Source organism: Oryx dammah, unplaced genomic scaffold (assembly GCF_014754425.2).
Source record: "Oryx dammah isolate SB20612 unplaced genomic scaffold, SCBI_Odam_1.1 HiC_scaffold_21, whole genome shotgun sequence".
In the NCBI taxonomy this organism is placed as follows: domain Eukaryota; kingdom Metazoa; phylum Chordata; class Mammalia; order Artiodactyla; family Bovidae; genus Oryx; species Oryx dammah.
The window spans coordinates 75,866,651-75,937,217 of NW_024070205.1; the positions used below are offsets into that span (position 1 = coordinate 75,866,651).

At 49.9% G+C, this 70,567-nt stretch overlaps 2 protein-coding genes across 5 annotated transcripts in view; both read left to right on the forward strand.

Moving 5' to 3' along the window:
• The first annotated feature begins 35,590 nt into the window (after positions 1-35,590).
• On the forward strand, positions 35,591-41,926 carry KLHDC8A (kelch domain containing 8A). 3 transcript variants are annotated; one of them, XR_005724915.1, is made up of 6 exons: positions 35,604-35,979; positions 38,622-38,786; positions 39,034-39,249; positions 39,825-39,926; positions 40,871-41,138; positions 41,514-41,904. XR_005724915.1 is itself a non-coding variant. In XM_040262976.1 (5 exons), the coding sequence occupies exons 1-5, from the start codon at positions 35,604-35,606 to the stop codon at positions 41,062-41,064; spliced, it is 1,053 nt and encodes a 350-aa protein (XP_040118910.1). In that variant the 3' UTR covers positions 41,065-41,926. The 3 variants fall into 3 exon arrangements, 2 of the variants coding, with proteins under 2 accessions (XP_040118909.1, XP_040118910.1); XM_040262976.1 differs by having other exon boundaries at positions 40,871-41,926; XM_040262975.1 differs by lacking the exons at positions 40,871-41,138; positions 41,514-41,904 and having other exon boundaries at positions 35,591-35,979; positions 39,825-40,863.
• Positions 41,927-61,063: 19,137 nt separating this feature from the next.
• Positions 61,064-70,567, forward strand: part of NUAK2 (NUAK family kinase 2) — an 18,847-nt gene continuing 9,343 nt past the window's right edge. Inside the window, exons 1-2 of one of the 2 annotated variants that reach the window (XM_040262977.1) lie at positions 61,064-61,418; positions 70,381-70,501. In XM_040262977.1, the coding sequence (XP_040118911.1) occupies positions 61,173-61,418; positions 70,381-70,501 (367 nt within the window). In that variant the 5' untranslated portion in view covers positions 61,064-61,172. Of the gene's footprint in view, positions 61,419-61,457; positions 66,913-70,380; positions 70,502-70,567 lie in introns of those variants that run through there. The other variant, XM_040262978.1, reaches the window with a different exon arrangement.

Consider the following 70,567-nt stretch of genomic DNA (forward strand, 5'->3'; position numbering starts at 1 on the left):
TATGGTGATAAGCTGTGGATCACATTTTATTCATTCTTCAAATTGGGTAGTCAACTATGGGAAAGGCCACAACAGGTGATAAACAAAAAAGGGAACGTATCTGCTTTGGCAAACCCAAAAAACTAGCCAACATCACCAGTAATGAAAAGAAAATCACTCAGAACAAGATTACATTTTCAGCATTGAGCTTAGAAAGGTTTGAAAAGATCAGGACCTGGTGAGGCGTGTAGTGATCACGGGCCTGGGAGTGGGCAGGGCTGGGCAAGCGCCTGAGCGCCTCTATTCACTGGCTTTGTGAGCTTGGGGGAGGTAGTTGTCTTCTCTGAGCGTCAGTTCAACTTCTGAAAACAGGGATAAAACAGATGCTTAGGGTGAGAGAGGATGAGATGGTTGGATGGCATCACCGATTCAGTGGACACGAGTTTGAGCAAGTTCCAGGGGTTGGTGATGGACAGGGAAGCCTGGACTGCTGCAGTCCATGGGGTCACAAACAGTCGGACACAACTGAGCAACTGAATTGAACTGAACTGAAACTCTTAGGTGATGAAGAATTTGAAGAAATTGCACATATAAAGTATTGATATAATACTTATTGTTGTCCACAGCTAACTGGTAGAAGCCCTCAGTAAATGTTCAATAAATGCTTAAGGACTGTTACACTTTGGCATAATAGTTCAGCTTCTGGGAAGTGCTACTTCTAGACAGAGAGAAGCCTTAAGTATGAAGGAGTTAGCTGCAGCAGTTTTCATGGCAGTCAAAAGGTAGAGCCAACTCAAATATCCAACAATAGGGGAAAGGCTTAATAAGTTGAGGTTTATTTAGCCTCTCAATAGATGACTGCATAAGAATTAAAAATATTAAAAAGTTTATGATAACAGAAAATGCTTATTTAAAAAATTTTACGCAGCTTTATTGAGATATAATTTGCATGTCATACAGTTCACCTAATGTGTACAATTTAATGATTTTTAGAGTATGCATAGTTGAACAACCATCACCTATTCATATTTTAGAATATGCATAGGTATACAACCATTACCACAATCAATTTTAGAATATTTTCATCACCCCTAAAATGCTTTTTTTAATGGTAAGCAAAAATGATGCAGGTTCATTACTATTGTATTATCACAACTAAACAAACAACACTGGAATAAATATATCAAAATGTTAATAGTACTTCAACAATGGGACTCTGATTTTCTTTATTTCTACTATTCCGTGTTTTTAAAGATTTCTATAAGCAGAGTGTGTTGATTTGTGTTAATTCAGGAAAGTTTTAATTTTAAAAAATGTATACTATATTACAGTTTGGCTGTAAGGAACATAAAACTCAGTAAAGCTGGCTTAAACAAACAGGGATTTATTTTTATCTCTTAAAAAGAAATTTGGAGCTTAAAGCATATAATACTATTAAAAATAACCAAATGTAATATGATCCTGACTCTAAGCCAACTGTAGAAAAAATTATGATCATGAAAATTTGAAACTGACTAGATATTTGGTGATATTTAGAGATGCTTGATCTTATTAAGCATCAGCAGCTATTTTGTGACTACAAGTTAAAAAGCATAAGAGGAAGGCTAAGAGAATTGCAAAGATATTGGCCTGCTGTCTTTAAGCTCCTGAAATTAGTTCTGAAACTCAGCCCATTGCATTAATATTTTAAGGCAGAACTTAGGAACTCACAACCTCCTATCCCCAGTTTGTGTTAACAGTAAGGCTTCCCAGGTAGCTCAGTGATAAAGAATCCGCCTGCCATTAAAGGAGACCCAGAAGACACAGGTTCGATCCCTGGGTCAGGAAGATCCCCTGGAGGAGGGCAATACACTCCAGTATTCCTGCCTGGAGAATCCAATAGACAGAGGCGGGCTATGGTCCATAGGGTCTCAAAGAGTTAGACATGACTGAAGCGACTTAGCATGCAGAACAGTAAGGGAGGCTAGGAGAGTGGGCATTTGAAATTTAGCAGCCTCTGTTAGACAAGGGAGTAGAGGATTGAGCATAAGAACAGGAGAAAGCAACCTATAGTGACGGCCACTTGTTTAGTTGTCAATAAGATAAAGCATAATAAATAAATCTCTCCTAGAAAGCCTTCTTCAGTGTTTTGAATCTTTGCCATTTATTTCCTGTAAATTAGAATCCTGGAATCAGTCTCTGGAGACTGAACAAGACCTCTAATTAGTGCCTCACCACTCAAGGTACGGTCTCCAAACGGCAGCATTGGCAGCTCAGGCCCTACCCCAAAGTACCAAGCTGGAATTTGCATTTTAACAGGATCCCAAGATTTCTACACATAGTAAAGTTTGAGAAGCACTGCTGTGGTTCATGAGCATCAGGTGCATATGTAGGAGGAAACCTAGCTCAAGCCTCAGCCAGGCTGACCCTAAGAGTCAGGCCAGAAGACCAGCAGGGTGGGTCCATCAGGGGCCTGTGCATGCTGGTGACTGGCTCAGTTCAGTTCAGTCGTTCAGTCGTGTCTGACTCTGCGACTCCATGAATCGCAGCATGCCAGGCCTCCCTGTCCATCACCAACTCCCAGAGTTCACCCAGACTCACGTCCATCGAGTCAATGATGCCATCCAGCCATCTCATCCTCTGTCGTCCCCTTCTCCTCCTGCCCCCAATCCCTCCTCCTTGGAAAAACACGTCTTAAAGGAAGAGACTCGGGGGGGGGGCAAGTTTGATCTCAGGAAATGTGTCACTATTCATCCATCTGATAATTTATCATCTCCTGCACCCTCTCAATAGAAAGGCAAATAAAATCAATGGAAGATACAGCCCTACTCTTAAGGGACTGGTAGGGGAGAAGGAGATGCCAACAGACACTGCAATGTTAACTGACCTGCTTTTGATGGGCGGACAGGGAGTACAGAAGAGGGCGACCTGCTCCAGTGTTAGGGGTAGACACGGGTAGCTTCCCGGAGCAAGTGGTATCATAGTTGAACCCAGCAAGAGTAGGATTCGATCAACAGAAGTGGGAGGAACGTGGGTGAGGCTAAAGGTGAAAGGACCGTGTCCAGGCGGAGGACACAGTGTTTCTAGAGACTGGTGGGTGAGGCAGGGCAGGCGAGAAGCACCATGAGACTGAAGGGGGTGGTGAGGAATGGGCTGGAAAGGAAGGCAGAGTTCGGATCATAGCGAGTCTCAGGGACCATATTAAGGTCTTTAATCCCGGGGCTAACACAGAAGAGGACCTAAGAACGAAACATCCCTGCCTCCCTGTCTTCCTCGGCAGTTTCCATCGCTTCCATGGCTTCCCCTGAGAACTGGGTAGAGAAAGGCTTCTAAAGAGGCATCAGAATGAAGGAGCCACTTGCCCAGGCCCCTGAGAGACTTCGGGCACACAGGGCAGTTACCAGGGTGCTGGGCCCCGGCAGGGGCAGGAGCAGGAAGCCCTGCATCGGTGGGAGGTGGGGCGCACGCTGACATGCGCTTCCTGTGTCGCCCTTGGCGATGGCACCGCGCCCCGCAAGGCTGCAGGATGGGGGCAGGAGCGGGGAGGCCAGGAGGCGCTCCCTGCTGTTGGCACGCAGACACGAGGCACCTTCATGGAACTCCCTGGAGGCGCGGAAGGAGCTGCTGCAACTGACCAGGCAAGTAGCGTAGGGGTGACGGGGGCCGCTGAAACCCCTCTGCGGAGAGAACGCACACCACTGCCTGTGAATCTTCATGATGAGACCCAAGTGCTTCACGATCGTCTCTGTAAGGCTCCCATTTCCCTGGCGATCCGGGGAGAGTGTGTATATGGAGGGGAGCTGTGTCCTCCCAGAACCGCTGTCCTCTGTCTCCAGGAAACTGTTGCCCCCAAACTGACCTCACGGAGCTGGTGCAGGGAAGGCTGTGTGCGTAGCGGGCTTTTCTGAAAGTGTAGAAGTGATGAGGAATCTGAAATGTGGAGAGGAAAGAATTGGGCCTTACTTTGGTGCCCTTCCCAACTCCGAGTCATTTACCTGCCGCACCCCACTCTCAGCTACGCACCACCGCGGCAGAAGCCGTGACACTGAGATTGTCTTGACTTTAGGCCAAATTGAATTCCCAGGCAGAGCTCCCCATCCCCCAACCACTAGTCTCACTGATAGGAAAGGAATTGGTGTAGAGATTTATTCTCTCATCAAGGGCAAACTCCAAGACATCAGGGTGTTTTATTTTCCCAGTTCCAACTACCTGTCTGCCTCTCCTACAAATCTTGGAGCTCTTTGCGTTGGGGACTGTATCTTAATCGTCCCTGGATCTCTTCTTAAAAGTCCTGACTCATCCAGAACAAGCCCACTTCCTTTTCAAGCCATTTCCAACCCAAACAGACATTTGAAACGACAAAACCAGTACCCTAGATTTCACCTCCTACTTATCCCTGTGAGAAGTTCCTAAAATGAGCAAACTGCTGCTGAAAGGCTTCATTATGCGTGTTTATTCCTGAGCAGTCTGTCCTTCCTGGGCATGGGTAGTGCTCATGCGTAGTGACATGGGTTAAATGTCACTTACTTCCGGGTGAGACTTGGATGCCACCCAGAGTGACTGTTCTCCCTCTGATCACCAAGCAGTTAAGGGGAGTACTGGCTCGCGACACAAGATTCAGCTAATTTCATGTCCCAAGGGGCGTTGGATTTTGTGGGCATGTATTCTGCATATGGGGCAACAAGTCCTATTCTATGACGTGTGCTGTTGAAATCGCTATGCAGCCAACGTTCAGGCTGGCAGATGGAAGAAATTCTTAAAGGTTCTATTTCTGGCTTTCAACAGTCAAAGAAATACTGTGCTCCCACCTCTTAAAAATAATTGGTTAAGCACCAAGTTATATTCATTGCCACAGTCATAATAAAGAAGTGCTAGACCACATTATTCACATCTAAGGTATTGATAATAATTTTAACATGCAAGAAAAAAGATTATTGATGTTTGGGAGGTCTTTCTTTTTGCTTCCCCGCCACACTTTCCTTCTGTCCTCAAACCCCACCACTACCCCCCAGCCAAGAAAAGCCTTGCTGATTAGAGTGACATGAAGAGGCTCATCTCTGAAGTAAAATTAAACATTACTCTTTTCCAAATCAAGAAATAATCTCAAGACTAAAATAAGAAAGTGCCAAACCAATTTAGCATTTGATTCTGAGGAAGATTTCCCCTAGAATCTTGGATGGCAGAACATGAAAGGGAAGGCAATTAGCCTGTGTGAAGCCATGCTAACTTTGAGCAAGCTTGCTCCAGAAGAAATGCACCCAGTAAGAAGGTACGTGGAAGCCAAAGCAAGTGCCATCAGGGCATCTTCCCGTTGGTGCACACAGACAGCTTCCTGCCCCTTTCCTGCTGGCAAAGTAGGTGCGTGCAGAGCAGGAAGAAATACACAGGGGTGTTGCAGATACAGAGCACCCAGCTCTGGTTCACGTTCACTGGAAAATGATGGCTCCCGCACAAGTTCTCCTGTGTGGGCATAAGCTAAACACAACCCTGCCTAATGAATCAGTCTCTGGAGAGCCAGAAGGGGCTATTCCAGGTACGCCGCAGGCGTGGACAAGGGTGCCTCGCTGTCTCCTGACCACGGGAGAACGCTGTGACAAGTCCAGTTCCTAGAGAGCCATCGTTAAATTCTCTCCGGAGCTGAGGGATTAGCTAAAAATACGCTGAGGGGACAGGATGGATTTGCTTTGCTGTGGTTGCCACTAGGGTTTGTTGGCCTCTCGGGGAATATGGGTCACTGACGTCTACTACTGTTCCGATCAGAGTGCAGCTCTTCTGCTTTCCCCAAGACTGGTGTGGGGCAAGCAAGAAGGGCACGTTCACAGCCTGCCTGAGTCAGGGGGGCTCTGCTGCCAGGAGGAGCACATCTCTCTTCCTGATGCTGCTGGAACGTTGAAACTGGCCCAAAGGGGATGACACGCGGGATGGTGCTGAGATGGAACTCAGGGGATCCAGGTTCCAATCTCACCGTGCCCCCGTGGGCATGGAATGCTTGCCTGGAGCCTCAGTTGCCTCTGTAAAATGAGCAATATATTTCTGAATTGGAAACTACATTGATGAACCTTAAAGACAGTGTGCTAAGTAAAATAGTCCAACCACAAAAGGGCGAGGGCTGTATGATTCCGCTTTTATGATTACCTAGAATAGTCAGACTCATAGAGACCAAACGCAGAATGGTGGTTGCCAGTTTCTGAGGGGTGGGGGAGTGGAGAGCTGTTGGTTAACGGGTTCCGAGTTTTAGTTTGGGAAGATAAGAGAAGTTTCAGAAATGGATGGGAGTGATGGTCGCACAGCAGTATTTAGGATCACTGAACTGCATAGCTAAAAATGGTTAAAGTGGTACATTTTGTGTTATGTATGAAAGTGTTAATCGCTCAGTCGTATCTGACTCTTTGCAATCCCATGGACTGTAGCCCACCAGGCTCCTCTGTCCATGGGATTCTCCAGGCAAGAATACTGGAGTGGGTTGCCATTTTCTTCTCCAGGGGATCTTCCTGACCCAGGGATTGAACCTGGGTCTCCTCCATGGCAGGCAGATGCTTTACCATCTGAGCCCCAAGGGAAGCCCAAACATCATGGGCCCAGGCAAATTGTGTAAGTGAATGAGTGAGTCCTGTGACTTGCTCAGTGAACATCGCCCTGGAGGGGGCAACAGCTCCCCAGCCCAGCCAGGACACACCATGCAGGAAGGTGAGTCGGTATTTCAAGAAGAGTGAAAATTCTGGATATTTAGGTGAAATCTCTGAATTCTTCAAATTGGCAACTAATTTAAGAAAGATTTTAAACCCTCAAAACTGTGAGCCAAACAAAATACTTCTACAGTTTCAATCCTGCCTGCAGACTCTTTCTCGCCCTGTGTAGGTGACCCCTATGTATCATCTGGCTTCCTTTCTTCTGTGCGTCCCAGCCCCACTGCCCCCTCAATAACACACTGTGGCCACGACAAGCTGTATCGGGGTAAGTCTCCTGACTTTCCACACCGTGAGCCCGTGGAAACCCAACCAGAATGTGCCAGAACAGGCAGGATATATGTCACCGATAACAAGCAGGTAAGCTGGAGTCAACACTGACGGCTCTAACAGAGTCCATCAGAGATGTGGGGGTACTTATATGCATAGTCTAGCCCCAAACTCCACTAACTCTTATGATTATTTTTAACTTTCCTCAATGGAAGCCTAGTGAAATAGACCCTGACTCTCCCATTGCACTTGATGCCTTGCATCTCTTGATTTCTGCTTTGAAACTAATCAACTCCCTTGCTACATCTGATGTCCATTCTCATTACCATATTCAAAAGTCAGATGATATCATGTATCTTTCTTAATTTTTGATGAGTGTGGAAAATACATCCCAGTATATGAGACCCCAGGGTAAAGGGATTTTATGTTATCAGAGTAGTAACAGCTATATAGATGCTGGAGGCTGCCTTACTATATTTCACTTATAAGCCCAATACTGCAACTTGGCAAAAGAACGTAGGCAGTTTTCTGCATTTGCTAGCAGCTTTATTTAAAGGTGGGATATTGCTTGCAAAAGTAGGCCATTTGGAGACGTGCAAGGAATACACCACTAATCACCTGCCAGTATCTTTCTTGCTTATACCAATTCTGGTAGCAAAAAGGAAAAATTGGGGCATTTCCTTAGGCAAGGCTTTCTACAATTAATTCTCAGTGACAGCACATACTTCCACTTGTGAGAAACCATCAAAAGGTTCTTTTTGAGGTGATATGTTCTCCCAAAGTGGGAGGCAGAAATATTGCTTAGATGAACAGATCTGCATTCTCGGCAAATCCTGCTGGTGATGGGAAGGTCATGGTTCTGTACTCAGTGAGCCTTTCTGCCTGCCTGCTCCTGTGGGCCAGTGTGGCCTTATGCTCAGTGGTTCTTCATTCAGCTGGAAACTTTTTTCCAGATAACTTCAGTTTACCTCTTTGAGAGGAAGCAACTTCCTTCCTAACAGGGTGTCATTTTGTTGGCATTTATGAAGGGCTTACTGTGTTCCAGACCCTGTACTAGGAGCTCAGTTGTAATGAGGCTCTAGCCGGGGAAGCAGAGGACTTGTCCAGAGTCTGTGTGAGTGACCACTCTGCCCTGAGCCCCTTCCCTGCTGTGTGGGTTCCTGTCAGACTCACGGGTACCACTCTTTCCTGAGAGTTGCCTTCCGTTGATGGGGTCTGCTTCTCCTGATCAGTGAGACCCACCTGGGGAGTTCAGAGCCAAAGACTAATCTGGAAAATCAAGAGGCCAGCCCCTTGGCATCGGGGAGGGGAAGGGATGCCTCTGTGGTACTGATTGTGCTCCAGAGGTCTCCATGTCCCACCCATCCACCCTGAATCAGGCCAAGGCTTAGCTGTACCTGGGACCGCAGTCTCGCGTGGCCGTTTCCCCTTTACCCTGCTTCAGACCCATACAGGTTTTCTGAACAGCACTTCTGCAATAAGCCACAGGGCTCAGACTCTGATTCTAGGGAACCCAACATGTGACAGGGTTATGAAGATATTTAATAGGAATCTTCATGAAATGTTATACTTTTCCTTTGCCTTTTTAAGCAAAGAATCCGAGTATATAAGTTTTCAGGGGAAAATATTTGCAAATCACATATCTGATAAGGGCTTAATATCTAAAATATATAAAGAACTCATAGAAGTCGGTAGCAAAAAAACAAAACCAGCATGCCTAAAAAATGGGCAGAGGGTCTGAATAGACATTTTTCTAAAGAAGACATACAGATGGCCGACAAAGACATAAAAAGATCTCAGCATGACTAATCGTCACGGAAATACAAACCGAAACCACAGTGAAATATCACATCACACCTGTTAAAATGGTTATTATCAAAAAGACAAGCAATAACAAGTGTTGGTGAGGAGGTGGAGGAAAGGGAATCCGTGTGCACTATTGGTGGGAATGTAAATAAGTGCAGCCACTATGGAAAATGATGTGGAGGTTCTTAAAAAAATAACTGATAAAACAGAACTACCATATGATACCTCTAGGTATTTATCTGAAGGAAACAAAAACATTAATTTGGAATTATACATGAAACCACGGTGTTCACTGAAGCGTATTTTTACAATAGCCAAGATATGGAAACAACTTATGTGTCCCCTGGTGGATGACTGGATAAAGAGAAAAAAACGTGTACCCACAACACAGTGAGTACTATTTGAGCACAAGAAAGAATGGATCTTAGCATTTGCAGCAACGTGGATGGTGCTAGAAGGCTTATGTTAACTGAAATGTCAGGGAAAGACAGATACTTATGTCACTTATATGTAGAATTTTAAAAACAAAAATCCTGCCCAAGTTCATAGATACAGAGAATAGATTGGTCATTACTAGAGGTAGAGGTGCATAGTGGGCAAAATGGGTGAAGAAGGTCAAAACATAGAAATTTCAGAAATAAATGTCATGGGGATATAGTGTATGGCATGGTGACAATAGTTAATAATACAGTATTGCATTTTTAAACGTTGCGTGAAGAAGGCTGAGCGCCAAATAATTGATGCTTTTGAACTGTGGTGCTGGAGAAGACTCTTGAGAGTCCCTTGGACTGCAAGGAGATCCAACCAGTCCATTCTGAAGGAGACCAGCCCTGGGATTTCTTTGGAAGGAATGATGCTGAAGCTGAAACTCCAGTACTTTGGCCATCTCATTCGAAGAGTTGACTCATTGGAAAAGACTCTGATTCTGGGAGGGATTGGGGGCAGGAGGAGAAGGGGATGACAGAGGATGAGATGGCTGGATGGCATCACTGACTCAGTGGACGTGAGTCTGAGTGAACTCTGGGAGATGGTGATGGACAGGGAGGCCTGGCGTGCTGCGATTCATGGGGTCACAAAGAGTCAGACACGACTGAGCAACTGAACTGAACTGAACTGAAGAGAATAGCTCTTAAAAGTGCTAATCACAGGAAGAAACTATATGGGGACAGAATTACTGTGGTTGTCATTTTGTGAATCATTATATTGTACAATGAAATTAATATGTTAAATTATACCTCAATAAAATATATAGAAATGTAATTTTCATATTTTTGAGTGACTTCCTCCTCAATGAAATAGGGGCATTGAATGAGACATTTTCCCTGCCAAATCTTATGTGTCTTTGACTTTGTAACTATGAACATCACTTTGGGAATGGAATGGAGACAGACAGACCTGGGTTCAAATTCTGATTCCGCATCTAACAGCTGAGGGTCCTTGCAAGCTGTTTGGTCTTGCTGAGCTGCAATTCCTTCATCTGCTGAATGGGAAGTGGTGTCTAGCTCAGCGCTGTAGTGAGGACTAACGAAATAATCTATACTGAAGCACACAGTGCAGCACCTAGCAAGAAATCATAGCTATTAATACTAACATCTTACTTCTGTATTAAAACAGGAACATCTCTACAGGCTTACAAGACAGCTTGCCCTGTACCACATGGCCCCAGGCCACTGTGCTCTTTGAGTTGTTGAATTTGTTTCTCCCTGTGCCTTCAGGTTTTCAACTATCTGGAACAATTCTTTCCCACATTTGAATTTTCTGACTCATCTGCTACAGACTGTCCAGTTCAGTTCAGTCGCTCAGTCGTGTCCGACTCTTTGCGACCCCATGAATCGCAGCACGCCAGGCCTCCCTGTCCATCACCAACTCCCGGAGTTCACTCAGACTCACGTCCATCGAGTCCGTGATGCCATCCAGCCATCTCATCCTCTGTCGTCCCCTTCTCCTCCTGCCCCCAATCCCTCCCAGCATCAAAGTCTTTTCCAATGAGTCAACTCTTCGCATGAGGTGGCCAAAGTACTGGAGTTTCAGCTTTAGCATCATTCCTTCCAAAGAAATCTCAGGGCTGATCTCCTTCAGAATGGACTGGTTGGATCTCCTTGCAGTCCAAGGGACTCTCAAGAGTCTTCTCCAACACCACAGTTCAAACACATCAATTCTTCGGCGCTCAGCCTTCTTCACAGTCCAATTCTCACATCCATACATGACCACAGGATAAACCATAGCCTTGACTAGACGGACCTTAGTCGGCAAAGTAATGTCTCTGCTTTTGAATATGCTGTCTAGGTTGGTCATAACTTTGCTTCCAAGGAGTAAGCGTCTTTTAATTTCATGGCTGCAGTCACCATCTGCAGTGATTTTGGAGCCCCCCAAAATAAAGTCTGACACTGTTTCCACTGTTTCCCCATCTATTTCCCATGAAGTGATGGAACCAGATGCCATGATCTTTGTTTTCTGAATGTTGAGCTTTAAGCCAACTTTTTCACTCTCCTCTTTCACTTTCCTCAAGAGGCTTTTTAGCTCCTCTTCACTTTCTGCCATAAGGGTGGTGTCATCTGCATATCTGAGGTTATTCATATTTCTCCCGGCAATCTTGATTCCAGCTTGTGTTTCTTCCAGTCCAGCGTTTCTCATGATGTACTCTGCATATAAGTTAAATAAGCAGGGCGACAATATACAGCCTTGACGTACTCCTTTTCCTATTTGGAACCAGGCTGTTGTTCCATGTCCAGTTCTAACTGTTGCTTCCTGGCCTGCATATAGGTTTCTCAAGAGGCAGGTCAGATGGTCTGGTATTCCCATCTCTTTCAGAATTTTCCACAGTTTATTGTGATCCACACAGTCAAAGGCTTTGGCATAGTCAATAAAGCAGAAATAGATGTTTTTCTGGAACTCTCTTGCTTTTTCCATGATCTAGCAGATGTTGGCAATTTGATCTCTGGTTCCTCTGCCTTTTCTAAAATCAGCTTGAACATCTGGAAGTTCACAATTCCTGTGCTGCTGAAGCCTGGCTTGGAGAATTTTGAGCATTACTTTACTAGCATGTGAGATGAGTGCAATTGTGCTGTAGTTTGAGCATGCTTTGGCATTGCCTTTCTTTGGGATTGGAATGAAAACTGACCTTTTCCAAATTTGCTGGCATATTGAGTGCAGCACTTTCACAGCATCATCTTTCAGGATTTGAAATAGATCAACTGGAATTCCATCACCTCCACTAGCTTTGTTCGTAGTGATGGTTTCTAAGGCCCACTTGACTTCACATTCCAGGATGTCTGGCTCTAGGTGAGTGATCACACCATCGAGATTATCTGGGTCGTGAAGATTGTTTTTATACAGTTCTTCTGTGTATTCCTGCCACCTCTTCTTAATATCTTCTGCTTCTGTTAGGTCCATACCATTTCTGTTCTTTATTGAGCCCATCTTTGCATGAAATGTTCCCTTGGTATCTCTAATTTTCTTGAAGAGATCTCTACAAATTCTAGAAACCCTCTAATCAGACTTATTAGCTCTGACTGGGTTTATTATTAGTAATATTAACATCATTATTAGATTCCTTGGCCTGTCTGAGTCGTATTGTGGTAAGTTGTAGTTGGGCAGCTTTCAGCTAGACCATGGCCCCGTAGAGCTTGAAGATGATGCTGGAACCATCTATCAGTCTCTAACAGCTAGTCTAGGGCCAGCAGATAGTAGGGATCCAATAAATGCTAGTTAAAATATGCTCTTAAGGGTTGAAAATAAAATGTAAGTAAAGAGGCTCAAAACGAGGGCCTAAACCTCTGCTACAAAATCAAGTCCACACTTTTTTTGTTCTGGATGGTTGAAGCTTCTGGGTAAAAGATTTTGTGATCAAAAAAGGTTTTATTACATAAGTGGACACTGAAAGGGGAAAGGAGAAAGTGAATTTATCTCCCAATTAATGTTAATACAAGGACTAAGTGCTGAAGGCTGAAATTCTGCTTTTCTTTTCCACAGTCCCCACAATGGGCAGAGTATCTTAACATTACCGGCTTTGCAAACAACAGAGAAACCCCAGGGAACAGCCACATGGTGTTTGCTCCTTGTGGCTCCTAATCACCCTCCTGCCATTCTCTTTTGATGTCTTCCTTGTCCATTTCCCGAAATGACACAGATCCTCCTGGCCTGCTCTTGGGCAGAGTTGTCTCTTGCTTTTGGAGAGTCAGACAGGAGCCAGATGAGAGAAAGCAAGGATGCTTAATCAGCTGTCTTTACTGCTCAGGCCACCAGGCAGGGATGGGAGGGGAAATGGCCCCTCTGAGATCAAACTCTACAAAGTGCTGCAGTGGTACATTTTGTTTGCACAACAATTAAACTGGTTAAACACTGCCTGACCCTAGGATTGCTGGCTGGGAGCCCGGGTTTGGTCCTCTTATCTGTCTAATAGGAGCCTACAGTGCAAGAGTCCTTCTGGGCTGCCTTTAGGCCTAGTAGGGAAATATATTTCTTCCTTATCTTAAAGGTCCAGCAACTTGTGTGCAAAATTCATCTGGCCAAAGCTCAGTGGGAATGGAGGCATCTCCTTTCAAAATCATTACCACACAGGTTCCCCGAATCCAGTGGCCCTCAGCCTTGTAGCCCACCAGAATAATCCTAGGTCTGGTGCCCAGGCTGTCCCCTAGACCATTTAGCTCAGAATCTCTGGGGGAGGAACACAAGCGGCCAATGTTGGAAATGAATTGCCTTGGATGAAGATGCCCGCAGAGAAGATTAAAAGATTTCCAAAGACTGAGCTCAGAGTGGAGCAGGAAGTGTGACCTTAAGATTTCTGCAGGACTTCCCTGGTGGTCCAGTGGCTAAAAATCTGCCTGCCAATGCAGGAGACATGGATTCGATCCCTGGTTGAGGAAGATTCCACATGCCTCAGGACAGCAAAGCCCCCGCACGACAACTACTGAGCCCACACGCCGCAACTCCTGAAGCCCATGCACCTTAGAGCCGAGCTCCACAACCAGAGAAGCACCACAAAGAAGCCTGTGCACTGCAGCTAGAGAGAGCCCACGCAGCAGTGGAGATCCAGAGCAGCCAAAAACAGAAACAAGTAAGCAGAAAGATTTCTGGAGGCCCCAGTGACAGAGTAGAAGAAACTTCTACATGGCGTCAGACTCACGGAGCTCGGGCGCTGGCCCGGCCACCTGCTACCTCCAGATCTTGGGAAGCGAACTCTGGGCTTCGATTTTCTCCTTTATAAAATGGGTATCGTGTAGTAGATAATACATGGAAAATGTCAGTACGTAACAGGTATTCAAACAGTAGTCATTATTAGACTCACAGAAAGCAAACTTAAGGTTACCAAAGAGGAAGGGTGTGGGAGGGGAGAGCGAAATTAGGAGTTTGGGATTAACATATACATGCTACTGTATATAAAGTAGATATCAACAAGGACCAATTGTGTAACACATGGAACTCTACTCAATATTCTGTGATAACCTGTATGGGGAAAGAACCTGAAAAAAATGAATATTACATAGTATAACAGAACCACTTTGCTGTATACCCGAAACTAACACAATATTGTAAGTCAACACTATTCCAATATACAATAAAGATTGAATTTGAAAGTAAAAGGAGGCTAAATAAGAGGCTATATACATGTGTATATGTGTGTATATATATATATATGTTAATAGTTATTATTAACACAGGCAGTGCTTCCTTAGCCAGATTGAGGTCTTTTTTTTTTTTTTTTTTTTACAGGAAGCTAATAGCAGTTTCATTTAAAATAACACACATAGGAAAAAAATCAATAAAACAAAATTCCATCAAAAGGAGAATGCCCTCTGGGCATGGTCTGGTGTGCAAGGCGCACCCTGCCGTCCGCGGGAACGGGGCCAGTGCTCAAAGTTCTTCCTCCCGAGACACGAGGTGCTGCGTGGAAAGGCGGCCGCCCTCCCCACCCCACCCCCGCAGGTCCCGCACCGCACGTTCGTGGGGAACCTGGTGCTGAACCATTCACAGACGACAACCTGCTTCTGGGTCGAGGTTTGGAGCTCCTTCACTGTAAAGAAGTAATAAAGATATGATAAATATCTTTTAAACAATATATAGAAAGGAAATAAATACAAAAAAAGACCAAAAAATAAAATTTTAAAAATAAAATAAAAAGGACACTAAATAACTCAATTTTGATTCTACACAATGGAATGCCACAAATAAAGATTAAACTACTTCCCTGGTGTAGTTCCCTGGAAAGGTTACCCATTCCAGCATTCTGGTCTGGAGAATTCCATGGACTGTTTAGCCATGGAGTCGCAGAGTCAGACATGCCTGAATGACTTTCACATGGGGTTCTCAAGGCAAGAATACCGAAGTGGTTTGCCATTCCCTTCTCCAGTGGACCATGTTTTGTCAATCCGAAAGGAAATCAGTCCTGAAGGACTGATGCTGAAGCTGAAGCTCCAATACTTTGGCCACCTGATGCGAAGAACTGACTCGTTGGAAAAGGCCCTTATGCTGGGAAGGATTGAAGGCAGGAGGAGAAGCGGACGACAGAGGATGAGATGGTTGGATGGCATCACCTCCTCAACTGATGTGGGTTTGAACAAGCTCGGGGAGTTGGTGATGGACAGGGAAACCTGGCCTGCTGCAGTCCCTGGGGTCACAAAGAGTCAGACACGACTGAGCAACTGAACTCCTGGAGTGGGGAAGTTACAGAACCACCCCAACCCCGCATCCTGTGAGGAATATACATCATGCTTGAAGAGACCCCCTTTCCTTGTCTTTTCTACACTTGCAAGCCTTTCCCCATTTAAACTGGGAAGGAGGATTAGGAAAAATTTGAAACTGTTAAAGTTGATACTCTAGATAGTCTAGGCTTTCTTTTTTGCTACATACTTTTTTACATTATTTTCCAGTCGAACTATTAACAGTCTTTTCATATGTTCATAGGCAGTTATGCTTTCATGGCATGACAGGTAATTAATTTTCACAGTTCATTTAAGTGACAAAAAAAAAAAAAAAACCTGTGTGGAGGCTACAGAAATTGTGATAGACTTTTCCTTGCCATTCTAGTCCTAGTTTTACCCTCTCTTAGTCAGTCATATACCCATCAAAATTACCTTCATAGAGTTCCACTCAAAGGATGTGAAGTTAATATAAATACTCCCTGCTAAGTTTGCTGTGAAATCTTTAACCAAAATTAGTTTAACTCACGGTGTCTTCTGAGTTTTTTAATTCTGAAGATTGTGTTTCAGCAATTGAGAGGAATCTTTCCTAATGTTGTCATGCTATATGAAATCGCACAGTTGTAACTTCCTCAGATGTCTGAACAGTTCCATAAAGTTTTCAGAGAACACTTAACATGCTGGAATTAAGGATGGTCAGTGGTCACCCACAAAAGTTGGTACTCATCTAAACTTGGTTGCATAAGTAACATTAATTAAATGCTTATTAGATGCTTGGAACTGTGGTAGGTATTTTACTTGCATTATTTCATTTAACCCTCTCAGCAACTGTGCCATAATACTATTATAATATTATTGTAAAGTAACTATATTCCAATAAAAACCGATTAAAAATAATGATATTATAACAATTCTGATTTGACAGCTAAAGACATTGAGACCCAGAGAGTTGATTTATTCAAGATCAAGTGGAGAACTGGGATACAAACCCATACCCATCTGATACTAAAGTCTGATCTTAAGACTTCACTCTTTACAAAAAAGGGCTTTATTAAGATATGATTAACACACCATATAATTCAACCACATAAGGCATGCAATTCAATGACATTTACCAAACAGAGTTGCATAATCCTCACTACAATCAATTTTAGGACATTCCTGAAAGTGAAAAGTGAAAGTGTTAGTTGCTCAGTTGTGTCCAACTCTTTGTGACCTCATGGGCTACAGCCCACCAGGCTCCCCTGTCCATGGGATTCTCCAGGCAAGAATACTGGAGTGGGTAGCCATTCCCTTTCTCCAGGGAATCTTCCCAACCCAGGTCTCCTACACTGTAGGTGGATTCTTTAATGTCTGAGCCATCAGGAAAGTCCAAAAAGAAACTCTGTCTATCAATTAATGAATGGATAAAAAAATGTCATTCATACAATAGAAGGTTATGTGGGGAAAAAGAAACGAAGTTCTGAGGTAGAAGATTTGTTTCTTATTAATGCTCCTCCTTTTGGTATCATATCTAAGAGTAACGATACCGTCCACTTGACAGTTGACGGAAGAGTATATTTTAAATATTATTACCACACACGCTCACAAAAAGGAAGGAAATCAGTGTGAGGTGATAGTCTTAACTAACCTTATTGTGCTCATCATTTTGCAATTTGTGCGTGTATCGACTCAGCTGTACACCTAGATTTACACAGGTTATACATCAATTCCATCTCAACGTCTTCCCTTCGCCTGAACCTTCAGTACTCCAAGGTATCACCAGTGTTAGACCTCGGGGGGATCCTTTCACTGTCATGTATTAACTGCTCGACTAGAGCCAGAAGTTGCTTAAACTCTAGAAGGCTTAGTTTTCTCACCTGTGAAATGGGTATACTGATACTCACTTTACAGAGATAGTTGCAGTGGGTTACAAATAACACTTCTAAGTACCTGCAATATTGCAGGAACTTGGATGAGACTAGACATTGGCTCCTGCCATAAGGTTACCAGATTTCGTAAATGAAAATACAGGATACCCACTTAAATCAGAATTTCAGATAAATGACCAAATTTTCTAGTTTACCTAAATATTCTAATTTAGCTGAGTGTTCTGTATCTTACCTGTCAACCTTCAGTGGCTTTTTTCAACCACACCCCAGTCTGCACAAACCTGGACCTATTCCTCCATCTCTGCTTAGATGCCTTCCACTCTACTTTGCTGAAATCTGCCACCTGTTTGAAGGACTGGCTCCTCTCTCTGGAGGTCTTCTCTGGCACCTTCAGAGCATTGCTTTCTTCTTCCTCTCCACTCTCAAAATGCAGAGCAGACTGATCCTGCATCACTTACCTGCTTCTACTCTGGACATGTATATCCTGTGCCTCATTTCCCCTGGAGCTAGAAGCTTCCTGAATCCACAAACCAGACCTGAAATGCCACCTCATGCTTTGCATTCAAGAGGTGCCCCATAGCTATTTGTTAAATGAAAAAAATGAGACTCAATTGTTCCAAATCAGAGTTGCTTTCTATTTTCATTTTCAGAGTGGATTTTCCCTTTTAAATCTAGAATCTGGGCACCACTGCCATATGGGGCTTTTAAGAGACTTAACTGAACTCTTCCAATTTAGGATAAAGGGAAGAAATGTTAATCTTTTTCTTCTCTGGACAAGGAAATAGAGTTTGGCTGGTGGGAGGTGGGGGAAGACTCTGGACAAGGAAACGAGAGTTTTGTGGGGGGCGGGCGGGGGGGAGAAGACTCAGCATTGGCAAACCACTGGTTACAAAATGAAATAAATACAGCATTAAATGAAAATGTCTCTATGTGAACAAAGTTCTCTTTTCTTGCTTGCACAGGCAGACTGATGTATTCCAGCATCTGTCTGAGTAGGTTTGTACTGAAAAGCAGAAAAATGAAATCTCCGGGGCGCTATTTGCTGAGGGATTTGCTCCCCTTCTTTGTCTATTCTGACTAATCCCAGAGTGGCTGAGAGCTGCCTATTTTGTTTCTGGGTTCAGGCAGAAGGGAGAAATGTTTTCCAAAATCGCCCATGAGATGGCTGGGCTCCCTGAGACAGGATTTGAGGAAGGACAAAGGCATCGTGCGGGCATTTTGTGAAAGGTGTCTGGACGGGGGCTGTCGTCGGTAGGCGTCTGCGCCTGCCATTTGCACATCTTACGGTAATCCTCCATTGACCGCCGCCTGCGCGCCTTCCTGCCCACTTAGACGGTCCCTCCCCGCCGGGCCTTGATGTCAGGCCCCTATTTTACTGCTCTAATTCAATGGCTGCTAATTGGATGCTCTGCCGGCCTAATGGCTTCTTCCCAACTGCAGAGCTGACATTTACTCACTTGATTTCCACCCCTCCCTGTGCCCTCTGGCCTCCTTTGTGAGCAGAGCTTAAATTAGGCAGGATTTCACACCCAGCACCTTTTTATATTCCAGTTTGGGCCTCTTTTTCGGGAGGAGGGGATGGCTAAGTTGAGAAGAACCCTGGAAATAGACCCTAGGCTGGTCAATCCTGACACCTGCAGATAAACCCAGTTTTGTGACTTATCTGTATCCCAGGACACCAGCTGACTCTGAGCTACCTTCTTTTGTTTGCTCTTTAACCTGGACCCAGCCTGCTAATTTCAATTGGAACATGCTTTATTTCGTCACCTAACATCAGACCGCTGCCAAAAGACCCAGTGCCCGTTTTCATCATTGGCAAGATTTGGGTTAAACATTAGACCCTCTCATCGCTAGGGTTTCACATTCAGAACTGCAGTTTAGGGCTATGATCTTAATAGCTATCTTAGTCACGATCCCAACTTGTCCCCTTTTCTTCCCTGTCCCTAGACATAAGCATCTTTGGAGAGATGAAGGAAGTAATCCTAAAAGGATTTCACGTTTGAAACATCTTCAGCATATCATCATCTTTGCATTTGTCTCTGACTCAGTCTTGTATCCCCAAACGATACAGAGAAGCAAGACGAGCCAGTGCTCACAAACATTTGCTGAGAATGGGTTTTTTAAACAGATTGAGTTTAAAATTATTCTCAGATTATGGATTAGGGATATGTTTATTTATAGGCGCCAAGCCATAGGACAGACAAACAAGGGAGATTCTGGGGCCGTTTGGCAGCAGGGATTCTCTCTTCAGCGTCATCCAAGCAGCTATCCTTCAGCCCAGCTGTTTGCTTGTGGCCTATAATCTGTCTCCAGGTGTCAGTTTTATTTGATTCTTAATTGTATTCTACTTTTACCCCCTCCAGTCCCTTTACACACAATGCTCATGCAGACACACACGCATATACACACACAATGCCTCTTTAATTGGGCTGTAGCAACCTCTCTCAGGCATTTCTAATGTGGCACACAGTTCCTTCTTGGGCTGCTCTGATGGACAGCTGTCTGCCCGGGCCAATGTTTCATTAGGTGTGACAGCCTGAAGCCAACCGTCGCCATGCCACCCTGCTCAGGGGCCAAAGTGCAGCTCCGGGGAGTCTGGGAGACAAACAGCAGAGGCAGTGGAGGGGAGATGGGCCCTGGAGGGGCAGGTGAAGCAAGCTGGAGTGCAGCTCACTGTCTTGTACCAGATTATGACATTAGGAGCTGCGTTAATAAAGGAAACTCGGTTACCCAGGTGTTGCCTCTGTAACTGAGAGATTGACGTTCAAGCCTCAGGAAATATCCAGAATAACTGAGTCTCCACAGGTGGTCCATTACCTCCAAAATCAATGTAGCCCGTATATGGGCACCCCCTCCCTATGCAGCCCTTCTCTCCCAGTATTAGCTGTCTGTCCGCCTCTGTCTTCATGGAGAGAGATCGGGGAATAAGAATATTTCCTATGTTCTAGACACTCGTGACTGATGCACTTGTTTATATAAACTCATGTAAAAATCAAAGTGTCATTTACACACAATAAAATCCATAGTTTGATGGGTTTTGACAAGTGTATACCCTGTGATAATCACCATGCCACCGAGTATAATCTCATAATCCTCCCTTTTAATTCCCATGAGAGATATTGGTGTTATTGGCTCACTTTTATAGCTGTGTAAACAGAAGACCAGAAAAACTACCGACAGTAACAGTAGCAATGGTAAACACTACGGGCCAGGCACTATTCTAAGTACTTTACTCACATATTACCTCACTTAATCCCCTTCACAACCCCATCAGTCCCATTTTACAGATGGATAAACTTGTCTGTTAGGGCTTCCCTAATAGCTCAGTTGGTAAAGAATCTGCCTGCAGTGCAGGAGACCCCAGTTCAATTCCTGGGTCGGGAAGATCCCCTGGAGAAGGGATAGGCTGCCCACTCCAATATTCTTGGGCTTCCCTTGTGGCTCAGCTGGTAAAGAATCCACCTGCAATGTGAGAGACCTGGGTTCAATCCCTGGGTTGGGAAGATCCCCTGGAGAAGGGAAAGGCTACCCACTCCAGTATTTTGGCCTGGAGAATTCCATGGACTGTAAAGTCCATGGGGTCGCAAAGAGTCGGACACAGCTGAGAGACTTTCACTTTCACACTTGTCTAAAGTCTCACAGCTGAATAGCTGGTGGGATTTCTGGGGCTCAGTTGATGGTCTTACTCCAATAGTACCTTCTCCTCAGAGAATAAACAAAATGTTACCCTAGTTAGACTTTCTTTTGCCCAGAGAGACAATCCTCCCAAACAGAAGAGCCGTAGAATGGAGAAGCCGCGTGTGCGACATCTCTGTGATTGCTCCCACTGTCTGTCTTCAAGCTCTGGACAGTCTGCTGCAGCCCATAGAGGAGATGGGGCTTAAAATGCAGCCTTATCTGGCTACCACTTGGGACACTGCACTTTTCATCATTTCTGCGAGCCATCCCCTCAAGCAAAGTGATCCAAAGTGCCCTGAAAGGTTGGCAGCCTGTGTCTAACGTTTCCAGCAGTGCTGGGTGTTTTTGAGGGAGCTGCTCTCCCTCTCTGAATGCTGATGCCCACTCTGTGCACAGAAGGACAAAGGTGTAGGGTGGTTGTTTGGGGCTCTAATACCAAAAGGTCAACTCATGCCTCTGCCTTTTACCCACAACCCAGAACAGGGAAACTGGCCATCACTGGATCAGGGCTGAAGTGGACATGTCACTTTTGCATAAAGGTCCTGCCACAAAGGGTGGCCGCTTCCTCTCTTCCCTCCTTCTCTCCCACCTGGCAGAGGAGTCCGTGTCCCTAAATCCTCTTGCTGGTTAGTTTCCATGGCAGTCATTGTGTGTGCGAGTAGTCCGCCCCGCACCCTCTCTCCTCAGAGATCAGGCTCTGGCAGCTGAGGCCCACAGAGGGAGAGGCAGGCAAAGCAGCCCGGCTCCATAAAGGGCCGAGGCTCTCGCAGTGGGGGCTCACGCCTCCTGAGCGGAGGACTCCTCCCCAGCACTGGAGGCAGCCCTCTGCGTAGGACGCGATCCTAGTCCATCAGCCAGAGGCGGCCACAGGGACTTGAGTCCTGGAGGAAGCCTGGGATCCTGGGGCCCCTGCCGCCCTGCCCCAGCCTGCTCCTCGAGGAGCCCCGGGCCGACCCACCCAGGCCTCTCCAGCCCCGTCTCCTCCTGTGTCTTTGGCAGACGATCACTGACACCCTTTTCCCCGGGTCAGGTAAGTTTTATTTTAATCCATCTCTGCACTGGCACCTTGGCATTCCCAGTGCTTCTGCTGGGGAGACAGGTAGCAGTATTAGAGATGGGCTGGCAGGGGACTGGGAGGGGTGAGTGTCCCTAAGGGCCTCTCTTCCTCAGCTGGGCCACTCTAGCTTTGCACTTAAAGGTTTGCTCCCACATTGGACCACATACAACCAATATCCAGAACTTTTAGCTTCTGGTCTGAATTCAGCTCGACTCACTGAACACCAGCTATGTACAAGTTGCTGTGCTTGGTTTTGAAGGGATGGCAAGAATGACACACAACACTGGCTCCCACCTTCAAACTGCTGATCGTCTGGTAAGTCAAATAGAACCTCTACCCAAATGGTATGTGGACGCTGAGGTCGGCCACTCTGGATTTCACTCCCTATTCTGGCTCTCTGACCTTCAGCAGGTCACTTAACCTAAATCTCAGTTTCCTCATCTGCCAAGTAGGGATAATACTGACTACTTTATAGGCTAAATCATACACATACATATGTATAGAATTATAGTCACTATAATAGTAATTATCTTACAGGCTAAATTTTACACACACACATATATAAAACTGTTCACAACACTAATAATCACCATATACTTGTTAACTATTATTAAGTTCATATAAAATTTGAACGATATGAAATATGTAAAGAGTTTGGAATAGCGCTCTGAATATCAGTGGTGGTTATTATCACGCAAGGCAATTGTTGTAAGTCACAGATAAAATTCTACAGAAACATGGGAAGATTGCTCTTGCCTGCCAGGATCATGAAAGGCTCCTGGAAGAGGTGACATTGAGCTTGAGCACTGGAGAAGGAACAGGACCTCAACAAGCAAGAATGCACAAACGCAGCAGAGAGCAGCAAGCCACGACCAGGCCCTGAGCCTGGCCGAGAGGCTGAGCTGGACTTCGGGCCCCAGCATCTGGGGACAAGGGCCAAGTTGGGGCGTGACATTGTGAGTTCTGGAGTGTAACCAGCCCAGCCAGAGAGGAGGGGAGTGTGACACTTGAAAGAGATCCAGGCTGAGAGCCCCGAGACTAAGGTTCAGGCTCTGACTGAGCTTCCAGTTGAACTGGGTGCTCTGAGGCTCATGTCTTCACCTCCCCTGGGTTTGTTTTCTCACCTGTGAAATGGGAATAATAAAACATGGTGTACCTCTCGGTTTTGCTATAATTATTAACCGTGGCATAGGAAGGTGAATTTATAAATCAGTATGTAAAACACAAAGCCCAGTTCTTCAAGACAAAGAAGAACTCAGGGTATCATCGGCAGGGCTCTGGGGGCAGTGCAGAGGAATAAACTATTTAACAAGGAGAAGATCACCTTTATGAAGAACACCTAGCACAGCACCTGAGTCATAACGGTAGTTGAATGAATGACCTCTCTCAAAACTGACCGATTGGCTAACTTACTCAGTCACTAAATCAGTAAGCATTCCTGGAGTCTCCACTGCATGCCAGGCATTAGGCTTGGTGATGGGAGAGAGTGGTGAATAAGCAACTCAGGGAACCGGCAACCTGAAGACGCCCCTCTGCCCGATGCTAGCAGCTTCATCCTGCTGGCCCTCTTCTCCTTTCTTTCAAGAATGATTGCTGCTGGTCTTTTATTTTGGGGTGATATTAGGTTCCCAAGACACACATCCTTCCATGGGTCTTGAGAACGCCTCCTCTCTGCCCTCTGCTGGTGGGGAGTTGTAAGGGCTTTGCAGTAAACAGCAATAAACACCGCGCGTTCCTGCTGCCTTCCATCACCCCCAGAGAGGTACTAAACGCTTTAATATTTAAAGAGGAATGAATTTGTAATTAACACCTTAACTGTTATATCAGAGCCATTCTGGAGGTTTTCTATTTAAATGCAAATTGAGCCTTCCCGAAGGAAGCCTAATAAGTGATGAAAGAAGATGGCGAGAGATGAGGAAACGAGGAGGGAGGCGCTGACTGTGCAGCTGTCCGCGGTGCTGTTAACCTGCTTCCTTCGCGCACACTCCCCTCACCAGGCTCTGACACCGAGGGAACCTGAGCAGAGGCTGGGTCCCCGAAGCCAAAGTCTCATGCCCCTGTTCATGGGGAGGCCCAAGGCAGCAGCCACGGGGGTGGGTCCTCTCTGGGCCGTTGGAGTCATCTTAGCATCACGCTGGCCTGGGGATGATCCTGGCTTTGGAAGAAAGTATTTTCAGACAGAACTGGCTTTGAATCTAGAATCCTCTTCTGATCAGCCATAAGAGCTGGGGTAGATTTCTGAAGCCCTCTGAGCCTCCAGGCCTTCGTAATGTAAGCAGCTGTTAGTGCTTGCCCCACCTCAAGACTGCTGTAAAGAGGGTGTGATGTTTCAGAGGAAATGTGCCTGCTAGACAGTAGGTGTCCAGCAAAGTTAGTTTCCCTTCCATTGTCACAAGATATTTCTGTGCCAGCTTAATATGTCAAAGTAAGCGAGACGCAGGTTGTCAAGAAGAAGCTGGTATCCCTGTTTCCCTTTAAAGGGGCCTAAATGGGAGGGCAGTGCACAGACACTTTCTGTAAAGGACCAGATAGTAAATATTGCACACTTTGTGGGCCACGTGCTCTCTGTTGCAACTATTCCACTCCCCATTTCAGTGGGAAGGCAGCCACTGACAACACATAAACGAGTGAGTGATGAGCATGGCTGTATTCCAATCTAACCTTATTTATAGACGAAGAAATGTGAATTTCACATAATTTTCATGTATCACAAAACATTTTCCTTTGGATTTTTCCCCCAACCATTTAAAAATGTAAAAACTGTTCTTAGATCACAATGCCTTACAGGAAGAGGTGGGGCCCTGGATGTGGCCCAGGAGTCATGCTTGCTCAACACCCCCATGCACAGCCCTCAAGCGTCATGAGAGAACTTCACCTGTGATTCAAGAGAGTCTGCACCGAGAAACCCCTCAGATCATGACTCCCGAGGCTGGGACACAGCAGAGCGGTGTCATCCAAGGGAGAAAACAGCCCTCTGGGCCAGGACCGTCAAACACGAAAGGACACACAGGACCCCGGTCTCCGCTGGGGTGTCCACCCAGGGTCAGGGCGTGAATAGAGGTGTCACTCAGTATACTTCCCTGGTGGCGTCCTGAGCACTCGTGGGCACTGAGCAGGCGGCCATCCTTGGTGACAGGCTAGGGATGTGTGCTCACGTGTTCTCGCCTCAACTGGGCAAGCGGTGCAAGCTCCCTGGGCACCTCAGCCCTCCCAGGTACCCACCTAATGAGGACAGGCAGAAGGTCTGATTCACCCCGGCTCGGCCTGCGTCTCCCCTCTGCTGGGCACTCATCTCTATTCCTAACATGCACACACACAAAGCCCACTTGCAGCCAGCCTGTCATGCCTCTCCCTTCTCTCTGTCTCCAGCACAGAGAGAACGCAGGTCACCACGCCAGATGGCAACCTTGCTTCTGCAGCAGATTGCCAGTCTCCCACGGGAGGGAGAGTTAAAGCAGGGCACAGGGTGATGCCAGCTCTGCTGTGCCCACCCCTCCCCCAACGTGCCTCCACCTGGTCCCTTCTCCAGAACCTCTGGGGAGGAGGGTGTGTGTGTGTGTGCGCGCGCTTGTGTGATGTGGAGCACAGAGGACAAGGGGAGGAGGTGAGGAGAGACACTGCCAGAGGGAAACCACCCTCTTCCTCCATAATGGTCCCAACAAGGGTGGACAGACACTCTTTCTAGCTGGAGGATGAGCCAACCCTGCTTCTCAGGCACCCGTGGGAAATGGTGGACACCTGGAAGTGGAGGTGAGAGCCACAGGCTGGAGAATGAGGCTGCTCAGCTAATAATAGAAGCTGCCTGAGGCCTAGCAAGAAGGCAGAGGCAAAAGGGCTAGGACCTCTGACGGTAGCTGCTCCCAGCTCCCAGCCCTCTAGAGGCCCCGGACTGAGTGCCATCTCCCGCTGGTCCAACCTGTAGACCCCGGTCCTCGTCCTCCCAGCTCCATAAACAGCCCCAGCACCTTCGATCCCATTGCACATCAGGTTCAGGCAAAATCTGGGGCTCCAAGGGAGGAAGGGAAGGAAAGTCAGGCCGTGGGAAGCCTTCCTCCTAATGTAAGCAGCGATGCTCAACAGAAAAGCAGTAAGTGTGATTTGCTAGGTGAGCCATACTCACCTCTGGGCAGGGGCCCTGGCTGAAGACAAGACAACAGCCTCAAGCTGGAGCATTTGTCCTCTCATGAGACAGTTTCGCTGGGAAGTGGGGGCCCCTGCAGGAGGGGCTCGAGCAGGCGAGCCTTTTGTTGAGGAAGGCCTTATTCCTGGGACCCGACTGCGTGTCCGCTGCCCTGCTCACTGAGAACCCACCAGCCGGAGAGCCAGCACCCCCCACGGGGCCCCCAGCGCACACACACACGTGCACGCCTGTGCCTGCCCTGACAGGCAGGCCGGCCCATCTGCCAATCAATCTTCCTCGCCCAACGCCCAGCTGGAGCAGCGGGACTGGTGTGTAAATCATTCAGAGCCCTCTCTCAGCTCTGCCAGGACATGGAGCTCTTTTTAATTAAGAAGAATGGAGGACGCGGCTGGCTCTGGAAATGGCGATATTAACTTACTAATGGGTGTTTAAAGAGCTGTGTTTGAGTGCTCCATGGCTGCCTCCCCCAGCCGGCAGCCCCCAGCTCCTCTGCAGAGCCCCCGGACCCCTGCGAAGTCCTTGCTATCCTCCAGGTCAGCAAGGGTGTGGGATGCAGCCCGCCCCAGCCCATCCCCAACGCCCATCCAGGCCGTGGCCTGGTGACCTGGGATAAACGCACCCATTTTTTTACTTTTAGGGGAGGGGCCAGAATCGGTGTGTCTTGAGCCCTGAGTCCTCTGCCTCATGTTCCTGCAGCCTGTGGAAAGGCAAGAGGCACCCCGGAAAGGTCAGGGTCCAAGAGGACAGGCTTCTGTCCTTGGTGCCCAAGGTCTACCAGGAGCCAGTTCCTTAGCAGCAGCGGCAGCTTGCCCAGGTCCCCCGGTCCCTGGCTGAGCTGGGGAAACGAGGCTGGTGGCCACAACAGCGCCAGGGGAAGGTCCCTAGTACGGTCCCTTCTGGGGACAGAACCCTGGGGAGTGGAGAGCACCCACGAGCGCCAGGGAGGCCAGACCTCTGTACGGTTGCCCCACCCGGAAGAACGTGAGGATGTCCATTCTGGAACAGCCTGCTTTGTCGCTGTGGTTAAACAATGATTTCTCTAGGGCTTCCCACCCTGCCTGCCCGCTGCGGAAGGACGCTCCAGCTGGGAGAGACCGCAGGCCACTGTCTACTTCCCTCCTCTCTCATTTTAGACACCAGAATAGATATGCTTGGCCCAGAGGTGCACAGCCTGGTTATGACAAGATGTGAGCTGGAACAGAGGTCCTTTGACTCTCAGCCCTGTGTCTTTCCTATTTCCAGTACCTCCCAGGGGAGGTGACACCACGGTCTCTCACCTCACCTCATGCTGGTATTTGAATTTTCTGATGCTCCCGGGGCAGGAAATTCTTCCTTTTTATAACCCAGATCCTCAGGCTTTATTACAAGCCCCATTTCCTCTTACAATTTCCTCAATAAACACAGAGAAGTAGCCGAAGTCTTTCCGAGAAGGCTCCTCTTCCTGAAGTCTTTATCATCTGATGCATTAAGGAGCAGAGGAATTTGTGCTCCCCAACTCTTCCTTCTAAATTGTGTATCTTGTGAGTCTGAAAATCAAGATGACCACCCTGCCAATGCCTTATCTGTGACCCACTTTCCAGTGTCCCGGTTTTACCTAAATGGGCAGAGGTTGCTCCCAGGCAGACAGATGCGTGTATGGTGACCCCCGTTTCGTCCCTCTAGGCTCCAGGCTCTATGCTCTGTGCTGAGTGTCATGCTGCGTGTTACACTCCGTGCACTGCACTCCGTGCTATGGCGGGGCGGGTGGCGGAAGGAACGTGGCTGACTCAGCCCTCCGGTTGAGGCTGCATGGTCAGGAGATGAGGCCCTCTCATTCGAGGGCATCCTGAGGGGCCCCAGACTGCCACCCCACAGGTTGGCAGTGCCGTGGGAACACATGCAGAAGGCGGTTGTGACTGCTGCCCCGGTGCTGCCCTGGCTCCACTCAGGTCCACTGGAGCCCTGAATTCTTCCTTGGGGCTGAGCAGGAGGGGGCTCTAACGAGGTTTTTCCAGGTTGGGGGAGGGATCGACCCTCCGCTTAGTCTGCTGTGGCCTCTGTCCTAATTGGATGAGTCATCCTCGCCCCAGGCTCCCTGAATGCAGCCCAAGCCGCAGACGAGGAATAAGAAGGTGATTATCTAAAGGAAGAGCACATGACCTGATTCTCCTGATCAGAACACTGTTCAGGCTGCAGTGGAAGAGAGTCCAGTGCAGTCAGCCAGTTCAGTCGCTCAGTCGTGTCCGACTCTTTGCAACCCCATGAATCACAGCACGCCAGGCCTCCCTGTCCATCACCAACTCCTGGAGTTCACTCAGACTCGCTTCCATCGAGTCAGTGATGCCATCCAGCCATCTCATCCTCTGTCGGCCCCTTCTCCTCCTGCCCCCAATCCCTCCCAGCATCAGAGTCTTTTCCAATGAGTCAACTCTTCGCATGAGGTGGCCAAAGTACTGGAGTTTCAGCTTTAGCATCAGTCCTTCCAAAGAAATCCCAGGGCTGATCTCCTTCATAATGGACTGGTTGGCTCTCCTTGCAGTCCAAGGGACTCTCAAGACTCTTCTCCAACACCACAGTTCAAAAGCGTCAATTCTTCAGCGCTCAGCCTTCTTCACAGTCCAACTCTCACATCCATACATGACCACAGGAAAAACCATAGCCTTGACTAGACGGACCTTTGTTGGCAAAGTAATGTCTCTACTTTTGTATATGCTATCTAGGTTGGTCATAACTTTTCTTACAAGGAGTAAGCGTCTTTTAATTTCATGGCTGCAGTCACCATCTGCAGTGATTTTGGAGTCCCCCCCAAAAATAAAGTCTGACACTGTTTCCACTGTTTCCCCATCTATTTCCCATGAAGTGATGGGACCAGATGCCATGATCTTCATTTTCTGAATGTTGAGCTTTAAAGCCAACTTTTTCACTCTCCACTTTCACTTTCATCAAGAGGCTTTTTAGTTCCTCTTCACTTTCTGCCATAAGGGTGGTGTCATCTGCATATCTGAGGTTACTGATATTTCTTCCAGCAATCTTGATTCCAGCTTGTGCTTCTTCCAGCCCAGCGTTTCTCACATTGTACTCTGCATATATGTTAAATAAGCAGGGTGACAATATACAGCCTTGACATATTCCTTTTCCTATTTGGAACCAGGCTGTTGTTCCATGTCCAGTTCTAACTGTTGCTTCCTGACCTGCATATAGGTTTCTCAAGAGGCAGGTCAGGTGGTCTGGTATTCCCATTTCTCTCAATTTTCCACAGTTTATTGTGATCCACACAGTCAAAGGCTTTGGCATAGTCAATAAAGCAGAAATAGATGTTTTTCTGGAACTTTCTTGCTTTTTCCATGATCCAGCAGATGTTGGCAATTTGATCTCTGGTTCCTCTGCCTTTTCTAAAACCAGCTTGAACATCAGGAAGTTCACGGTTCACGTATTGCTGAGACCTGGCTTGGAGAATTTTGAGCATTACTTTACTAGCATGTGAGATGAGTGCAATTGTGCGGTAGTTTGAGCATGCTTTGGCATTGCCTTTCTTTGGGATTGGAATGAAAACTGACCTTTTCCAGTCCTGTGGCCACTGCTGAGTTTTCCAAATTTGCTGGCATATTGAGTGCAGCACTTTCACAGCATCATCTTTCAAGATTTGAAAGAGCTCAGTTGGAATTCCATCACCTCCACTAGCTTTGTTCATAGTGATGCTTTCTAAGGCCCACTTGACTTCACATTCCAGGATGTCTGGCTCTAGCTGAGTGATCACACCATTGTGATTATCTGGGTCATGAAGATCTTTTTCGTACAGTTCTTCTGTGTATTCCTGCCACCTCTTCTTAATATTTTCTGCTTCTGTTAGGTCCATACCATTTCTGTTCTTTATTGAGCCCATCTTTGCATGAAATGTTCCGTTGGTATCTCTAATTTTCTTGAAGAGATCTCTAGTCTTTCCCATTCTGTTGTTTTCCTCTATTTCTTTACATTCCAGTTAGCTAGGAGGAAATATCCTATTCAAGACACAGACCCAGAAATGGCTGGATTTCTGGACAGGTGTGGGCTCTGGTAAGGTGCCTCCCTTGTGAGACTGGCACCTGCTATTCAGGCTCTCTGGCCAGAAGTACGGAAACCTTCCATCGCAAGGGGAAGAAAGCACACTACTCTTTACAGAGGACCTGCTGCCTGCCCCAGAGCCACGCCTGGTGTCTTGTTCCCTGCATCATGCTAGAAAATAGTTTCCTTCTTCCCTTTCTCACAGATGAGGAGCTGAGATTCAGGACATCAGGGATTTATTTAAGGTCAGACAGCCAGGGGTGGCCGAGCCAGGATTCAGCCCTGTCTGTCTGACTCCAAAGTCCACACATCTCCCCAAGGCTGCCTGCCTGCAGAGAGAGAACTGCACAGGGATGGTGACGTGGCCCCAGCGGAATGCAGGGTGCCGTCCCCCAGTATTGCACACACCGATGAGAGGGTAAACTGTGTTTCTGAAGACGGAGGAAGAAGCTACTGCAGCAGTTAAGAGCTACACAACTCCCCTTTCCCCGCCCCCAGCACAACTGTGTTCTACACTGGACCAGCCCCTTGAGGCCCTGCACACACATACGTCACCCTCAGTATGTCTGGCTGGGACTCAGCCTACTTTCCTGGGCAGAGACTGTCCCCTCACCAACACCCTCAGCTTCCCCACTACCTACCACAGAGTTCAGTGAAGGCCAGTCCTTGAATATCTAATAAACTCTATTGATGCTGAGTCAGACTGTGCAGTTTCTTGTATGTAAATTAGGCCTGCTGCTACTGCTGCTAAGTCGCTTCAGTCGTGTCCGACTCTGTGCGACCCCAGAGACGGCAGCCCACCAGGCTCCCTCGTCCCTGGGATTCTGCAGGCAAGAACACTGGAGTGGGTTGCCATCTCCTTCTCCAAATTAGGCCTTAATAAACCCAAAACCTGGAGAAGGAAACGGCAACACATTGCAGTATTCTTGCCTAGGAAATCCCATGGATGACCCCACAGTCCGTGGGGTTGTAAAAAAGTCAGACCTGACTCGGCGACTAAACAACACTTGAAAAGAGACTTCTTTAAAAATATACTTAATAAGTATTTCTGGGGCTAAATACCCCTTCAACCAATTTGACTGATGCATCGATATCCCAATAATAAAGGCTCCTGAGTATCAAAGGCTTCATGTTTAGAGACTTTCATGAACTTCCTCTCCCTACCTTCTTACCTTTCCAGTGCTACCTTATAACCAAGGCAAAAACTCAAACAGTATCTAAAGAGGAAGAGAAACCCAGATCAATGAACACAAATTCTGAAAGCAAGAAGGGTTTAGGCTTCTAAATCCTTCCTCTAAAGAGGAAGACCTTCCTGACAGGTAATGTGGTTACACGCTGGAATGAGCCTGTGAGGAATCAAAGGGGATCACTGGACTCCCCACCTCTGCTTGGCACTGCGTAAGTCCCCAGCCTGGTGCACTCAGCCCAGGCATGGAAACGGCAGGTGACTCAGGGAATCCTAAGTGGCGGTTGCTAGGTTACAAGCTTCCTCAGTGTACGTTCAGTGTAAGGACTAAAGGATGTCACCTGGCTGGGAGAAAGAGCTGTGAGGAAGGAGCGGGGGCGATGCAGAGAGGCCAGGACTTCCAGAACAAGCAATGAGGCCGTGGCCTGGAAGGCATCCTGTCTTAGTACTTTTCCAAGGGTCTGACTCCCTGGATCCCACAGGCTTCAGAGCATGATGCTTGCAGGACATGAACATTAGGTTAGAACTGTCCTATTCTGGGGGCTGATTCTGGTCCTTTCCCAGCTATGCTGCCTGGCAACGGGGAGAGGGTAGTCCCTGAAACCTCTGAGGGCCCCTGCTCCTTCCTTCACTGTGATTGGGCTGAAAGCTGAGTGAGAGGAGAGAAGTTTGACGCCATTAGTGACACACAGTTCTTTCATTTGTGATTTAACTGGAATACAGTGAAAGGTGCTGGATTTGGAATTCACCAACTAGACCCACCTGAATGGTTCACATGGTCATAAGTCAATTGCTTCATTTCACTAAGGCCCAGAGTCCTCATCTTCAAAAGCAGATACTGATACCTGATGGACAACATTTCCTAGGGTTGTTTTCAAGATTATGGGAAAGCAGATCTGCAAGTTTATTTCAAGTTAGGCAAACATAAAGTCGTATGAGCTTTATATACCTGCTCACCGAGCTGTCCCAGCTGGGGTGGGTGGGGCCACAAGAAGCCCTGCTTTGGTAGAAGGCTCAGTGGGCAAAAGAGGCTGAAGGCAGACCCACCCAACAAACCCCTTTGAGGAATACGCAATACTCCTGATCATCGTGTCCAGATCTTGTGAAGATAGTTTAAGTTGATGGTTGAGGGTTTGTTCCCAATTCCTCTGGGCAGATTGTGGCCTCCAGGAAAAAGAGAAATGTTTGTTGCTTCCAGTGAAACTTCATTAATGCAGATTACATTTTTTTTAAATTTATGCATTCTTATTAAATAAACAGAACATTACTTTCGAGGAGGGGGAAATATTTCCCTTCCTCATCTTGAGTTCTTTCTGCTGGTCTAATAATTAAAAGAACACAAGATTATCAGCAGAGATAAAAAATTTAACTCACATATCCAGAGGTCCCATAGAAATGGGACCCCCAAAGTGACCAGGGCAGGTTGTTTATATATCATTTTTAGACAAAGAAACAACTATTTGTGAAAATTTAACAAAGGAATTCATGCCTGGTGTAGCAGACTAATAAAATAACAAAATTTGTTTATACAAATTTCTTAGCCTTGAATTCCCTACCATTCCTCTGATGGTGAGGTTGCTTTCTCTCCTCTTGGTTTGGGTAGGGTACTTTGACATGGAAGATTTATTTCCCACTTTCAGGGGGTAAAGAAGGAGTTCAGAGTGTTTTTCAACATCAATTTTTTTCTCGCCGGCTGTTTCTTAAATAACTAACTTAAAACAGTCAATATGCCATTGTGGTATATCTCAGGGTGGCCTGCTCTGAGCCCCAGCACAATCATCCTCTGTGAGGTTCTAGAGGTGCTTAATACGTAAGTACAGAGAACTCAAACTAAAAAGCAGTGGAATTTCTAAGCCAAGAACTCAAGATGTTAAGATGGGCCTATCGGGAGCTGTGACTTTTGTTTCTCACAGGAAGTCATTTCTCAGTGAGGGGCAAATTTCCTTTTTCTTGGTTTTGTTGACAGTAGTTGTAATAGTTACAGCATTAATGGCGATTTACCAGGCCCTTGCCTGTGTCAGAAGCTGAACTGAACACTTTACAAATGTCTTCTCTTTTAATCTTTGCAAAAATCTACAGTGATGTATCTATACCATGGAATGCTCCTCAGAAACAGAAAGTAGTGAACTGGTGATATATGCAGTGACTTGGATGAATCTCCTCAAAATTAAGCTGGGAGCAGAAAAAAAAAAAAGCCGATCTCAATAATATTCTTTTTTTTTTTGGTGGGGGTGGGGGGTGGTGGTGGACCATCACTGTGGGATCTTAGCTCCCCAACGAAAGACTGAACCCCAGGACCCAGCAGTGAAAGTGCCAAGTTCTAACCACTGGACTGCCAGAGAATTCTTTACACAACATTCTTGAAATGACAAAATTATGGAAATAGAGAATAGATTAGTGGTTGCCAGGGGTTGGCGAGATAGAGGCAAGAGGGAAGAATGTATGGGTATAAGAAGGCAACATGTACATCTGAAACTAACATAGTGTGAATCAATTATAGCTCAACTTTTTTTAAAAAAGGCAACATGAAGAATTCTTGTGGTGATGGAAATTTTCTGTATCTTGACTGATAACTTCCATATTCTGGGTAGGATATTATTATACTATACATTTTGCAAGATGTTGCCATTGAGGGAAGTTGGGTAAAAGGTGTAATTTCTTACAACTGAGAGGGACTCCACAATTCATCTCAAAATACAAAGTTTAATCTAAACAAATAAGGAAACTGAAGTTCAGAGTAAGTAGTTAAATTCTTTTAAGAGTCAGAATTTAAATCCAGGTCTGTCAGATTCTCAGGCCTGAGTGTTTCAAGACTTGGCTCTGTTCAGAACTGCCTAGCGGGACCCCAGAGGCCTGCAGTTCCTCACACCAGGCGGCTCCCTGGCCTCAGGGGCACCTGTTAACTGCAGACTGCTGTCCTGATAAGGCCATTGCTGCTCTTGAAAGAATTATTTGGCAAGCCCTGTGGGTTGGTGCTTGAGGGCCCAGATTCGGTGCGCAGGCTTTCCCTTCCCACGGTGTGTAAAGAAGAGTGCCGTGGAAGGGCCCGCTCGCGTGCTCGCCTTTCCGCTTCTGTCTCTGGCTGGCTGTGTGTCCGCCAGGCTCCATTTCTCAGCTTCTCTGTGCGTGTGGCCATTTCCGGGTGGAGGGTGTGGTGCGATGTGTAAATTACGCGTGTGTGCACAGGTCAGCGGGTACATTGATGGGCGCCCCTGGGTCAGGTCTGGGGGTGTCACACCCACATAACTCGTTCCTATTAGGTTAAACCACCAGATAATACCTCCCCCAAAGCAGAGCCCACTGTTGAGCCAGTCTGTCACGAACTGGGTCTGTGTACTGTAGATAAACTGGGTAATTGGACTCTCCGCCTCCTCACCCAAAACAAACACTCACAAACCGCCCACCCCGCCCTGGAGCGAGTCCCGGCCCGTCATCCGGATACTCGGCTCTAGGGCCCCGCTTTCCCTCAACAGTAGGCAAGGGGGTGCGCGCCGCCCGCCGGGCCCTTTCCCTCCCCCGCGGCCGGAGCACCCAGGCTTATGTAAAGCGGCCGCGGGGCGCACGCGGCTTCCCGCACAGGTGCGGCGGCCGCGGGGAAGCTGTGCGCGAGGCCGCCCCCGCCCCCGGCGGCAGCTCGGCCTCTCCCGCCGCTGCTCACTTGCTCTCCGCATCCGCCTGGGTGACGGCGGCGCGCGCTGGGCAGGACGGCGCGCCCCCTCCCCTGCGCCCCGCGCCGCTCTCGCGTAATGCGCTTTCCGCGCCCCGCCGCCCGCCGCACCCTCCGGCCCGGCTGTGTGAGCGGCGCGGGGCGGGGGCGGGAGGCGGCGGGCGGGGAGAGCCGCGGGGCACGGGCGGCGGCGCCCGGAGGTGTCAGCTCCTCGCTTCGCCCGGAGGCCGCCCGGCGCCCGGCGCGCAGGGGCCCTCCCGGTCCTCCGCGCGCCCCCGGGGTCTCGGACCCGCGGGGGACCGAGCGGTGCCGCGGAGACGCCGCCGCGCCTTCCCTTGAAAGTTGGCCGGGGCGGGGGGCTGGGAGGCCAGGAGGCCACGCGCGGGGCCCCCGCCGCCCTTGAGTCGCCCGGCTCATCCCGCGGGGCCGGGCGCGGACGTCGCCGGGCCGCCGGGTCTTGAGGGACCGAGAAGCGCTGGCCGGCGTCGGGGCCCTCGCCGGGGGGCGGGCGGCGGCGGACCCCAGCGAGATGGAGACGGCGAGGGGCGGCGCGGAGTAGCTGACCGACCCCGGGCTCGCTCCGCGCTCCGCGGGGGCGCGGCGGGCGCGGCCCCCCGGGACTGCCATGGAGGTGCCCACCGTCAAGGACTTCCAGTGGAAGCGCCTGGCACCGCTGCCGAGCCGCCGGGTGTACTGCTCCCTGCTGGAAACCGGGGGACAGGTCTATGCCATCGGGGGCTGTGACGACAACGGCGTCCCCATGGACTGCTTCGAGGTCTACTCCCCCGAGGCCGACCAGTGGACCGCCCTGCCCCCGCTGCCCACAGCCCGGGCCGGCGTGGCGGTCGCCGCCCTGGGGAAGCGGATCATGGTGATCGGGGGTGTGGGCGCCAGTCAGCTGCCCCTGAAGGTCGTGGAGATGTACAACATCGACGAGGGCAAGTGGAAGAAGCGGAGCGCGCTGCGCGAGGCCGCCATGGGCATTTCGGTCACAGCCAAAGGCGAGTGGGGCCAGGGCTGAGGGCGGGCCGAGGAGGGGTGGGAGGCCCCGGGAAAGGGGTGGAAGCCAGCCCTGGATGAGGCCGCTGTCACAATTACATGGACACTGAAACTAAAGACCCGCTGGCCTGGTTTCATAGGTGGGAAAATTGCGGCTCAGGCAAGTGAACTGTGTGGTAAATCGCATGATGCCAGAGCTCCACCCCACCCCAGCAGCCTCCTCCCAGCAAGTGGGCAAGCCCGGCCGAGGGAGAGCCAAAGGGGAGAGCCATAAGGGCACTCTGTCCACACCCCTATGGACACCTTCATTCAGCAGAATGGTTGGGCCTCCCACCCACAGCGGCAAATCCTTGGAAATGTGCCTTGCAGGTGCCACCACCTCCAGACACATATTTGGGGTCCTGGGCCTATTCATGCCATCTTCATACCATCCCCAGGCCCCACAGGGAGGGTCTTGGGACCCGATGCCAGGATCGTCTCCCTACAGTCTGCCTCCTAATCTCAGAGGTACTGATGAGTAGAGACCAGAACGTTCCTGAGGTTCATGCTCCTGCAGCTGCTTGCCCAGGTTTCACTGGGTTCTCAGGGCATGTGAATGCTCACCACATAGCTTTATGCTTCTTATCTCAGTTTCTCCAAGCCCGTCCTGTCTTTCTTTTCTGGTCTGGTATAGTCCAGAGCAGGGAAGGGGCCCTGAAAACTGTCTTTCTAAAACACAGTTTTATGGGAAATGACCCAGTAGGAGTTAGGAGACCCCAAATGCAGATCAGACAGGCTTAGAGGTTTGCACTCTTACCTCCTTCTCTCGCAAAATTATTTCAGCTGCCTGTCAGGTCTACTATTAGGTCAGAAATCAGTATTTCTTGAGTACCTGCTCTGTTCCTGGCACAGTTCTAGGTTCCAGGTGGGAAGGAAAGAGGCAGAAGATCCGATCCCTGCCTTTAGGAGCCCAGGTCTTACCAATGAAGATCAGACGAGAAACTCAAGAAGCCCTCAGGGCAGAGTAACCAACAGAGCCTCCTGAACTCCCAGTAAGAAAGATAGAAGGCCTGGAGGCCCATGGGGAAATGGACAGGGAAAGGGGAGCCCTTTATCCCCAGGCCTCAAGAAGTGGTGCTGAACGGTTAAGAGTCCTTACCATAGGTGCTTAATAGGTATTGACCCCTTTGACCCTCAGAACTTGGCTGATGAGGCAAGTAGTACCACTGTCCTCATTTTACAGAGAAGCAATGTGGGGCCCAGAGAGGTTGAGTAACTCGCCCAAGTAACAGCCTGCAGGTGGATAGTCCAGTCTGTGCTCTTAACTGTGGCACTGAATGGGCTTTTAGTTTACTAAAAATGTACATGCTCGTGTGCCAGGCTTTATACCAGATGCGGGGGCCACAGATTAACAAATTTCCAGGACCTAACAATCTACTGAAAGAAACATACAAAGGTTATCCCAGTAACAGTGTGTCAAGAAGGGTGATGGTCACAGGAGCCACCACCTTCAGCCCAGCCTTGCAGTTCGGGGACACCAAGATGATTCTGAAAGGGTGAGTAAGAATCGGACGCAGGATTGGTAGTGTGGAGTGGAGGGGCGGGTTCCCAGCTTCAGAGGTATAGGTGAGAACAGGAGTGGGAGACAGAGTGTGCGTGAGGCGAATGTCTCTTTAGCAAGCCCCATCTCCTAGCCACAGGCTAGGGCTGGGATTTCTTTGTTTCTCTCTTTAGTAAGATTGGAAAGTAGAAGTACTCATTCCTGTAATTCTCTTGAAAAATAAAAGCCTCTTAGAGCCAGAAGTGGTGAGGACTGGCCTCTAGTAGATAGAACCTCAAGCAGGGATGGGTCCCTGGGAGAAGAGGGCTCTGGGGGTCAGGCTGTGTCCTGAGTGGGCTGCCTGAGGTCCTGAGGTGAGGGGAGCTTGGAGGCTGCGCGGCCTCCCCGGTGTGCTGTGTCACCTGCAGCCACAAGCAGTAGAGAAGCTCTCCTGTCCTCAGAGTGCCCAGTTCGTTGCCTGCTCAGAGCTTCTTTCATCCAAAGCCTCTCTCTCCTTCACCCCTAGCCCTATCCCATTCAGTGCAAGCTGCCTCCTGGAGCCCCCAAGCTTTCCTGTGTGTCCAGGAGGATGGCCTTCCCCTGTCCAGAGAAAGAAAGGGACAGCAGCAGGCCAGTGTCCCACAAGGCCAGTGGCAGCAGGGCTGACCTCATCTCCAAAGGCTCCCTCCAGGCCTTGAGTTCTGGTCTGGGAGTGCCTGGCATCAGGCTGCTCCTGGAGAGCGTCAGGGAAATACTGTCCCTCTTTGGCATCTCTCTGGCTGCCCAGGAAGGAGAATGGGGGGGGACAAGACTTGCAAAGGGTTGTCCAGGCCTGGACTCCACCACCGTCTACCTCTGGGCATGGCTTGGCATATTGGGCTTAACCCAGGGCCAACCACCAAGGAAGGTAAGGCATGTAGGCCTGAGGTGGTTTCAAGAAGACCCAGGCTTGAGTGTGGCAGGAGCTTTTAATGGTGCCACCAACCCATTCTGTGGCAGAGCAGTGGTTGGGGATGTGGCTGGGTTTCAGTGCTGGGATTCAAGGGGTTGACAGAGCCTGGCCAAGGTAGCGGCTGAGTGCCATGGGCCTGTCTCACGGTGTCTGCCATGTGGCCTTTCTCCTAGATTACCGCGTGTATGCAGCTGGTGGGATGGGCCTGGACCTCCGTCCACACAATCACCTCCAACACTATGACATGCTCAAGGACATGTGGGTGTCTCTGGCCCACATGCCCACTCCGAGATACGCCGCCACCTCCTTCCTCCGAGGCTCCAAGATCTATGTGCTGGGTAAGGACAGGCTGTCTGGCCCATGCCCGTCTCTCCTTCCCTTCTGGATCAGTTCCTGTTGGAAGCAGTGTTTGTGTGCCCAGCATATCCTGGGCACTGAGGTTAATCACACTGCCCGCCCCCCACTCCCCCACCCCCACCTCAGGGAGCTTCCTATGTGATCGAATAACAGTGAGAAGGGGGAACCCAGCCCCAGTCCCCAGGGGCTTACTCTCCTGCCCAACCTGTGCCCTGCCCTGGCCTCCAGGAGGACGGCAGTCCAAGTATGCGGTCAACGCCTTCGAGGTCTTTGACATTGAAACTCGCTCCTGGACCAAGTTCCCCAACATCCCCTGCAAGCGGGCCTTCTCCAGCTTTGTGACCCTGGACGACCGCTTGTATAGCCTGGGGGGCCTGCGGCAGGGTCGGCTCTACCGGCAGCCCAAGTTCCTCCGGACGATGGACGTGTTCGACATGGAGCAAGGTAAGCTGGACACCAGGCCCTAGAGACCCACCGCCCTTCTGCCCAATCCCCACCTTACCCCCATCCCACCCATCTTCCCCCGGGCCCATTTACCCAGAGGCGTGAGCCTTTCAGATGTCTGAACACTCCTCTCCATTCAGGGCTACTCTTGGGATCAAATTCTTTCATCTGTCCAGGGCTCCCTCTGATTGGCTGGCTGTTTTTATCAAAGCCTTTCCCAGCTGTTGTTCCTTCTTACAACATCCAGCCAGGGCCAGGTGAGGGAGGGCTTTGAAACAGAAGGATGCTGACTGGGATGCTCTCTGCCTTTCCAGCTTAAAGTCTGTGAAGACAGAGGTGGGACAAGGTGATTCATGATAAGAGCTTATGGTTCCTTGGCCTGCAGCAGGCATGGAGAGGGTAGGTTGAGTGCCATTTCACATGGCAGGAGGCACTGTACATGCCCTGAGCATACAGGGTAGATGGAGTCGAGGAGCCGCCCAGGGTGAGAGCGGTTTGGCACTCTTGCGTATTTGGCAGGGGCAGTCAGCATCTCATTCTCTCTGTGTTTCTCCTGACATCGCCCACGCCTGCAGGGGGATGGCTGAAGATGGAGCGTTCCTTCTTCCTCAAGAAGCGGCGGGCAGACTTTGTGGCCGGCTCTCTGAGTGGTCGGGTCATAGTGGCTGGAGGGCTTGGTAAGGATAGAGCCTCCAGGCTGTGGCCTGGTGCTCCGTGGACTCTGGATGTGCATGAGTGGAAGAGGGTGCTGGCTCCTGGCACACTGCCTGCCTACCACCTGATTCCAAAGCACTCTCTTCCTCCCAGCCTTGACGTCCTGCCTCCGTGGGTGGGCCTCAGATATGGTCTCTCTGTTCTCTTACATGGGGGAAACTGAGGCTCAGAGAGCATAAGGGACATGCTGAGAACCATGGGACACAGGCGGGCAGAGCCCAGGTCCCCGGGGCCCTGTCCGGGGAGGGGTGGAGGTAGAAGGGATTGGCCTTGGTCCTCTTTGTCTTCTCCCTGGACTCTCAGCTCTATCAGGAAGTAGGAAAGCAGTCTGATCAAATCAGCTGTTCTGATGAACTCAAGATTTGTTGAATGAGCCCTCCCAGAGATCAGGGAACTTTGATGGTGGTGTCCCACCATCAACTAGGGAGAGAGAAGTGGGCAGTGGGGCTCCTGGGAACCGAGAGTTTACTCAGTGTGGACAGATTCCCCAACTTTACCATGCAGGAAAGGAACTTGACTTGAGCTAGACCGTGTGAACAGCTTCCTTCGTCACGGGCAGGAGAGAGGCAGTAGTGTCTAGAAACGTGTGGTAAAAGCAGGCGGTGGGGGAAGAAAGCTGAGTCTTTCACCTTGAGGGGATGGAAGGACCGAGAAGGCAGGAAGGGCAAAGTGGCTGTTTGACAGAGGGTGGGGAAGGCCTGCGGCCCAGGGAGTCCAGGTTGCTGGGCTTCTGCCTGTGGTTCCTGAGGGAGGCGGGAGGTGGGTCACCTCCCCCCGGGCGGAGGGAGGGAGGGCGGCAGTGGGTCACCTTCTGCCTGTGGTTCCAGAAGGAAGGTGCAGGTAGGCCCTTCCCCGGGGCGGGCTGGTGGCTGGATGCTTGGTGAGGCCCAGCCCCTTGCACTTTCAGGGAACCAGCCCACGGTCCTGGAGACGGCCGAGGCGTTCCACCCGGGGAAGAGCCGCTGGGAGGCCCTCCCCGCCATGCCCACGCCCCGCTGCGCCTGCTCCAGCCTCGTCCTCAGGAACTGCCTGCTGGCCGTGGGCGGCGTCAACCAGGGTCTGAGCGACGCGGTGGAGGCCCTGTGTGTCTCGGACTCCTAGCTGCCTCTGGGCCCGGCCACAGCATCCTGGACTGGACCACCCACTCTGAATAAGAGTTGGGGCCACTTGCCCGGGTACCAGCTCCTGTCCGCAGCCAGTCGGGTCAGGCCCCGGGGCTCTAAGTGACCACTCCACCTCCAAACCCTACCAACCCAAGGAAGCTGGAAGATGTATCTAGGACGCGGCCACCCCTCCTCCCCACTGGAGCCGAGATGGCCAGGGCGGGGAGTTCTCACTTATGCTCAGGCAGAGAAAGGGACGGGAGCGCCTGCCACTTCCCCGCTGGGGGCTCACCTCTGCCATCTCCTGGGTTCTGACCCAGAGCATGGCTGCTCACTGCTGTCCTTTCCCTGGCTCTGTACCCATCCGAGGGTCTCCTGGGATGAAAAACAGACAAGGGCTGTCCCAAAGCCCTCTTGCCTCCCTTGGTATCTGTCTCTTCCCTGCAGGTGGCCGGCTGTGGGCCTGCCCCGAACCTCATCTGCTCAGCAAGAATGGCCTTGGAGCTGGAGGCGGCTGGCTTGGGAGGGAAGTTGGGTTCACGGGGGCTGGCCCAGGTTGGCCACCCTGGCCGGAAAGGACCGGTCCCGCTTGGGGTCCTGGTGGGAGTGTAACGACATGGAAGGGGCAGACTGCTAGCTCAGGATCTGCTCCCCACCCTTCTCACCCCGTTTCTCCTCCGGGCACCCCTTCCCGCCAGAAGCCTGGCCCTGTGTCACTGATGGGCCCGGAGCAGCCCGTCAGTGAAACTTGCTCATTTACACTGTTGGCATCCACATCCATGAAGGGTGGATTCGTTGCACTCTGGTTAACAGGAGCAGCACAATGATTAAAACCTCTATTCCTATTTTCCGTGGCACCCTCATGCAGGGGTCGGGTGGATGGGGTCTGGATATGTGGAGGGGACCCCATAAAGCAGTCCCTCTGACGTTCTCAGGCCACATGGCACCCTGAGGGGCCACTCGTTCTCGGCTGCTCACTCTGAGAAGGTTCCTCCTTCAAACCACCTCATCCCGATCAGTCGCCTCACTCCTAGGAAAACAGCACGCTTTCTGTCTCTGGAGTGTTGACGTGCCGTGGGTGTGCTGGGAAAAGGCTGCACTCGTTAGCTGACCTCTTTGTCAGGTTACTCTCGAGCTGACTTTTGTCAGGCCTAGCCTCATTTCACTCAGCTCATGCTCATTTCTGTTTTGCCCAGAGCAGAAAGAGAATGGCTCCCTGATGTGAAAACGTAAAGGATGTGCCTCCTTTTAGCTGGTACAGCGCCTCTTCCCGACTCCAAGTTGTTTTTAAAAGCTGTGCTAACACCAGGACTACAAACATGAAAAAAAATACCTGCCCTGGAGGAGCTGTGGGCGAGTCAAATAGCACTCACTACGCAAGGGTATCATTATGTCTCGAGGCAGGAACACCTGTCCAAGGGGCCAGGGGGAGCCTCCTGGAGGAGGTAACCCCTCCACCAAACCTTCAGAGACAAGGGGAACCAGGTTCTGGACAGGATTTTTCTCCCCTTTCTCTGGGCACCTGCTCTTCTTTACTGGGCCCTGGAAGGACACTGCCACCTGCTGACCAAGCTGTTCCTTCCCACCCTAGCATTGCATGGCAGCGGGTGCCCTCTGGTGAGCAGACTGCAGGAGGCCTTCCCCACTGCAACCAGACCCCCGCCCCATTTTAGTTTAGCTCTCTGAGAGACTGTTAGGAAAGGGGGCTGTGGAAGCCAACACTGTGAGGAATGGATGATACTTTAGGGGGAGCATTGCCAAACCCAGCCCTGGCTGCCTCCTGGCTCTGCCCTGCCTCCTTCCCGCTCAGCCCCTCCCCAGGAAAGGTATTTACAACTGGGGCCCCTCTACCCTTTCTGACAGGAAGCCTAGCCTGTGTGTAGGGGGCTTTCCAAGCACCCCAAATGGCACCAGACGTGTGGATTGGACTGAAGCATTTCAAATAGTCAGGGTTCCTTGGGGGTACAGCCTGCCCCAAAGGTTCTTCCCATCATGAGAATAGGGGACTGACCGCTGGAATGTGAGGGCCGTCGGACTCAAGCTGGTGTCTGCTAGGACTCACCTGTTGGAGTCTACACTGGGAGGACTGGGGGAGCTCACTGAGGAGCGAGGGAAATAGGGGGTATCAGGAGCACGTGTCACAGCTGTGCCCCGTGGAGGGCGCTCAGCATCGGGTCCAGTGGCCTGGCGCCAGGCCTCAGCCCCTCTCCACCGGAGCCCTTCTCATCCCCATACCTCTCGGGGTCCCTCCGCTTTCTTGTCTCCACTTCCCAGCCTGTAAAACAACAGCAAGGACAGTGCCATCTCACCCGTTGCTTCAATCCTCAGGTTAACCCTGGAGTAGGCAGCATCCTTGTATTTTGCCCTTGAGACAACTAAGGCTCCAAGAGGTTATATAACTTGTCCAAGATCACAAGCTAGTAAGTGACTGAACCAAGTCTGACTCCAAAAGCTGTGACCGGAGCACTGCATTGCCTCAAATGGAATAGCACATAGAAAGAGGGAGACAGTCAGCTGTACTGCACTATGTAAGGGGCTCGAAATGGCAAACCTGGAAAGAGAAAGGCTTGGTTTCCTGAGGAATGAGTGTTTTCTGTTGTTGAGGGAGAGACAGAAGTGTTCTCAAGCCACGGGAGGACGGCACCCACATAGAGAATCCGGGGAGATGCAGGCAGTGCCGGTCTAGGGGCCTTGCCTGCCTTGCAAAGGGCTCTGGACTTGATCCACATGGGACACGGGGAGCCAGTTAAGGATATTGACTGGAGAAGCATCATGGGACCTTCTTCTGAGAAAAATCAAGTGAGTACAATTACCAGGGCATATCTAAGATCACAAAGGACCCCAGTGGATTTCCCCGGGGGTCCAGTGGTAAAGAATCTGCCTGCCAACACAGGGTACACAGGTTCAGTCCCTGGTCTGGAAAGATCCCACATGCCAAGAGCAGCCAAACCTGCGAGCCACAACTGCTGAAACCCACGCAGCTCAGAGCCTGAGCTGCTCACAGCAACTGGAGAGAGTCTGTGCACAGCAATGAGCACACAGCACGGCGAAACGGGACCAATAATCAAGTCAGGTAGTTAGGATAGGGAAAAGGAGTCCAAAACGGCGGTGGCTAAAAGACAAGGAAGAGAAAAGCCCGCAAAGATAGAACAGAGGAAGGTCAAAGGAAGGTCTGAGGACCGAGTGAGCACTTCAGGTAGAACAGCACGCCTGACTAAGCCCAGTTTGCAGAGGGCAGGCCCGGGGGGGTGGGGGGAGAAAAATGTATAAAAAGAGAAGCCAAAGGGCTCTCTGCAATCCCCGCCCAGGACGCTCTTCGCTCCGTGTCTTTGGATCTACATGCCCGCACGCCTCGAAGATGGATTTTCCCGCTATCTTCTAAATAAAATAGAGCTGTAACACTGAGCTGTAACACTGATTTGTCTAAGAGCTATAACACGGTCTGTTCCAGACCTGAGAGCTATAACACGGTCTGTCCAAGACCTGAGAGCTGTGACGCGCAGAGGCGGTTTTAATGTCCGTCCCTCCAAATCTCTGTTGTGACGAGACAAAAATCGAGGACCGTACACTCGCTTGACAATAATAACAATAATTTTTTTTTAAGAAAAAGAATGAGGCCCAGTTGGTGTTGGAGTCCTCAGAAAAACATGTGGGCCAAACCCTTCAGGCCTCCTCTGTAGGGAAGTCCGACTGCTGTGCAATCAAAGTGGCAGGAGGGTTTGGGACCACAGGGAGTAGACTAGTCCCTCCTTTCCATTGCTGCTTCTCCCCCAGAATTTCTTTCTGATGATCTCTTGCATTTGATTGAGCTTTCTGGCCCAGAGAGACCCTCACAGGAGATGGGGTACCGTCGGCCTTTTCCAACCTCCAGCTTGTAGAAGAGACTAAACCAGCAGCCCTGTAACTAAACCGAGCAGCACAGCTAACAAGTGATGGAACAGCTAACAAGTGACAGGAAGGAGATTCGAATTCAGCTTGGGGGCGGAGGGGCGTGCAAACCTCCTCCCCCACCTTTCTGAGCTCTGCAGGAAGACATGGCACCCCCATCCCCACCCCCACTCCCAGGGTCTGCAGAGCAGGACCAGTGTTCAGGTCAAAGGCCTCCAACTCCAGAGAGCTGGAGAAATCTGCTTGGTGAGATCAAAGAGTTGCGTGGGCAGGCGCCTCTTGTTGGAATTAAACAACTGCAGAAGCGAAGGCAAGAGGCGGAGCACAGGCAGGAGCTGAAGAGGCGGCTCATAAAAGCACGCAGACAGGTCGGGCAGATGAGTTTCCTAGGGCTGCCATAACAAAACACAGCAGACTGGTGGCTTCAAAAACAACAGAAATGTACTGTCCCACAGTTCTGGAATGGGGGGGTGGCGGAGGGCAGGTGGGGAGCCTCCTTGCCTCTCCTAAGTCAGAGGGCTGAGCTGGCCTGTGAAGCCTTCCTGGGGAGCGTGCTGGAATAGCGGGGATTTGGCGCCAGAGCGCACAAGGGAGTGGGGAGTGATGTGAGAAAAGCTTGGAAGGCAAGCTGGAGCCATGCAGACCTGGAACGGTGGATGAGTGCCTCGGAAGAAGGGCGGTGGTTCAGCCAGTCCAGGCGCACTCCTCTCTACCCAAGGTGCAGAGTGTGACAGGGGTGAGGGTGGGCCCAGGGGGAGCTGATCTCTGAGCAGGGGCCAGGCCAGCTGGCTTGAGAGCGCAGTGTCTCTACAGAGCCTGAATTCTCCCTCCGGATGTGACCCTTCAACGCCTGAAGCTGTAGGCTGTTTCCCCAAATATTCCAGTTCATCTGAGCTCAGCAGGCAGGTGTGTGCCTGGTGCGATGATGCCCCGGAGCCCCCGCTCCTGTCGGCACGGAGCGGAGCAGTGAGAATGCCCCGGCCGCAGCCCAGAGGCCGGAGTGGCCCTCTTTCCAAGACCAACGGAGCCTTTACAGATCTCCACACTTGGCGTTTCACCCCAGACGAGCTTCCTGTGACCCCAGCCAGCAGGCTCTGGGCCAGCCTGATCCTGCACACACGCATACTCACAAACATACACACACGCGCAAGTCATACGCATGTACACACACACATACACACATCTTTCTCCCTTTTCCCACCTCTCTCTCTTTCATGCTTGCACACACCTCAAACACCCACATACCCCTCACTCTAACACAGACCTTATGCACACACACATCTTTACACTCACATAATCACTCATGCTCACAGACACGACTCACACACCGCCCTCTTATGCTTCACACTTGTCTCATACCCTTACAGTGTAGCTCACACTCACCCATGCCTTAAACTCATACTCACACACCTCACACACACCTCACACTTTTATACAGTTGCATGGACCCCACATGCTGGTGCACACCTTTTCTCACACACATTTACTCTCTTACACACCTTACACTCACACATATAGCCCTCACACTTATGCTGTGGTACACACCCTGGGAGCAGATGCCTGGGCTCAGAACCCCTTCAGTGTGGATGGTGAGTTGCCAGCGCAGGAGCACCCGCTGCTTCAACATCCACCCCGCGCCCCCTCCAGAACCCCCTGCAAAGTTTGCTGCAAAACAGCCAGAGGAACATTCACACCCTTGTTTTCCTAGGAGCTTGGGCAAGACTGGGATTCTTCAGTTTTACAGGAAACAGAGACCCAGAGGAGTCCTGTGACCTCCCCATTTCATCACATGCTCTATAAATAGGGGACCAGGTCTTCCCTGAAGTTGAACCGTTCTATGAAGACCTACAAGACTGCCTAGAACTAACACCCAAAAAAAGATGTCCTTTTTATCATAGGGGACTGGAATGCAAAAGTAAGAAGTCAAGAGATACCTGGAGTAACAGACAAGTTTGACCTTGAAGTACAAAATGAAGCAGGGCAAGGGCTAATAGAGTTTTGCCAAGAGAACGCACTGGTCATAGCAAACACCCTCTTCCAATAACACAAGAGAAGACTCTACACATGGACATCACCAGATGGTCAATTCCAAAATCAGATTGATTATATTCTTTGCAGCCAAAGATGGAGAAGCTCTATACAGTCAGCAAAAACAAGACTGGGAAAAAACAAATCTGACTGTGTCTCAGATCATGAACTCCTTATTGCCAAATGCAGACTTAAATTGAAGAAAGTGGGGAAAACCACTAGACCATTCAGATATGACCGAAATCAACTCCCTTATGATTATACAGTGGAAGTGACAAATAAATTCAAGGGATTAGATCTGATAGACGGAGTGCCTGAAGAACTATGGACGGAGGTTTGTGACATTGTATAGGAGGCGGTGATCAAGACCATCCCCAAGAAACAGAAATGCAAAAAGGCAAAATGGTTGTCTGAGGAGGCCTTACAAATAGCTGTGAATAGAAGAGAAGCAAAAGGCAAAGGAGAAAAGGAAAAATACACCCATTTGAATGCAGAGTTCCAAAGAATAGCAAGGAGAGATAAGAAAGCCTTCCTCAGTGATCAATGCAAAGAAATAGAGGAAACCATTAGAATGGGAAAGACTAGAGATCTTTTTAATAAAATTAGAGATACCAAGGGAATATTTCATGCAAAGATAGATGCAATAAAGGACAGAAACGACGTGGACCTAACAGAAGCAGAAGATGTTAAGAAGAGGTGGCAAGAATACACAGAAGAAATATACAAAGGAGATCTTCATGACCCAGATAATCATGATGGTGAGATCACTCACCTAGAGCCAGACATCCTGGGATGTAAAGTCAAGTGGGCCTTAGGAAGCATCACTATGAACAAAGCTAGTGGAGGTGATAGAATTCCAGTTGAGCTATTTCAAATCCTGAAAGATGATGCTGTGAAAGTGCTTCACTCAATAGGCCAGCAAATTTGGAAAACTCAGCAGTTACCACAGAACTGGAAAAAGTCAATGTTCATTCCAATCCCAAAGAAAGGCAATGCCAAAGAATGTTCAAACTACCGCACAATTGGCATTCATCTCACATGCTAGTAAAGTAATGCTCAAAATCCTCCAAGCCAGGCTTCAACAGTGGGTGAACCGTGAACTTCCAGGTGTTCAAGCTGAATTTAGAAAAGGCAGAAGAACCAAATTGCCAACATCCGTTGGATCATTGAAGAGGCAAAAGAGTTCCTGAAAAGCATCTACTACTGCTTTATTGACTATGGCAAAGACTTTGACTGTGTGGATCACAATAAACTGTGGAAAATTCTGAAAGAGATGGGAATTCCAGACCACCTGACCTGCCTCTTGAGAAATCTGTATTCAGGTCAAGAAGCAACAGTTAGAACCAGGCATGGAACGACAGACTGGGTTCCAAATCAGGAAAGGAGTACGTCAAGACTATATATTGTTACCCTGCTTATTTAACTTATATGCAGAGTGAAAGTGAAAGTGAAGTCGCTCAGTCGTGTCCAACTCTTTGAGACCCCGTGAACTGTATCAGGTTCCTCCGTCCATGGGATTTTCCAGGCAAGAGTGCTGGAGTGGATTGCCATTTCCTTCTCCAGGCGACCTTCCCGACCCAGGAATCGAACCCAGGTCTCCCGCATTGCAGGCAGATGCTTTACCTTCTGAGCCACCAGGGAAGCAGAGTACATCATGCAAAATGCCAGGCTGGATGAAGCACAAGCTGGAATTAAGATTGCCAAGGGAAATATCAATAACCTCAGATATGCAGATGACACCACCCTAATGACAGAAAGTGAAGAGGAACTAAAGAGCCTCTTGATGAAAGTGAAAGAGGAGAGAGTAAAAGCTGGCTTAAAATTCAACATTCAGAAAACAAAGATCATGGCATCCAGTCCCATCACTTCATGGCAAATAGACAGAGAAACAATGGAAACAGTGACAGACTTTATTTTCTTGGGCTTCAAAATCATTGCAGATGGTGACTGGAGCTATGAAATTAAAAGATGCTTGCTCCTTGAAAGAAAATCTATAACCAACCTAGACAGCATATTAAAAAGCAGAGACATCACTTCGCCGACAGAAGTCCACATAGTAAGAGGCATGGTTTTTCCAGTGGTCATGTATGGATGTGAGAGTTGAACCATAAACAAAGCTGAGCTTCGAAGAATTGATGCTTCTGAACTGTGGTGTTGGAGAAGACTCTTGAGAGTCCCTTGGACTGCAAGGAGATCCAGCCAGTCCATCCTAAAGGAAATCAAGACTGAATATTCACTGGAGGGACTGATGCTGAAGCTGAAACTCCAATACTTTGGCTACTTGATGTAGCCAAACAGCTGACTCATTAGAAAAGACCGTGATCCTGGGAAAGATTGAAGGCAGGAGGAGAAGGGGACGACAGAGGATGAGATGGTTGGATGGCATCACCGACTCGATGGACATGAGTTTGAGCAAGCTCCAGGAGTTGGTGATGGACAGGAAGGCCTGGTGTGCTACAGTCCATGGGGTCGCAAAGAGTCGGACACGACTGAGTGACTGAACTGAACTGTCTTCCCTGCTTACTTCACATGCTCAGCACATGGACTGAGCAAGTGTACGGAAAGATCCTAATGCCCCAGTCCCAGTTCCTAGTTTGGCCAGACAAGATGCTCCTGGCTCCTGAGACTTTTGTGGGGTTTTTTTTTTCATGCAAAACCTCCCAGCCACCTACCTCCCCTGAAGAGGAAATATCTGACAGATGACTCAGAAGGTCAGTGGGGTGAGGGGCTAGAGGCCAGAAATGTCTGAAGACTTGATGCCTAAGGTGATGCTTTAGAAATGATGGGTTTTCTGGGTGGCTTCAGGAGAGCTCCATCTCTCTCAGGCTGGTGGGGTCACTCTCCCTTCCCTGCACCGTCCAAGTTGCTGCTCCGAGGTGACGAGGTGGACGGAGTTCCTGACTTGCTGCTGGCGGCCTTCTCACCTGCTGGGGCCCTAACTGGGCCGTCCAGACTCCAGCCTGGGTCGGCTGCAGGGGTGTGGCCGTCCCAGGAGGGCAGGGCTCCGGGCCCATCCACTCTCTCCAGGACTTATCTGCCTTATCTGGAGGGCCCGAGGGAGCGCTGGGGGTCTGACAGAAAGTTGAGTCTGACTCTCTGAGGTCTCAACTCAGGTTAGCAATTCACATTCTTAACAACACATGTTTATCAGGGAAGAACAATTGCCAAAGCCTTTCCCAGCCTCCCCGCTCAGGATCAGCACCCCATCTGTAGAAGCAGGGACTGGATTGGAGCTCCCCTTCCAATCTGGTCTTACCTCAGACCTCAAGCCCCAGCGCCTCAGGGAAGTCAACTCAATCCTGGGTGGAAAACGACCACCTCATCGCTCTCTTCCAACCTCCCTCGCCCACAATAGATCGTGGCTGGATTCCCCTGCCTTTGGGGAAATCGCTCCGTCTACAAGTTCACCTACACGGTTACAGAGCTTAGACACCATCCCCCGGCCCTCCTGGTGATTCCCCGCTCCGGCTCCTAAGATCTTTCACCAAAGCCCTGCTCTCCCAGCCACCCCTCCACACCTCTCCCTCGGGCAGCCCCTGAGAGACCACTGGGAGCAGGCAACTCCCTGGACCACTCCTGCCGCTCGTCTCCGCTCCCTGCCCCAGCCCGGCCGCTCCCAGAATGTAGAACGCCCCCTCCCTTGTATACACCCATCTCACCCCCTGCACACAGGTTCCCCTCAGGACATGGCAATATCAGTGACCCTCGTGGGCCCACAATACGCTATGCCTAACCCTCGGTAGGGACCCGGAACCTAGCGTGCTAAGTGTGTAACTGAATGGAATAAAAGTGCAGCCAATGACTGAACCGAATGAACGTCAGACATCCAAGAGCACAGAGAGCACCAGCTTTGAGAATAACCTTTACAAAGCCCCCCATCCTCTGAGCACAGATATCTGACTGATGTAAGGAACCAGAGCTAGGAAATCAGCAGGATTTTAAATCCTCCTGCTTAGGGCTGGGTTCTCTCTCCCCTTTGCCTCAGGCTTTTCCAAAGCTATGCGTGACAGCCAGCCCGTTAATCCAGGCTGGAGGTAACAGCCCCAGCGCCAGACTGTGCAAGTGTCATTCAGGGCCAAGGGAAGTGCTAGCTGCTGCTTTCCTTCCCGAGGGCCAGGAGCTGGTGACCTGGTAAAAGAATGTGCTTGGCTAGGGGTGTACATTCCAGGATCAGCTTGGGAGGCAAAGGGCTCAGGCCACGGGTGGGAGCCAAGCACAGGCAGATCCTCCTCCTGGGCACCCCGGGCACCCTGCCCACCCCTGCCCTGTGTGGACCTCCCGGGACCTCCCCGGGTGCAGGGCGGCAGCTGTGGCGCAGGCCAGGAAGAGGAGAGCCTTCAACAGCATTTCAGTGGAGTCTGAAGTACCGAGTGCTGAGCCACAGTAGCTGCTAAGTCCCTTCAGTCGTGTTCGACTCTGTGCGACCCCAGAGACGGCAGCCCACCAGGCTCCCCCGTCCCTGGGATTTTCCAGGCAAGAACACTGGAGTGGGTTGCCATTTCCTTTTCCAATGCATGAAAGTGAAAAGTGAAAGGGAAGTCGCTCAGTCGTGTCCGACTCTTAGCGACTCCGTGGACTGCAGCCCACCAGGCTCCTCTGCCACAGTAGGCACAGCCGTAAATCCCCGGCCACCGGGGAGCCTTTTCCAGCCGACAGAGAGCATCTGAGTTCAGGATCTCCTCTGATGGACAGGAACCTAGCCTCAAGGGGGCTAAGTCAACTGCCCCAGGTCACGTGGCCAGCATGGGGTGGGGCTCCTCAGTATGGAAACCCATTCTCTGGCTGCCATTCTGAGTCTCATGAACCCCCTGCTTCATCTGGATCAGCAGCCCTAGGATCTAACCCAAGGCTCTGACTTCACAGGGTCAGTGATGGATCAGTCAAATATGGGGTGTGAAAGCATGGATCCCTGTCAAGGTAGGAGTTTTTTTTTTATTTTCTTATTCTCCATCTCAGTCCATCAAGCATCTCAGTAACACACTAGGGTTGGTTGGTGGGAAGGATTCAAACTTGGTAACTGGATACCCAGCGGATGAATCCCATGAGAGCTTTTGCCCCAGTCATAAGCGTAAGTGCCCCCCACTACTTCCCAACCCCACAGCAACGCGAGTTACACAGCCTCAGAGACTGAGAAAAGAACACAGAAGTGAGGGGCAGAAAATGATCTTCTTATTTAGCCATTAGCAAATGAGGTAAGGAGGCCCCTTTCCAAAATACTGACTAGAAGTTCTAGACCTAAATCGACACAAATACCTACCCACCACACCTCCCAGCTCTCAGAAAGAGCCCTTGTCTGCATTAAAAATCAGCAGTGAGAGTAATTCAAAGGCCCTCCTTTCCCCCACCCCCAGAAAGGCTGTTCTCTCCCTCCCCCAGCACAGAGCTCCGGTTTCCAGGACCACTTCCCAGCATTGGGCTTATCTGACAGTTCTTTGTCCCAGATCAGATCAGCTGTAGCTCAGGGAGTCTGATAAGCTCCCGTGCTGTCCCAGCTCCCATCCACACAAATACATGCTTGGGTGTCTGCCAGAATGGGGGTGTAGGGAGGAAGGAGACGGGAGGACCAGAGTCCAGCAAAACGCCAAGCAAACTGAAGAAACATCCATCTGACAGCTTCATGTCTTGTTTCGTCCGACAGCCAGCCCATGAGGAGGTCATGAGGTGCATTTCAGGTTGAGTGAACTATGACTTAGCTTAGGCTACTGGAGACTTGAGCCAATCAGGAATCCTCTCCGGGCTTCCCTGGTGGCTCAACGGTTAGGAATCCACCTGCCAAAGCAGGAGAGCAGCGTGTTCAATCCCTGGTCTGGGAAGATCCCACGTGCCGCCGAGCAACTGAGCCCGTGGGTCACAACTGCTGAGCCTGTTCTCTGGAGCCTGGGAACTACTGAAGCCCGCAGGTCCTAGAGCCCATGCTCAGCAACAAAAGGAGCCGCTGCAGTGAGAAGCCCACCGGCCCCGAGAGAGAGCAAGCAGCTCCCGTTCGCTGCAGCAAGAGAGAAGCCCGAGCAGCACCAAAGACCCAGCACAGTCAAAAAACAAGTGCGTTAAAAAGAATCATCTCCAAGCCAAAGCCTGGTGGCTGAGAGTGCTGTTTTTGGAGCCAGATTGCCTGGGCTCCAATCTGGCTCTACCACTTGCCAGCTCTGTAACCCCACAAGGGCAGTTACTTAATTTCTCTATGTCTCAATTTCTTCATCTGTGCAATGGGGATAATCATATGTTAGAGTCTACATAGAACTGTGATCAGGAGTGAATTCATTCATACAGTGACGAGGGCACAGTGAGTGTTAGCTGTTCGAAGGGGAATGATTCTTTTTTTATATGATGTTATTTATTTTTGGCTATGCCAGGTCGTCGCTGCTTCACGGGCTTTTCTCTAGTCGCAGCAAGCGGGAGCTACTCTTCGTTGAGGTCGAGGCCTTCTTGCTGCGGTGGCTTCTCTGGTGCCGAGCACCCTCTCTAGGGCGCATAGGCTTCAGTGGTTGTGGCAGGCTTAGTAGTTGCAGTTCCCAGGCTCCAGAGCTCAGGCTCAATAGTTGCGGCAAATGGCCTTAGTTGCTTCAAGGCGTGTGGGATCTTCCCAGATCAGGGATGGAATCTGTGTCTCCTGCATTGGCAGACAGTTTCTTTACTACTGAGCCACCAGGGAAGCCCAAAAGAGAATAATTCTTGTCCAGAGAGGTGCCAAGAGACAGGGCTATTAGTGGCAGAGTGGAGCTTGGAGCGCAGGGTGTCAAACTTCTGAGCCAAAACATTGTGTCAGGGGTAGCAGAAGGCATAGGGCTCCTGAGTGTCGTGTAGTGAGGCAATCAGTTGCTAGGTGGGCCAAAAAAAAAAAAGGTGTGACTGAGATTTCTAACATGTTGCTAAATACCACAGGACAAGTTACAGCAGAGTCGAAATGGAACTCAGTTTTTTTTAATCCAAATATCTTGCTATAGATGAAGAAACTGCCCTCCAGAGAGAAAGTCTTCAGCCATGACCACATATGGATAGTGGTAAAAGAGAAGCTGGAACTCAGGACTCCTCTAGTATCCTTGCCTGGAAAATCTCATGGACACAGGAGCCTGGTGAGCTGCAGTCCATGGGGTCGCAAAGAGTCGGGCCTGACTGAGCAGCTAACACTTTTTTTTCCCTGCCTGTGCCTCATAGCTTGCAAGGTTCCCCAACCAGGGATCGAACCTGGGTCTTGGCAGTGGAAGCGTGGAGTCCTAACCACTGGACTGCCAGGGAATTCCCTGGAACCCAGTGTGGCGTCTGTGCCAAGGCCACAGGTGCAAGGCCTTTCACCGAGGCCTCAGACATGGAGCCCAGAACCAACATCACCTCCAAAGCTGACTGAGCACCTTTGTAACCATTGCCAAAAGGGCCTCTGATCATCACCCATCAGCTTCCTGACCCCACTCGGCAAAAGTGCCCACATCAGTACTCACCCTCTAGCACCCCAACCAATCACCTATGCCAACTTTCCAGAGGGAATTATCTTTGTTTTGAGGCTATAAAAATTGACTACTAACCCACGAAGTGTCAGCTCTCTTTTGAGCCAGCTTGCTGTTCTAACTTGTGTCCTGTCGACTTCCCTGGGCTGTTAGGAGGTCAGCTCACTGTGCTCACAGCCCTCGCATTATCTCTGGTCTTAATAAACCCACTCCTTTCTGCAATACCCGCGTTCGGACTGCCACGACACCCAGGACTCCTGTTCATCTATGTGTATTTTCCCTGCTGCTGCAGGTGGGAGACAATGCAAGTTGCCTGGCTTGCAGAGAAGAGCTAGCTTCTCCTTGGTCACATCTTTCCTAGGCCTGGACTGTGAATAACATTAAATTTCCCATTTTAATGGATAGCTTGGGGACTGTTTTCAGAGTTGGTAGCACAAAATTTTCCCAAATTCCTGGTAAGGCTTACTAGAATTTAGATTATAAATAGGTCATCAGTTCCATCTTGTATTTCCGGAGCCCATTTGGGTCCCACAAGACAGCGTGATTCTTAGGGACTGTCAGACTGATGGGGTTTGCCTCCCAGCTGTTACTTCTAGCTAGGGCTAGGTGGTCTTGGACATGTATATTGAAGGTGCTTAGAACCAGAACTGGCTCAGTAAATGTTATATAGAAAGTAAAGTGAAAGTGAAAGTCGCTCAGTCGTGTCGCTCTTTGCAACCCCATGGACTGTATAGTCCATGGAATTCTCTAGCCTAGAATACTGGAGTGGGTAGCCTTTCCCTTCTCCAGGAGATCTTCCCAACCCAGGGATCAAACCTAGGTCTCCCGCATTGCAAGCAGATTTTTTACCAGGTAAGCCATAAGGGAAGCATAATATTATACCTATTATTGTAGTTGTTCATTACGTATTTGTTGAATGAAGGAATGAATGAATGGTTCATTAAATGAACAAACTGCCTAAACAGACATATATTTGTGGTGACAGCTTTCAGTTCAGTTCCTCAGTCATGTCCAGCTCTTTGCAACGCCATGGACTGCAGCACGCCAAGCTTCCCTGTCCATCACCAACTCCCGGAGCTTGCTCAAACTCACGTCCATTGAGTCAGTGATGCCATCCAACCATCTCATCCTCTGTCATCCCCTTCTCCTCCTACTTTCATTCTTTCCCAGCATCAGGGTCTTTTCAAATTAGTCAGTTCTTCACATCAGGTGGCCAAAGTATTGGAGTTTCAGCTTCAACATCAGTCCTTCCAATGAATATTCAGGACTTATTTCCTTTAGGATTGACTGGTTGGATCTCCTTGCAGTCCAAGGGACTCTCAGGAGTCTTCTGCAACACCACAGTTCAACAGCATCAATTCTTCAGCGCTCAGCCTTCTTTATAGTCCAACTCTCACATCTATACATGACTATTGGAAAAACTATAGCTTTGACTAGACGGACCTTTGCTGGCAAAGTAATGTCTTCGCTTTTTAATATACTAGGTTGGTCGTATATTTTCTTCCAAGGAGCAAGCATCTTTTAATTTCATGGCTACAATCACCATCTGCAGTGATTTTGGAGCCTAAGAAAATAAAGTCTGTCACTGTTTCCATTGTTTCTCCATCTATTTGCCATCAAGTGATGGGACTGGATGCCATGATCTTTATTTTTTGAATGTTGAATTTTAAACCAACTTTTTCTCTCTCCTCTTTCACTTTCATCAAGAGGCTCTTTAGTTCTTCTTCACTTTCTGCCATAAGGGTGGTGTCATCTGTGTATCTGAGATCATTATTTCTCCCGGCAATCTTGATTCCAGCTTGTGCCTCATCCATCCTGGCATTTTGCATGATGTATTCTGCATATAAACTAAACAAGCAGTGTGACAATATACAGCCTTGATGCAGTTTTGAATCAGTCCATTGTTCCACGTTGGTTCTAACTGTTGCTTTTGACCTGCATACAGATTTCTCAGGAGGCAGGATGGGTGGTCTGGTATTCCCATCTCTTGAAGAATTTTCCACAGTTTGTTGTGATCCTCAGAGTCAAAGGCTTTGTCGTAGTCAATAAAACAAAAGTAGATGTTTTTAGGGAACTCTCTTACTTTTTCTATGATCCAACAGATGTTGGTCACAGCTTTGGGCATTCCATAAAATATGCTGGGCTTGATTTTGTCAGCAGAGGGCAGCATTGAGTCAGAAACGAAGAATCCAGTCCCAGTTCTCTTTCCAGAGCCCATCTCCCAGTCTTGGAAGGCCGCTTCTAACGAGCAGGTTCACAATCAAGCAGTTCCTCTAGCCCCTGAAAAAGAAAGGGCCGTCCTGTCCACCACCCGGGAGTGACAGTTACAGAGGGTTATAACTCAGAGCTCTGAGGAAGGGAAATACAATGATTGTGGTCTCAGGCAAAGCAGTGGTAAGCTGAGCCCTCCAGCTTGCACCAGCCCTTTTCCCAGAGAAAAGGAAAGAGGGGTCTAGGCATCTATATCCAGATAAATCCCAAGGCAGGAGATGCTCTAGGGCCTGGGAGCCCCCCCCCCCCCCCGCCCCGCAAAGCTCAGCAGATCCATAGAGCGCTCAGCTAGCCCTCATCTACTTTTCTCCCCTACTGCTCTCTCAGTACTGCCCCTCATTCTCACCCCACTACCCCATCCCTGAACGTCTTTCATCACAGTTTACTCTCCCTTTGGTCCAACTGGCCTCCTGTGAAGCCCTCCCTCGAACCCCTGAGCCAGAATAAGACCCATCCTTTTAACTGTACATGGCATTTTGTGCCTGTCTCTTAAAAACAATACATACATTATTTAAATTTATGATAGTTTGTTTTCATCTGTCCAAGAGAATGACAGAATTAACACTATAGATATAGGGATGTGAAATTTGTGATATGAGATGAGGCATAGGGCAATTGGTTGCAAGAAGCTGCTTATTTTTTGGTTAACACATAAAAGTTTTTCCTTCATATTTTCTTCAAGTATTTAAGTGCTCCTCTTGTGCCCTAAATTTGTGCTAGTGGCCCAACCACCTACCTAGTTTTCTTATTTTTTATTTTACCTTTCAAAATTTTTATTGGAGTATAGTTGATTTACAGTGTTGTGTTATGCGCTGGTCTTGAGAGCCTTCCCATTGTCCGCTTTGGATTAGATGGTAAATTGTTTACTTATCTTATATCTCTTGCTAAACTGTAAACTTCCTGAGAGCAAGGAGCTAATTCTTGATCATCCTTCAAGAGTCACCTGAGATTTATTTCTTTTCCAAGAGAACTGCTTCCCCACCACTCCCCACCTCACCCCCAAAGCATGGCCTTGATATCTCTCACCAGCCCTCCCACGGGCACCCTACGCTTCATCCATCACGGCAGTCCTTACTCTGAGCCGTCTTAACACCCGCTCCCGCTGTTACGGACCCACCCAGACACAGGCACAGATTGTGAAGTGTGTCAGGGCTGGGACGCATGTGTGTTTCTAATTGTCTCCCCAGCGAAGCATCTAGCAGGCTCAGTAAACCATTAATCCCAGAGCCCCTCACACCATGATCACCAAGGGTAAGCTCCTGCGCGCCCACCTTCAACCCAACGGCTCAGCTCAGCTCAGCCCAGCTCAGCCCACCCCAGCCGCCTAGGCACATCCGCGCACATGACCCAGGAATTCCCCGCTATCTGCCGGCAGCCAAGCTCCCTGACGTAATCCCATCCTGTCAGGCATTCTCACTCTGTGACAGACCAGGTCTCCCTTCCAGGAGTCCAGGCATTGAGTGTCAGCAGTTAGGGTCATTTCCGAGTCTCATGCTGTTCCGGCTTTCTGTGTTTGTCTGCCCCCCAGCCTGTCTGCTGCAGACAGATAGCAGCCATGTCTATTCATGACTAAAGCCCAGCCGGCAACTTGTCTGGAACTGAGGCGGTCTCTTTTCTCTGAAGACTTTGGCCATCACAGCTTGCCCCCTAAAAGGGGATTCACATTCTGAACAAAGGAAGCTGAAGTGGGGGTGGGGAAGGTCCAAGAGGTACAGGGGATCCCCCCCCCCCGCCGACCCCCGCCTCATCTCCCACCCCTGCAATAGTCAGTTTAGGTGGGAACAGAGGGAAATCCCTCGAGTCTTTGAATTCCACTGCATATGCCTTCTTTTAGTTCATAAACGTTTGCTGAGCGCATTTTTGTGCCTAGCAATGGGCTGTGTATTAGGGATACCTGGAGTCTAGATTAAGTCTAGATTAGTCTGGACCTCATAGGCGTCTGGATCAAGCTTGAAAGCAAATTTTAGATTCATCTGTACAATTCTTTCACCTTACTTATGAGAAAATACTGATTCATCTGGCTGTCTCACATCTTTCAGGTCTCACCCTAAAAGGCTCTGTCCGCAGGAAGCTGCCCAGACCAGGCTCTTCCAGAGAGGGCTAGAAGTACCCTCCTGAAATACACCCCAAGGGCATTCTGTTCTCCCTCATCATGGATACATCTGCCTCTAGGATTTGCTTATTTCTCACTAGATTGAGAACTCTCTGAGGGCAGAAGCCACCCTGTCACCTTCAGATCCATAGGCAGTACCTAGTAGGCACCTGTATTTGTAGAATGACTAAGTGATGGGATCAAAGGCCACAGACGCGGCAGGTATCAGTCAGAACTAGAATTCAGGGGTCCTAACTCACTGCCCTGTGGCTGCTCTTATATTACCCATGCTTCCTCTTGAGAGCCCTGATCTATCTAAATGGCCCCAGCCAGCTAGGTCCCAGGAATGGATGCTAATCTCATTGCTGAAAGGAAACAGCAGGTCAGGGGAACTTTCACCTGGACCTCATTCTACTTTCAGATAATTCAGAGCCAAAGGGGAGGCTGCAGAGAGGAGAATGCCAAACTGGCTACCAGCTCCTGTGGCTCTCCAGATTTGGGGTTGGTTTCCTGAATAAGTGGGTCCTCTGCAGCTACAGAGGAAGCCAAGGGCCCCATTCTCCAGCCCTAACTCACGCTAGAAAGGACAGTGGAAGTAGGAAAGTGGGCAGACTAAATACAAAATTCAGTCACTGGGGGTCTAGTCCTTCTTGGTCCTCAGCCTGCCCTGAATACACAGCTGGAGGCAGCATCCTCCTGGGGCTTCTGAATCCCAGCTCTGCCAGCTTCTTCCCAGTTGTGTGGCCTTGGACAGAATAATACACCCTTCACAGGACTGGACTACTATGAAGACTCAGGGGGAAATGTTCCTTTCTTCCCATTACGTCCCACACTTAGAGGAAAGAGGCGAGCCTATGGGTAGTCTTTTCACTCTAAATGACACTCTCACAATGGGGATTCTGGACTAAGGATTCTGCTCCAGACCTTAAAAACCACAGAAAGGAAAACTTGAGCCTTTTCTGGTAAGCGGCCTGAGGTGACCCCTAAAAACGGTGCACTATTCACTTGACCCAGAAAACCCCACAAAATCATGCAAATCAAGAGGGTCAAATCTTCATGTTCACTTTAAGAACACTCGTGAAACTGCCCGGGCCATAAGGGTGTGCACATCCGAAAAGCCACCAAGTACCTGAAGGGTGTCACTTTAAAGAAGCAATGTGCGCCATTCCGTCGTTACAAAGGTGGAGTCGGTAGGTGTGCACAGGCCAAACAGTGGGGCTGGACGCAGGGTCGGTGGCCCAAAAAGAGTGCTGAATTTTTACTACATATGCTCAAATATGCAGAGAGTAATGCTGGACTTACAGAGCTCACGGTTGGATCAGCCCCTACGTGAGCTGATCCTGCCACATTGAGATGATCCTTACTGAAAAAGAACAGATTGTTCCGAAACCAGAAGAGGAGGTTGCACAGAAGAAAAGGATATCCCAGAAGAAACAGAAGAAACAAAAACTTATGGCCCGGGAATAAATGCCGCAAAAAAATAAATGCAAATAAAAGTAAAAAAAAAAAAAAGGAAAACTTGAATGGGCAGCTATTTGCAAGTTAAATAGTAGGAGTGTAATATATTTTTAAATGAATGGATGTTTCCCTTTGGCTCTGCCTCCTTCCCTTGCTTCATCAATTCTACCACATCCTGAGGAACTCACTCAACCTTAGAAGCCTTATTTGCTGAAGAAGTAGGAACTTCCCAGAACTGCATGTCTGGGATACAGTTAAGGTTGATCTGACCGAAGGCAGAAGAACTCAGAACCCTGAAACGGCTCTCCTCTAACCCTCCAACTTGAGAGTTTGCTTCCATTCCAATCCATCCCTTTTTCCTCCTTATGGTCTCAGAGAAGTGGAGTGACTTTATGGATTTTTACTTGGGAGAAGCAAATCACTCAGGATGGAGAAATCCTTTGGGGGACAGTATCATTGTCAGTTTGCCTCTTGCTAACTGAGAACAGCGCGGTGAAAGGACAACAGGTGGCTCTAGGCAGTACCAAGAGCCTCTGAGAGGCACAGAGCAATGTAGGGGCTCTCAAAGCTTCTGGGTCCCGGCAGCATCAACCCCAGCCCGCCCCGCCCCAGCGGCCGCCCCGCGCGCCCCTTCCGCTGCAAGTCACCCCGGGAGCCCGGGTGGGCGGGGCTCCACTGTCACTCTCCCCGCCTCGCGGGAGGAGCCAATGCCAGCGGCCCTGGTCACGCGCTCCGGGCGGCCCGGCCAATGGACGCCGTGGGGCGTGGTCCGCCCGCGGGCTCCCGGCGTTTATAATCTCTTGCAGCTCCGCGCCGGCTCGCGAGCGCAGGTGCAAGCTTGGGTGCCAGGGCGTAAGCCGCACAGGTGTCCGGGTCTTCGGTTCTGCTGAGCCGCCGACCCCCTCTGCCCGCGCTCGCCGTCTGACCATGGAGTCCTTGCCTTTCCCCCGGCGCCTCGGCCCTGCGCCCTCGGCCACTGCCGCGCTGGCCGCCGAGCTGGTCCGGCCCCTGGCCGACGGGCTTCTCAAGTCGCCCAAGCCCTTGATGAAGAAGCAGGCGGTGAAGCGGCACCACCACAAGCACAACCTGCGACACCGCTACGAGTTCCTGGAGACCCTGGGCAAGGGGACTTACGGGAAGGTGAAGAAGGCGCGGGAGAGCTCCGGGCGCCTGGTGAGTGCGGCGCCCTCGGCGGCGCCGGCCGGCGGGCTCCGGGCTCGGCCACGCCTTTGGAGGGGCGGAGGGTGGGCCGGCCAGCGGCCTGCTCGGTGGGGTTGCTTGCCTTCAGTCTCCATCTTCGTGTGTGTGTGTGTGTGGGTGTGGGTGTGGGTGTGGGTGGGTTTGTGCGTGGGTTTATGCGTGCGTGCGCGCGCTGATGGTGTTCTCTATACATTTGTCCATGAGTATAGGGACAACGGTCATGGACCTGAGAACCCGAGCAACTCTGGTCAGCAAGTGATGGCTTCCAAAGTGAGGCAGGGTGAGGAGGGTCCCTAGAGATGAGACTTTAGTGGAATTTTGTTTGTAACAGACTCTCCAATGGAGTAGCATGGGAAGAGGAAGTAGAAGGCACTTGATCTTAGTGGGGGTAGTGCGTATGTGTAGCCGACTGAATAAAGGAATGAGGCGTCCAGTTCCTCAGTTCAGTTCTGGGAGTTTGGCAGCCCAGGAGACGATGGAGATATCCCTCCCTCCTGAGGGGCGTGGGTGGGTTTGACACTTAGGTCCTTGCCAGCTCTGACATTCAATCAAAGTTTTATTATGATGTGTTTTTAACTCTGGTAAATGTGAAACCACAGTGGAAAGATCCACTGTGCCCCAAGGTACCTTTGGATTCGGGGCCTTTTCAGGGACGTGTCCTGTTCGTTTGGGATGCAGGTGTGTATAGTAGTAGTAATCTGTGGGTTGTTTAGTTGCTCATCATGTCCAACTCTTTTGTGACACTATTGACTGTATAGCCCACCAGGCTCCCTTGTCCATGGGATGGTCCAGGCAAGAATACTGGAATGGTTTGCCATTTCAGTCTCCAGGGAATTTTCCCGACCCAGGGATCAAACCCGCATGTCCTGCATTGCAGACGAATTCTTTACTACCGAGTCACCGGGGGAGTCCTTTAATGTGTGTCCTTATGCAGTTTGTTTTCTCTGTACTTAGTTTCTCCTTTTGCAAAAATGAAGAAAATATGGGCTCCCTCAGAGTCTCTATGAAGATTGAATGAGGTACAAATATGAATTTAAATTGTTTCCTGACAATAGACCCTTCAATGAGAACTGATTTGGGAAGACCAGCCCTAAAAGGATGGCAAGTTTGCAGAAATTAACAGTGGTTCCCTAACTTGAGCTTAATGTACATTGGAATCACCTGAGTGCTTATTGAAGACACTTCTTTGGTTCCGCACTGGGAGGATTTCATTCTGAAGATCTAGGATGGGGCCAAATAATCTGTGTTTTTTTTTGGCCACACTGTGCAGTGTGTGGGATCAGGGATGAAACCCGTGCCGCTACAGTGGAAGCACCGAGTCTTAACCACTGAACCTCCAGAAAGGTCGAAAGTGAAAGTATTCATGGCTCAGTCGTGTCTGACTCTTCGTGACCCCGTGGACTTTAGCCTGCCAAGCTCCTCCGTCTGTGGGATTTTCCAGGCAAGAATACTGGAGTAGGTTGCCATTTCCTTCTCCAGGGGATATTCCCAACCCAGGGATCCAATCCAGGTCTCCCGCATTGCAGGCAGACTCTTACCATCTGAGCCACCAGACAAGTCCCTAAATAATCTGTATTTTAAGAAGCCTTTTAAAAGCAGGTGGTTTAGGGATTGTTTTGCCAAATCCAGTTGGGTGCTGGTTATGAGATGTGCCTGTGTGCACGGCCGTGGTTTGCCTATTGGCTATGGCAGCAAGTCACCTCCCCAGATTGTTTGCTTTTGCAGCCAGTAGCTGGTTTGAAATTCAGGAAGTCATTTCATTGGTGAAGGAGAGTGGATGCTGGGGAAAGGGAGTGGATTATGGCTCCATCAATAGAACCGAGTATGTTTTTCCTGCTAACGCCTGGCACAGTCCCCAGGTGCCCACTGCCAGGTTACAGCTATTGGGCAATCATGTACTTCCTGACTTTCCTTTTCTTTCTCTTTCTATAAAGTGTAATGGCCCAATAAGCCTCCAGGCTTGAGACTGCTGGACCCAGGCTTTGTTAGGGGCTCAGCTGAAAAATAGCTGCTTGTGGCTTGTGGCTCATACCTCTTGGGGGGCAGACTGGATTGGTAAGGAATGGGGTGGCCTAGAAACTGAGGCTGAAATTCAGAAACCCCATTAAGCTCTTGACCTGGGTCACTGCGTGTGTATGGGGTGTGTGTGTGTATAAGAGAGAAAGGGAGAGATCATTGATTCTGGAATGAGATAAACCAGCTTTCAGTTTGCAAACCTCAGTGGCTGTAGGCAGAGATTTCAGCTCTTATTACATCAGAACAGAGAATTCAAAAGTGCTCCCTGGCTTCATGTCTCTTGTCTCCAGGGAGCCAAGATAAGTAGGAATGGGACGTGCTCCCTGATCCGTAGATCACCCTGTACTTCTGCTGGGAGTTTGCTCAGGGCCTCCGACCTCCTTGGAGAGCAGCTCTACACGCTGCTAAACTCTGGTTTCTCTAAATTCTGGAGAGGAATCCTCTACTCCACTGCACCCCACTCCTGCCTCTGCAGTGTCCTCCCTGAAGAAAGACTGACTTGGTGCCCCAGGAGAGGAGTGTGGGAGCAGCCCACGACCTCCCCCAAAATGAACCAAGGTCTTTGGGGAGGAGGGTCAGAGGAAAGCCTGCTGGGTGACTTCCGCCCCATTACCAATTCCCAGCCTGTCTGATGGGATTCTCAGGGGCCCGATGGGATTGTCTGCGGGGAGGGGCAGGTGGGCAGGACTAAGGGCCACTCCAGGAGGACATTAAAAGAAAAATAAATATTTGCTCTGGATCTTCTAGCTCTGAGTACATTCCTGGTATCCACATGACATTTCCTCCTGTGACTCTCCTAGCTCTCCTGACCTACGCCCTCCCCCAGGAAGAAAAGCACCTGCTGGGTGCCTGGAATGGTGGAGTCCACCACAGCTGTTAGGGTGATCTGCATAGAGTTCTTACCTGCACGAGCAGAGGGGAGTCCCAGGGGAGAGTGATCTGGGCCAGGGGAGCTTCTGTCTCATTTTTATATTGGATTGTTGCGTGGGATTTCAAAATGTTTGAACATGACCGATATGGTCTGATCCCCTCATTGACAGATGGGGAAACTGAAGCCCAGGGAGGGCAAGTGACATGTCCCGGGGGTGGTTAGTGGCATGCCTGCAACATCGGCTCCTGACTTGACCACCCAGCGCGAAATGACCAGGACTGAGTCTCCAACTGGGAGCTGGCTCTGGGCTGAGCCCAGGCTTGCCTCAGTTTGCTTTGTCATTCCAGCAGCTAGCTCTGACTGCCCTTCCCAGAGCTCCAGGCACACTGAGAGTGGGAAGAGTCTTCGGGAACAAGCCCCACCCCCACATCCTCACTGCCTGCGCCCAGGGATCCTGAGTAGGTGAACTATACTACGTTCAAGGCTTTTGCTTTGTCAGGAAAACTGCTCAGCTCATCATCAGGGTGCAAGCATTCAAAATCCCGGCTCTGCTCCTTCCGAGCCATGTGACCTCTCTGCGTCTCAGCTTCCTCATCTGTAAAGTGGGGATTGTAATAACTCCTGCCTCGTGGGGGTTCGCCTAGGGTTAAATAAGGTAATGTGCATGTTAGCTGACATTCACGGTAGCGGTGTTACCCTAGCAGGGCTGGCTTTGTCACGGTCCTCCTCTCCCTCTCCTGGGGAAGGCGGAGTCCCGCCATCCTGGGTCTTTGCTGCCCTGAGGAAGAGAATGGCATGTGCCCTTTGGCCTCTGCCTTGTTCAGAGTCCCAGTCTCTCCTTTAGCCCCTGATCCAGAGAAGGGCGGCCACCGGGCCAGGTGCCAGAGGCCTCCTCTGTGTGATGCTGCCCTCCCAGCGCCTGCTGCACCTGCCTGCTCAGGGCAGGGAGAGAGACTTTGGCTGCAGGTGACTCCTGTTCCTGGGCGTTGGCCAAGCCGTGCAGTAGGGCTGGGTAGGGAAGCGCTTTGTCTGGCAGAGCGGGCTGGAGGGTGGCAAAGAAGGGGTGGGCACAGCATGGGATTTAGGGGAGGCAGCGCCCCCTCCCCTCAGAACCCATTCCTGGTCCCTGCTGGGTTCTCTGGAAGGCTTGGTGGGATGGTGAGCCACCCCCAGGCCTATCTCCACCCTGCCAGCCCAGCCCAGCTTCTCCTCTGTAATCTAAATGGGTCATCCTCCAGCTCCTCAGCCTGCCTCCCAGAGGCAGCTGCTCTGTGAAAGGCCAAAAAGGAGTCAAAGATCTTGGCTCCAACTCTGGCTGATAGCTATGACCAGAGATGCCCAATTTGTACCCTCTCTCTTGTCATCTGCAGCCAGTACCTGTAGGTCATCTTTTTCTAAGATCTTTCTGCCATCCTCTCCTGAATGCATATTATTCTTGATCTGAGTTCCTATGGGGATTAGAAGGAGAGAAGGCAGTGTTTAACCAACTGATCTCAGCACCCATCTGTCCAACATGTTTGTCTATCTGTAAGTGTGTTGATGGTGGCTGGTGGTGCACAGCCCAGCCCAAGGCAGGGTGTGGGTTATTCCCTTCCCCAGGGGTTAGAGGCAGGCCAGAACATCTGTAAAGACCTTTTGTCTTCTGAGATGGTAGCTTCTCCACACAGCAACCCTCCATCTTGGATCCTGACAGCCTGGCCTTGTTGAGGAACCTGGGAAGAGTCACCTTTCTGGACTGCAATGTTTGGTTTTGCAAAATCGGATAGGGAATTAGCCATGCTGCCTTGGGCAGGCAGGGCCGCAGAGGCAAGAAAACCACTGGGCTGGTAGCAATAGGAATTTTGCTCAGGTAGGTTAACACGGTTATGGCATGGGGCCTCTGAATAAGCCCATTATAACAACCCTTGGCCAGCACCTTCCTGGCATGATAGCAGGTGACCCATTTCTGAAGAAGCTCATCAGAAAATGCTGGAGTTTAGAAGCGAGCTCAGAGATCCTAGTGTGCAAATTCACGAATAGTTCCTTTCCTTTCTTTCTGGTGTGTTCTCAAACCTTTCTGTCTGCCTGGAATGCCCTTGTTGTCTCCCTCCAAAAGCCTATGTGCCTTGGCTTGGTAAACCCCACTTCAAGATCTAAAAGTTTTCTCCCAGGGTTGATTGACCTTGCTCCTCCAGGCAAAGCTCTCCAGTGCTTTTGGAGCCCCTGGGCGGGCAGGGATCTCAATCACATTTGATTGGATCAAGGGCCTTGGTGCAGGGACTGTCCAGCTTTTGTCTGAATCCAGCACCTACTGCAGGGCCAGACATGTAGTAGGCGTTCAGCAAATGTTTGGAGAATAGATGCCCTTTTATTTTTCAGATGAGAACATTAGAACTAGCCAGACCAGTTAACCAGATCATTTAAGTGACTTGTCTTGAGTTGCATAGCTCCAAAGGGGCAAATAAAGATTAGATACCTGGGCTCTTGGTGCCCCTCCACTGATCTAATGTTCACATTTATATTGTCATTATTGTGTGTCAATTTCCTGGCCCTTCTGAGTAGGGTGGCCATGTAATATAACATCTCAGCCTGAATACTTCGGTGAGTAAGAAGGGCACTATTAATTACATGGGATGAACCAGGATTGTCGGTATGCAGGTGGCTTTCCTGCCTCTGGGTGATCCATTCAGCGACTATCTTTCTCTTCCTTTAGTCTGATCACTATATTTTAATTCTAGAGAGTGGTTCCTCAACTACTTGCTCACGAGAACAAAGGTCTCTCAAAATGAGTTTTAGTAAACAAGGTTGACTCCACCCATGCCTCACAAAAAGGGCAGAAAATCTTACTTGGGCACTGGTCCCGTAGGTCCCAGGGATCAGCCCAGTGATGTAACCAATAAATATTTATTTGTGATTTGTGTTCACCAGTAAACAGTTGAGTGTCTTTCTGTATGCTGAGCCCCTTATAAGCCTGAGCTGTTGCTCTATCTTATATACCTTGACAGGCTCTCCAGCAGTTAGAGGCCTGTCTGGTGGGGCTAGGGTGGGTGGGGGAAGTGCCCCAGGCCCACCAGGGCAGTGATACATCACTCTTCGTGTCTGTCACTTGCTTGAGGACTGGTGGCGGCTCGATGACCTAACCTGTTTCCTTCCTGGGAAGTACCAGCCAAACTGTGGTCTCCTAAGACCTAGCATAGATAATGGGACCAGAGCATGAGCTGGCAGGGCGATGGAGCTGTCCATTGAGGATTAATAATGCTGGTTTTAATTGTAGGCTTCCAGAATGGATTTCAGGGTTCAACTTGTACACCCTTCTATCCATGCAGTGACTCCTCCTAGCACCCCTCAGGGCCCTTTCCTTTTCTGAGACCTCTCTTCTGTTAGGCCTGTCTTCTTTAGAGCTCTGACCCCGCCTACAGTGATTTGCTCATTGTGTATGTTTGTGTGTGCACAGTTGTACATCTGAGATATGCCTAGGTTTTGCATATGTATCTTAAATTCTCAAATATTTGTTTCATTATCTAAGTATGTGATTTATATGTGATTTTCCTTTTATATAAATAGATTCAATTTATGGCCCTTTATCTAAAGAGCTCGGGGTATTACCTGATTTTTAAAACAAAGAATTTAAAGAGAGAACTAGTCCATAATATCTCCCCTTCAGGGGGAGAAGAAAGGTATAGGAGAGGTGATCAGGAACCAGGCTGCCGGTTGAAGCCTGTAGTTGGAGGAGGATTTAAGCCCCTTCCCCCGTCCCCACCCCCTGTCCAGTTCTAAGCTGGGGATTTTTCTGCTTCGCTCGCTCCTCGGGGTCATTTGGAGCGGGAGGGCTGGAGGGCGGGAGGAGACGCCCGGGGCGCCGCCGGCCCTGCAGCTGCAGCGGGGCCCCTGCGGGGGCGTGGGCAGGAGGCGCCAAGGGGACCGCCCCTCCCGCCGGCCGCCCCTCTTTCAGGCTCGCCGTCCCTGGCCCGTTGCTGGGGTGACCGGCCGGGGCTTTGTGCGCGCTCCTCGGCCGGATCGCGGCGGTTCCGCATTCCTGGCTGAGGGGACACAGGCCCGCGGGCGCGTCGGAAGCAGGAAGCCTTTGTCTGCCCAGAGCCCTGGGAAGGGGTGGGCGGCCCCGCCCCCGGGCTCCTTTTTCCGGCTCCTTTGAACCTCGAGGGGCGGCAAACCCTCCTGGGGAATGAACCAGGGGCCGTTTTCCTCGGGTTTCTTACAACTCGCCAGGCTCCGGGGAAGGGGGAGTCTTGTGTCTGCCTCCCGTGCCTTCGCACAGGACCTGTCGGAACGGCCCGCGTCGGGGACACCTCGCCCTCCCCCGCCCGGCCCCGGTGCCCGCGTTGCATCTCCCGTGGCCCGTGGCATTTATACGGTCGTTTCACAGAGGCAGAGAAGGAGAGCATGGCAGACATCCTCCTTAGTCCAGCCCGGTTCCCCGACTGCCCGCACTCCGCACGCGCGTTTCCTGTGTGGCTGCTCCGTGGGGCGGATCAGAGGCCCTGGACCCCTCTGTGTCTAAGAGCTGTGCTTAAGCGGCTTCTTGGCAGTTCTTTCTCCATTTCCTCTGCCTCACTCCACCCTTCCTGAACCCACCGCAGGTACCAGCCAGAGTTTAATCCTTAAATGGCATGTTCACCTTTACAGACAAGGTAGCAAAGCCCAGAGGACTCTGTTTAACCGTCTGGTTGTTTGGTGCTGGGGGAGAGACCTTACTATTAACCTGGATTGAAAACGCTAGTACTTTTTTCATAATTTTTTTTGAGTGATCTTTTTGTAAGCAGGGACTTCCCTGGTGGCTCAGAAGGTAAAGCGTCTGCCTACAATGTGGGAGACCCGGGTTCAATCCCTGGGTCGGGAAGATCCCCTGGAGAAGGAAATGGCAACCCACTCCAGTACTCTTGCCTGGAGAATCCCATGGAGGGAGGAACCTGGTGGGCTACAGTCCACGGGGTTGCACAGTGTCAGACACAGCTGAGCGACTTCACTTTTGTATGTGGGGTAAGACATATGAAATTTACCACTGTCATCATTTTAAGGGTGCGATGCAGTACATGCACAGTGCTGTACATCATTACCACTCTGCATTTCCAAAACCTTTTCATCATCTCAAATGGAAGCTCAGTATCCACTAGGCAATAACTCCCCATCGCCTCCCCACCCCCACCCCGCTAACCAGCCTCCTGCTCTCTGTGCAGTGTGTTTGTCTATCCTAGTTACTCAGATAAGTAGAGTTGTGCATTTGTCCCTGTGTGTCTGGCTTCTTTCACTGAGCATGCTTTCAGGGTTTGTCCGTGTTGGGCATGTATCGGTACTTCATTCTCCTTTGTGGCTGAATAATACTCCATTGTGTGAACGTAACATATTTTGTCTGATCAGTCATCCGTTAATGGGCCTCTGGGTTGTTTCCCACCTGTTAGCTAGAGACTGTAGCAAAGTAGAGGGCTGTGGTGGAAAAAGTATCAGACGTGGGTCAACAGTGCAAGCCAGTCTGTGCCAGTGAGTGCCTGTGTGATGTTGAACAGGAGGGAAACAGCCTCTCTAGGAGCACGCTTCCTCACCTGGAAATGGGGATGGTGGTGCTTTCCGCGCCTGCCTCTCAGGCTGGTTGAGAGGGCCAGCTCAGTGACAGCTGCAACAAATGGCTATTCAGTGTCTACTGCGTGCCAGGAGCCATGCTCGCCACCCAGTGGGGAGCAAAAGAGGCCCAGTCCTTTCCTCGTGGTGGATCAAGATAAATTTGCTTTGAATCATGAAGCATCGGCCTTACAAGTACAGGTTGTTACCTACCGTCTTCCCCTATCCATACTCTGAGTGAGGTCATCGACTTATCCTCATTCTTGCTACATAAACCGCACCCAACCCAGGCAAGAATCTTCGCCAGAGAAGGTTCTCTCTAGCCTCTCTGCTGCCTGCCCCAGTGAAGGGTAGAGAGGCTTCTCTGGGTGCAACCTATGGCCTTTGTAGCAGCTGGAGGCAGATCACCAGGGTCAGTGCTCCCCCAGAGTATCCTCAGGGATGCCTTTGCCTGCCAGGCCTTCTTCCTCACTTTCCTGCACCCTCTGTTCCCAGGTGGCCATCAAGTCAATCCGGAAAGACAAAATCAAAGATGAGCAAGATCTGATGCACATTCGGCGAGAGATTGAGATCATGTCATCACTCAACCACCCCCACATCATTGCCATCCATGAAGGTACAGAGGCAGAGCATTTGATGCGGAGAGTGTGTGTGTGTGTGTGTGTGTGCACGCACGCAGTCG

Coding starts and splice junctions, on each gene's coding strand:
- KLHDC8A (XM_040262975.1), top strand. CDS start 35,604: ATGGAGGTGCCCACCGTCAAGGACTTCCAGTGGAAGCGCCTGGCACCG. Junction 35,980..38,621: donor CATTTCGGTCACAGCCAAAG/GCGAGTGGGGCC, acceptor CCTTTCTCCTAG/ATTACCGCGTGTATGCAGCT. Junction 38,787..39,033: donor CTCCAAGATCTATGTGCTGG/GTAAGGACAGGC, acceptor CCTGGCCTCCAG/GAGGACGGCAGTCCAAGTAT.